Genomic DNA, 72,089 nt, shown 5'->3' on the forward strand with positions numbered 1-72,089 from the left:
AAGACAAATTGTAATGCTAATAGCTTATTCATTCCTAAAGAAACATAAAAGAGAAATACTGTTCGGTGATAATGAGAGACAGTAGAGTGACAAAAGCATTGGGGTATCCTTTCCTAGAGCAGTTATCTGATAGGATATGGTGTTGGAAGGTTGCTAATGCTGGTTACACCCTGATCGATATATCGTTCATAAAGCCAATATATCGTTCAGTGCATCGGTTCTAGAGATGAGCGGTTCGGATTCTGTAGAATCCAAACCGCTCCAAACATAGGGGATCTGAGTCCACCCGAACCCTGTTAGGGTGTTCCCCGCCTGACTCGGATCCCCGTTCGGGGCCGAACAGTGGCCTTCTGCTGTCGGATTCTCTAGTGTAGGGCCGACCACTGTGATAGCGGTCTGCTCTACACAGAACAAACACACAGCCGCCAGCGGCAGCTGTGTGTTTGTAATAGCAGCCAATGAGAGTCAGGCAGACTCTCATTGGCTGCTGCACGGAGGGAGTCGGTTGGAGCTCACTCATGAGCTCCGTCTTCCGGCTCCGTCATCACGTAATAGAGCAGCAGAGCGGGACAGACAGAGGCAGGAGCCGGGATTCAGGTAAGTTTTTTTTTTTTTTTTTCTTATGTGTGTGTGTTTTTAAGGGGGTGCTAATGGAGGCACTGCTACTGGGGGCATGCTAATGGGGGCACTGCTACTGGTGGCATGCTAATGGGGGCACTACTACTGAGGGGCATACTACTGGGCGCATGCTAATGGGGGCACTGCTACTGGGGGGCATACTACTGGGGGGCTTGCTAATGGGGGCACTGCTACTGGGGAGCATGCTAATGGGGGCACTACTACTGGGTGCATGCTAATGGGGGCACTGCTACTGGGGGGCATACTACTGGGGTGCATGCTAATGGGGGCACTGCTACTGGGGGGCATGCTAATGGGGGCATACTATTGGGCATACTACGGGGCGCATGCTTATGGGGGCACTGCTACTGGGGGGCATTCTACTGGGGGGCATGCTAATGGAGGCACTGCTACTGGGGGCATGCTAATGGTGGCACTGCTACTGGGGGCATGCTAATGGGGGCACTACTACTGGGGGGCATACTACTGGGGGGCATGCTAATGGGGGCCTGCTACCCCGGCATACTACTGGGGGGCATACTACTACTGGGGGCACTGCATAGGGGGCCCTACTACTACTAAGGGGACTGCATAGGGGCACCACTACTGGTGGCATTGTGTAAGGGACACCACTGCTGGGGGCATTGTATAAGTGGCACTACTACTGTGGGCATTGTATAAGGGGAATTACTACTGTGGGCTTTGTGTATAAGGGTCACTACTGTTGGCATTGTGTAAAAGGGGCACTACTGTGTGTCGTAACATTAACAAGAGACACTACTTTATGGTGTAATGTGAATCAGGGACACTATGGGCCTGATTCTGACCCGCTCACGAGCGCTGAGCGCTCGCAAGCGGGTCAATGGTGCCCAAGTGAGCATGCGCACGATGGAGGCGGCTCCGTCGTGCGCATGCGCGAGACCCGAATAACGACGGCCAAGCCGTCGTTAAGGGTCTCGCACCAAAGGGGGCGTGCTGTCGATGGTGATTGACAGCACGCCCCCTTTGGTGGGCGTGCTGGGGGCGTGGCTGCTCACACGGAGGCGTTCCCATGGGAACGCCTACCGTCTAGGTCCGGCCCCACTGACATCACTAGTGATGTCAGTGGGAGTGCTTTTGGCTCTGATAGAGCCAAAAGCAATTCTGGGCTTGCGGCAGCGAGACCCTACCGCAGGGTCTCGTAGCAAACCCGATGGTCGCGACGGCCCTGATTCAGAGCGAGCGCTCTGTCAGAGCGTCCGACTCTGAATCAGGCCCTATGTGCGGTGTAATGTGAATAAGATTGTGCACTGTGACTCCTAGGGCGGTAGCCCACTTTGTAAACAAGTACTGTGATTCTGCTGGCCGTACCCCACTGGGTAGGTGCACTACTTTTAACTTCTGCCACTGCTGTGTGGCAATGTGTCATTGATGTGCTTTAAACTGTGGTGTCTGTGACGCTGCTTTGTCGCTTAGTAACTAGTCAGCTCACTCCAACCTTTGGCCAATAATGGTGAAAACTATAATTTACACTGTGAGGTGGTCTAAATTGACTGTAAATGACTGGAAATTAAGGTTATTGAGGTTAATAATACTCTAGGAAGAAAAAAAGCCCAATTTATGTGATGTTAGCTTTTTTTGTTACTTTTTGTAAAAAAATCCAAATCCAAATCCAAAGCCAGTCACCACAGTTTGGCAAATCCAAATCCAAAGCCGGACGACGAATTAGAACCAAATCCAAATCCAGCAAAAATGGTCCGGCGCACATCCCTAATCGGTTCATGTGTACACTCAGGGCTGCCATCAGAGATTGTGGGTCCCGGGACTGTCAAAATAGGCAGGGCACCTCCCCTTGGGATGGGGGGGGCAGTTTGTCTGAGGTGGGGTTGCTGCGGATGTGGGTGGGCGTTGCTGTGGATAGGGGTGGGAAAGCAGGGTGAGGGTGGGAATGCATGAGTCTGTACCTGGGTGTGAAGTAGGATCCCCTGCAGCCTCCCCTGCCCATCTGAGCACTTCTTCCTCTTCACAGTGGTTGTACCAACAGTCAAGGGGGGGAAGAAAAAGCTAAGGCATACCGCCCAACATTCGGTAAGTGCCATTCAGGATATCCACACGCTCCCGTAAAGGGGGCGTGGCTTAGCGGCACGCCCCTGTTTGCATCACTCCCATACTGTGAATAGATGCTGTGCACATGCACACAGCGTCTATTCTCTCTCTGCATACACGCTGCTCTGCTATGCAGAGCAGCTGTGTATGCTTCCCCCAACTTCCCCCCCACCGCGGGACACTGCGGACAGCGGGACAGTCCCAAAAAATCGTGACTGTACCGCTGAATGCGGGACAGTTGGGAGGTGTGGGTAAGGTGGGATATCTGCGTATGTGAAGGGAGAGAAGCTATATAAAGGTGAAGAGCTGTGTGTATGAGTGTGGAGGTTGGTCTGTGTGAGGAGGGTGAGATCTGCATGTGTCTGAGTGAGGGGAGTGAGCTGTGTGGGGATCTCAGTGAATGGGGAAAGGTGTGTGTGTAAGGGAGTGGCTGAGTTAATGGTGGAAGCGTGTGTGTGTAAGCTGAGTGAGGGGATCTGAGCGATGGGGGAGTGCTGTGTGGGGGGGGACTGAGGGCCTGATTCGAAGTCGGACGCTATTTGCGGACGGTCATTCCAAAAAAGGGGCTGGCTATTTAAATTGAGCGCTCGCTCTTTGCGGTTTGTTGACGCCTCTATGTCTGAGCGAGCGAACGAAAAATGCGTTCGCTATTTTGTAAAGACGCCCCTTTGCAGTTCGCATCACACGTCATCTCCGGTATTTATTAGATTAATCGGGTACATCGAAAGGCATCTGAACTTCTCGTAGTGCTTGTGGTAGGTTTTTCTTACCGCTATCACTGCGAGCAGTTCAGGCTAAAAGACAACCAAGTGACGTGGTCGATGACGCTCCTTTACTAATTATGCACTCCCATTAAACGCCCTTTTGACCGTTTGGCACGCCTGCGTTCGGATCTCCACTCCCCCGTTTTCAAGCACTTTCCCCTGTTACCACCCACAAACGGTACATTCTGTCAATCAAATTAGCAGCCCCTTGCTGTTTTGCGAGCGCACGATTTCCGACCGCAATGACTGGTTTGCGCATTACGACCCATACGCATGCGCAGTTGTGCGAACATCACTCAGAGAGAACGAGCGGCCGCTTACCAGCGGCTCTGAATCAGGGCATGAGGGGGAGAGCTGTGTGAGAAATGTATATAATATGTATTAATATGGAGCCACGAGGTGGTGTTTCGCGTAGGACCCTGCGGGGTCTTATTCCGGCTCTGGGACTGAGTAGAAGGGAGGAGGGGCTGGAACCACAGGCAATAACAAAGAGGGAGTATGAGGCGGGCCCCTCCCATCATCACCCCCAGCTTCTCCTCTTTTCCACCTCTGAGGTGGGTCCCACCTACCACCCTGGCCCTGACGTCAGCCTGCCTGGTTCGCACGGAGGAGAGAACATGGTGGCTTTGTGTCCATGCTGCTGAGGGGAAAGCCTGGACCGGGTGCTGCTGCTGAGCCTTGACTGGGAGGAGCCTGAGCAGTGAGTCTGGTGAGATCATGTCTGACTGCTCTGAAGCCACAGCCCAAGAAAAGGCACTAATGCTTATTTTTATGTCCCTTTAATTTGCCCCTACATGCTCATACCTCCCAACATGTGGCCACGGAGAGTCGGGGCTTAAGCGTACCCGAAAGGGGAGCAAATCAGAAAGGGGCGTGCCCAGCATCTCCGATATGCTGGGCTGCCCCCGGGCTTCCCCCCGTACTGTGAATAGATGCTGTGCGCAAGAGCACAGCATCTATTCTCGCTCTGCGTACACACTGCTCTGCTATGCAGAGCAGCAGTGTATGCTTCCCCCAACTTCCCCCCCCAACCGTGGGACACTGTGGCCTGCGGGTGTAACAGCGGGACAGTCCCAAAAAAACAGGACTGTCCCACTGAATGTGGGACAGTTGGGAGGTATGGGTGTGCCCGGCATCTTCGAGATACTGCGCTGCCCCGGGCTTTCCCCCGTACTGTGAATAGATGCTTGCGCACAGCAACTATTCTCGCTCTGCATACCCACTGCTCTGCTATGCAGAGCAGCAATGTGTGCTTCCCCCCCACCACGGGACACTGAAAACCGGGACTGTCCTACTGAATGCGGGACAGTTGGGAGGTATGCATGCTGGACACCTGGCACACTGGGGGATGGGGGTGGGGGAGGGGGATGCAGTAGCTCACACATGCTCCAAGGCACCACGGCAACAAACTAAGCCCTTGTTTGTTGTGATGAGACAAAGGACCTTATTCAGAGGCTGCCGTACGGTCTACGACCGCACGGCCGCCTCGATGTTTTGCCAGTGCGCATGCGCACGAGGGAGCCGGCTCCCTCGTGCGCATGCGTGAGACCCGCTACGACCGACAGCGCTGGTCGTAGCGGCTCTTTCCAAAGGGGGCGAGCTGTCGATGTTGATTGACAGCTTGCCCCGTTTGGAAGGCGGGCCGGGGGGGTGGCAGCCCAAACGGAGGCGTTCCCATGGGAACACCTACCGTTTGGGGGAGGCCCCACTGACATCACTAGTGATGTCAGTGGAAAGCTTCCCGCTCTGACAGAGCCAGAAGCTCTCCAGGGCTTACAACAAGTGAGACCCTACCCTAGGGTCTCGTCGTAAGCCCCGATGGTCGCGATGGTCTCTGACCATCGCGACCATCACCCGAGCGGTCGTTAGGCTGTGGGTTAACACCCACAGCTCTAACGACCGCAACGGAGGCGGGCGGTCAGGATGCAAGTGGCCGCCCAGTTTCTGAGCGACCGCTTGCATCCTCCGACCGCCTCTGAATGAGGCCCAAAGTGCTTTGAGACATGGGGCGATTCTAACTCTAAAACTAAGTGCAACAAATGATTTATGCAGAAATATAAAATGTTGAAAAGTAGTGACAGTGATGTGTGGTCAGGTGAGGCAGGTTAGCAGAGCCCATACTTGCCGACAATCAGCTCCAGCCTTCCGGGAGGGAGCTGATTGTCGGCTAACAGTGGGGGGCGGGGACAGTCATTGGGGGCGGAGCTGGGGGCTGGCCAGTCAGTTGGTGGTGCATTGGGGGTGGAGCCGGGGGCGGAGCCGCACGATCGCGTCATCGTGGCTCCGCCCCTCTTCACAATGCCGTTATTTTCGGCAGTGTGAAGCAGGGGGCGGGGCCACGATGACGCGATTCAGCGCGAATCGCGTCACCGGCTCCCCCACTGTTGGGGTTTCTAATCTTTTCAGGGGGGAGGACGGGAGGGTCGGAGGCTTCCGGGATGCTTGCCTGCCTTTCCGGGGGGCCGGGAGCGGCACCCGAAAATCGGGAGGCTCCCGGCCAAATTGGGAGGGTAGGCAAGCCTGGCAGAGCCTTTCCTGTCATACTTAGGTATACTCCAGAAAAATGTAAAGAAAATATTATAAATATCATCTTTGTGTTATTCTAATCATTTTTAATGGTCAGAACTGTGGAGTAAAAAGTGTATGGCGGGTGAGGCACTGCCTCCCCTGTCTACCTTTTCTGCACATCCCTGATCAAAACTCACCAAATATCCAGCACTATATACTGCTGCACCTTTGTATAATGCCCACATGGACCCTCGGGTTCATATATGTATCTGTAAATCTGGCTCTGATACTAGCCAGTGCCTCCCAGCCATGTACCTCACTGCACGTCACTGAAATACAATATACCTACCTCATTTATTTTATCCAAATAAGTTAACTCGGTACCCATAGTTTTCATCAGAGTGTTACTTGCCCCCGTCGTGGCCTGTTATTTTCTCCTGCTTCAACTGTCTTCCCAGTTACCAGGCAATGTGGACGCCGGACTGGGATGGCACCTGTGGTTGCTGAGAGACCAAGATGCTGGGCGGCTGCAGGTACTGCTGGATGACATGCAGCATCCCAGCTGTCAGTCTTCTAGCAATTGGCGTACTTGCCTCTCATTAGTGGAGTATCCTTTATTACTCTGCCTGGACTGGCGCCACATCGCCGGTTATAGATTACTCTGCCTGTGTGAACTCTGGTCCCTGTCGGTCCTGTTGATTCCGTCTGCCGGTTCTCCTGTGGTACGACTATCTGTCCTGCCTTGTCTGTTTGCTGCTTGTTATCCCAGCGTGGCCTCAATTTATGGCCCCGCCACATCAGCAGCATCTGCCTACTGTCTCATGGCCTGTCCTATACCATCATGGCCGCATCCATCCCATCTAGGCCGCACCTCGGCCCTCAAGGCCTCGTCTCGACCCTCAAGGCACGCCTATTCCATCAAGGGCACACCTCGGCACTCAAAACTTGTCATCCAGGTCTCATCTCAGCGACCTTATCCACACAGATACTATCTCTCTCTCTCTCTATCCAGTGATAGCCTAAATCCACCACAGGCTGCCATATACCACCTGATCACCAGGGAAAAATGGGGGACTTACTGGTGATCGTAACACAGAGGTAACCGGTACACCTGTTGCATCTGTATGGCACTAATTCACTAGTATTAAAACTGCATGTGCAAGAACACCAGTTTGCTGACCTTTACCCACAGGATCCTAAGGTGAAAGAGGTTGAGCTACAGCTGATCCAAGGACAGTGCAAAGTAGGAGATATTCCTAGCACCCAAAACCACCCACACAGGCAATCTTTAGTTCCACAACAGGTGGAGTGCCACAGGTTACTTCACTGTAGATTGTATTAGTGTTACTTAAAAAAAAAAAAATGACTAGAATTATTGTACTAACATTTTGTGGGGACATTTATTGGGATGGAAAACACAGGTTTAAAATTTTCCATTTCTCTTTTTAATCAAAACATAAAGACCTAATTTTACTTTTATTCTATCATCTTCCTCCAGTAGACTAAACATTTCCTCTGTGTTGAATTCTCCCTCATATGTGCTCATCAATCAATCACAGTTCCGAATTGGGGAGCCTAGGTACAGTACATTCTGGCTTCAAGCCAGTGGGAAGGTGATTGCGTACTGTGACATTGACCTAATTTGGTGGTGGTGGTGAGCACTAGGAGCTTGGTGGCAGAACACAGGGCACACATTGACGCTGTACAGTTATACACAAAGTCCCAGGTGTTTCTCACATATTTCCAGAGAGGCAATTGTACTTTATTTCTTCCATGACTATTCGGATAAGTGTTAGCTTTGGTACGACTTCACAAGTACCCACATGAGGAGGACGGTGATCAGGACAATCATAAAGTTGAGAAACAGCTCCTGAGTTGAACGCTCCATTCTGGAGTCGCTTGGTGTGTGCTTTACTGGCAAGAGGAAATGACCGACGTTGGCTCTTGTGATGGTCACAGGTGCCTGGGTTCACGGGCAAATCAGCTTGTTCTGTAAGTATAACACAAATTAAGAAGTGAAACATATATGTACTGTAGGCAGAATAATTCCATTACTCATAATGGCAAATACAGTAGTTTTACACAATGTGCCTAATTCAGAGTTATACACTAATGCCGCTGCTGCTGCTTCATTTGAGTACGTAATAGCATACTTGCCGACCCTCCCGATTCAGCCGGGAGCTGCTTGAATATCGGGTGCCTCTCCCAGCCCCCCACAAAGGCAGGAAAGCCTCAACCCCTCATGATGAATCGCGTCATTTCAGCACCGCCCCCTGCTTCACAATGCCTGTAATATCGCCATTGTGTAGCGGGGGCGGGGACAAAATGACACGATCTCGTGACCCTGCTCTCTGACCCGCCCACAAATGACAGTAAGCTGTCCGGCCCCGCCTCCTTGTGCCGGCGACACCCCCCTGCCATGTCGATCTGGCTGCTCCATCACGGATTCTCGCAGCCTATTGAATATACCCCTTAGTGTAGTGAGGGGAAAGATAAGCTCCCAGCAATCAAATCCATGTGTGATTCCCCAGCCATTGACCTCATCGACCGTCACTGTCAAAAGCTGTGACACAACTCCGGCAGTATGGGGACCCAGCGCCTACAGAGGAGACAGCGCAGATTGCTCTCTTCCAACAGCTGTACACTGTATCCAGGGTAGTGCGGGGCGCGATGACATTATTTTCATCATCTTGTTCCAGTCCAGCCTATTTCACATGAGAGAGAAACTGGATATGGGCCTACACTCCCGGGAATCTAATATAAGCAAAGAAAGAACCAGGGCAGCCATTCCAATGATTAATAAAAAGATAATAACATGGGAATTAAATTAGAGACACGGAAAAAGATCTGTACTAAACTGACCTCTCAAAGAAACAAATTAAAAAGAAAAATGACAGCTCCTTAGCTGCTAACTGATCTATATAAAAATGGATTCACATCTTCTTATGATCTAGCGGAGGTCACAGAGCCATGTAAAGACTGAATTAATAACTTAGGAAACATAAAATAAAAAAAAAATCCACATTGTTATCGCACTGCCATTGAATGTGCAGTGAAATAGCCGCAGGTTACTGTGTATTGTCAAAATATAAGCAAAATCCGTTTCAATCCAGAGGAATTAAAGCAATTGTCAGTCTCTTAACCAGTGGCGTAAATTCATCCCAGATGGACCCCCCCCACGCCACAGCCGCTGACACTGTAATGTAGCAATTCGCATGCAGACAGGCTATAGAATAGACGAAGGCAGCAGCTGCTGGTCTGACATGGAGCTCTCTACTAGTGTATGGTGGTTTCTCAGGTGCCGGGAAGGGGTGCCATGTATTGGGCGGCCGTGACGGTACACTCCAGGTACATAGTTATAGCCCTAAGTGGGGTGAATATATTGTGGACAATGGAGGAGGTGCCCCTTCAGAGCTGGAGCCCGACGACAGGCGCCTCCATTGTCTCCCATAGTTCTGCCCCTGTTCCTAACACTAAAGTGCTGCAGACTTCTGCAGGACCAAAATTTGTGCTGGCTAATCCAAGCTATAGTGAGTGGCCAGCTCTAATGCAGATGTGTTAACCAGCCAGCAGTCCCGGATACCCAGGGCCCGGTGTGGTGACACTAATGGCACCATGGGGTCTATTTTACTAAGCCTTGGATGGAGATAAAGTGAACGGAGATAAAGTACCAGCCAATCAGCTCCTATCTGCCATGTTACAGGCTGTGTCTGAAAAATGGCAGTTAGGAGCTGGGTGGCTGATACTTTATCTCCGCCCACTTTATCTCCATCCAAGGCTTAGTAAATCTTTGTCAATTCCCCAGGAGGATTCCCTGCATGAACACACTCTGAACAGTCACATTGGCAGCCTTTCTGGCATTTGAAAGTCTCTCAAACTTTCCAGGAGAACAGGCAAATATGCTATTAGTGACACCGCACTGGACCTGCGCTATGATAAGGCCCCTTACGTATCGCCTTTGTTGGCCTTATTGACGCTAAAGATGGGTGCACACTCGATGATATTTTGAACGATTTCTGATGGATTGAAACGACAATTCATCAAATGCGTACGGCTACGTGGTTGTCCGCCACATCTTCAGATCTGCCATAGAAGCAGGCCAATCTGAAGATCTGACTGATGACCAGTGGCGGCTCCAGAGGTGGGGCTGCAGCACTGTCCAAAATTCAAATAGGGGAGCCACACTCACTGCCCTTCCAAACGCTGCCAAACATCGCCGGCCAAGACTCACTGGCAGTTGGTGTGGCCCCCCTATTTGAATTTTGAATTGCGCTGCAGCCTCACCCCTGGAGCCTCCACTGCTGATGACCCCATCCATTTGGATGTGACGGAGGAACGACATATTGCGTAGTCGTTCAATAGATTAGGCGGTGTGTACGGACCGTGCAATATGTCGCTCTGTCGCATCTGCCCATCGGCCGGGCACACAGGCCGTCTAATGTGTACCCAGCTTTAGGTACGTCGTTTACACAACTACCAGGAACCCACGGTGATTTAAAAAAAATGCAGTGCCGCAGCTTCCTCTTCCAGAGTTGCGGCATCATTGTGTTGGGGAAGCTTAATGTGGAAGCCAAGGCTCTGTATTTGGGAGGAGTATAACCAGTGCCGTGCCTAAGTTAAGTTTATGTACTACTCCTCTGAAGTGAGAAAATTGGGAGGGAAGGTAATGGGGGTGGGGGGCGTGAGGGCAAAACTAAAGGGGGATGGGAGAGAAAACACACATACACCTCACCATCAATAGTATATTGAATGGGATAAGGGATCATTGGCCTAGATTCACTATCGTACGCAACTGCGATTCCGCACGCAATCGGACGATTGTTGCGTTCTGCGCAAGCGTATGCATCGCAGTGCGCATGAGCGTACTGGCCGTTGCGATCAGTACTGCGATCGCAGTGACTATGCAGATCCATTGCAGAGTGATTGACAGGAAGTGGCATCTGTGGGAGGTAATGGGTTGTGGTCTGCGAAAACGCATCCCAGTGCGTTCGCACACCGTTGCAGGGGTGTGCATAAATTAGCCACTGCAATGGCCTACGCAGTCTGAGGCCTCATAGCGTGTGTGGAAGCTAACAATTTCTGAGTAAGGTCAGAGCTTGTGCTAGTGTGCGTGATGCTGCGATGGTACTCGATTGTGCCAATGGTTTTGCAGTCTTGCGAAACAGTACATATGTGTGCTAAGTAAAGTGGGCGTATCTGTGTAGTGCTGCAACAGGATAGCGTTCGCAATGGATTAGCATACTATCGCAGTTGAACGGCTTACGTAGTCGCAATTGCAAACACAGTTGCGATAGTGAATCAGGCTCAAAGTGAATATCACCAGCCCTGTATGATGGACAATTATTTCTCCTGCATACAGAAGGCAATGGCAACAAAATTGCAGATCCAAATGCAAGTCACTGTGCCATAGGCAGTACATTGTGAAGATTTAGGCCCTGATTCAGAGCCGCTCGCTCTGACCAGAGCGCTCGCTCTGAATCAGGGCCCTCCTCCATTAAAATGGAGCGTCCTCCTGGACGCTCGTATAGCTGTGGGTCACCACCCACAGCATATACGAGCGTCCAAAAAGATGGTCGCGATGGTCTTGACCATCGCGACCATCGGACTTGCGACGGAAACCCTGCGGTAGGGTTTCCCAGCCACAAGTCCTGAAGTGATTTTGGCTCTATCAGAGCCAAAATCGCTCCCACTGAAATCACTAGTGATGTCAGTGGGGCCGGCTTCAGACGGAGGCGTTCCCATGGGAACGCCTCCGTCTGGCCGGCACGCCCACCAAAGGGGTGTGCTGTCAGTCACCATCGACAGCACGCCCCCTTTGGTGCGAGACCCGGAGCGACAGCTTGGCTGTCGCTGTCCGGGTCTCGCGCATGCGCACGACGGAGCTCCCTCCGTCGTGCGCATGCGCAGTGGGGACCATCGACCCACTTGCGAGCGTACTGCCGCTTGCGAGTGGGTCTGAATGACCCCCTTAGTACAGACTTGATTAATTAAGGAACGCAATTGCTAAAACTGTGCATGCATATGCATCGAAGTACGCGGGCGCAAAGGCACCACTGCGATCAAGCAGCCCACGGAGAGCCATCACGGAGTGATTGATAGGCAGTGAGCGTTTGGAGGTGGTGATGGGGGGGTGATCGTCAAAACGCAGGCATGCCAGTGCGTTTGAACGCCGTTACAGGGGCGTGCATAAATTAGCCACTGTGATGCCATACGCAGCTTGGGCTTTCACTGCATGCGCTGAGGTTAGCAATTTCTGAGTAAGGTCAGACTTTGTGTAAGTGTGCGTGAGGCTCCGATGTTATTCGATGTTACCGATGGTTTCACAGACTTGCTAAGTACAGATGTGTGTAAGGTAAAGTGGATCTCATACAGAGGCGGTCGTTAGATGCAAGCGGCCGACCCTGATTCTGTGTCCTGAACGGCCGCCTCCTTGTCGATCATTAAGCTGTGGGTTACCACCCACAGCTTAACGACCGACCAGGTTGATGGTCGCAATGGTGATTACCATCGTGACCATCGGGGCTTACGACCAGACCTTAGGGTAGGGTCTGGGCACTCGTAAGCCCCAGGGAGCTTTCTGCTCTGATGGAGCAGGAAGCTTCCCACTGACATCACTGATGATGTCAGTGCGGCCACCCACAAAACGGTAGGCGTTCGTAAAGGAATGCCTCCGTTTTGGAAACCACCCCCCCGGCCCGCCTACCAAACGGGGGCAGCTGTCGATCAACATCGACAGCCGCCCCTTTGGTAAGGAGCTCTGGAGCGACAGACTTTCTCTGTCGCTGCGGGGCTTGCGCACGCGCAGTGCGTACGCAGGCCAAACCATCGAGTCGGTTACGAGCGCATTGGTGCTCGCGACCGACTCTGAATGAGGTCCAGTGTCCTTATGTTAGGCTGTGTATAGCATTGCGACTGCAATCATTAGCATATTTTCGCAGTGAGACTGTATGCGTAATTGCTATCGCAATAGCGATCCTTACTGAATCAGGCTCAAAGTGCAATATCCTCATAATAATAAAAACAGAGTGAATCACCAGATACTGTATTTAATCGCAGCATTCGTCTGCTACAGCAACCCGAACTACCGACCACGTACAGCCTCGTGTTGCTTGGTCTAAGTGTTGAGCAACAGGATAACTGTCTAAATTGGAGAAGATCTGGCCATCCTGTGCTTGGGCTGAGCGCCCACATAATTATGGCACACTAGTTACTGCTTGTTAGTACAGTTGGAAGCTGACCGCTCGCACAGGCTGAAAGTGACCTCCTTCTGTCTTTAGCAACATGGCTGATAAAGATCCAAAAGTGGATCGTTATTAGAAATTGTGCTTATTTTTAGGCTAAATCCACTGATATTGATCTAAATTATGCCATTTAATTGTTGTGTACAGTATGCAAACTGATCTGAGCAAAGGGGCTCCCTGCTCATTGCTAATGTTGCAGAGCACTCTTGGGCTGTGTGGCAGAATTGAGCCAGAACATAAAGCTCTGGCCCCTTTTTTTCAGTGTGACCTCATAATGCCATATCTCAGTGTGACCTCATAGTGTCAGATCTCAGTGTGACCTCATAGTGCCAGATCTCAGTGTGACCTCATAATGCCAGATCTCAGTGTGACCTCATAGTGCCAGATCTCGGTGTGACCTCATAGTGCCAGATGTCAGTGTGACCTCATAATGCCAGATCTCAGTGTGACCTCATAGTGCCAGATCTCAGTGTGACCTCATAGTACCAGATCTCAGTGTGACCTCATAGTACCAGATCTCAGTGTGACCTCATAGTGCCAGATCTTAGTGTGACCTCATAATGCCAGATCTCAGTGTGACCTCATAATGCCAGATCTCAGTGTGACCTCATAGTACCAGATCTCAGTGTGACCTCATAGTCCTTCATCGCTGGGATAAAGCACAGAGCAATAATTGATTTTCAACCATCTCTTCAATTGCATTTGTAAGAGATTGTTGCTCAAAACTTTAATGCCAACCCTTGTATAATAGACAGCATCAATGTTCATGGGAGGAATTACAGATAGCTATTATAATAAAGGAATAACATTCAAGGGTACTCTAGAAGTGTCAGCAAATTAAACTGGGTTTCATACAAGTCCACTTACATGAATGATGGGGAGATGTATCAGAAGTGGTCCATAGCAGCCAATCAGCATCTAACTGTCATTTATCTAGCACAGTCTTTGAAATGACAGTGAAAAAAAGCTGATTGGTTGCTTTGGACAACTACTCAACTGTATCTCTCTTCATGGGGCCTATTCATCATCAGCGGTTGGAAGACCCATGATGATTAAGTATTCATCACGCTGCAAGGGATAAGTATCCAACTCACAGCAGCGGGGGGGGAGACTTTAAACTGAAGCAATTCATTATTGCTTCGGTGCGGGTACAGCTGCTCCGAAAAGCAGCTGCCCCCAGGGTTAGTAGCACAGCTACAGATTTAGCTGCGTTACTTACCTCTCCCCCGTTGGGGCGTCTACGCATGCGCGACCCGAGGTCACGCACGCGCCAAGCCGCCGGGGAGGTAGTGAGTAGGTGCCGGAGGGATTACCTCAGATCCCTCTTCGCATCCCCGGACCTCCTTCCCATAGGAAGGAGCAGGGATCTAAGAACAAGTGCCATTTATCGTTTGATGAATATGCCCCCAAGGCTTGATACATCCAGCCCTATATCTGCTCTAAAACCAGAGCAATCAGCAATTAGATTGTATCTCTTTTCCACAAATTAGGTAATGAAGGCCTGATATGTTACTATAGTTTTAGTGCAGTTTAGTCAATAGCCTTCCAGGCCACTTGGTTAGAAGAATGACAATGGGATGATCAGTCCATCACTCACCACTAAGTCGGGAGAATCTTTATGCAGACTAGGTGTGGACAGTGCTTCTCCTAATATACAGCAGCTGCGCAACACAGCCTGACGTCCATGAGACAATTCCATGGAGATCTAATTACTCGGCCTCAACCGTGACCAGTCACCACGTCAAATCAAGTTACTGTACTTAAGTGTTAGAGCACAAGGTGGAACATTTACATAAGCAGCAGCATACACTCTTGCAAGTCCTTTACTTTCCAACTTTAGATCAGCCTTACAAAGCTGTGGTAGCTCTCAGCTATTTCTGGCGTACAGGGTTTTCCGAAGGTTACAGTAGGTAGCTGAGTGGGATACTATGGTAAGCCATGGTCGCTGGCGAAGATGGTGTCACATATCGATTTGATTTCTATATCTAGGTGACCTTTACATCAAACTTGCCTACTCTCCCGATTCGGCCGGGAGCCTCACGAAAATCATGTGCCGCTCCCGGTCCCCCGGAAAGGCAGGCAAGCCTCCCGGGCTCCAGCGACCCACCTGCAGCCCCCTGCACTTTTCAGATTAAATCCTGGCAGCGGAGGGGCCAGTGACGCAATTTGCGCTGAATCGTGTCATCACGGCCCTGCCCCCTACCAAACAATGCATTTAATAACGGCATTGTGAAGAAGGGCGGAGCCACAATGATGCGATCGTGATGTTACGCCCCCATGCTCTGTCCCCAAATTTTTGCCATCATCTGGCCACTCCCCCTATTTGCCGCGACCCGCCCCCTGCCAAGAATGCCCGACAGCTCCTTCCCGGAAGGAGGGAGTGAAATGTCGGTAAGTATGCTTTACATGTCTCCCCACATGTGATAAGCCAAGTGTTTTACTGTTCGGGATTAGCAGGAGAACGGTGATAAGCCCAGGACAGTTCCACAACACGCCCATAAGATGGCCCATCTCTGTTCGCATGAATAGCCACCAACCAGGAATGCCCAGCACATTTACAATACACTTCTGATACCGTGCAACTTAATCGCAACTGCGTCCCTGTGCCCAGGCACCGTGTAATGCATTCGCCGTAGGAGTTTATACGGCTTTTCGTGCAAGCACAGTAGCAGAAAATCACTCAACTTCGTGAACATCTGCATCGCGTGTGACCAGGGGCATTTTAAGAGAGGAGAGGGCCCATGTGCTGACTCAGTGCGGGCCCCCTCCTCTCTGGCAGTGCAGTAGATTCTGGCTTCGTATGTGCGGGTCTCCAGGAAATGGCTCCCCCCGCCTTATTCCCAAGGACATCACTACTGTGAATGTGCAAGTCACCGGGCAAATGGGCGCCGCCACTTTACCAGTGATTTTAGCTGCTCTGCAGACTGTGGAGAGGTAAGTATAACAATATATGGGTGTGTGGTATGGGCCCCCTGGACCCAGGGGCCCGTGTGCACCGCAAAACCCTGCACCCGTTATAGATACGCCATTATGCGATACTCACAATCAGACTCTTACTCTGTATATGACAAGCGAGTGCTTGAATAAGCGCTAGCAAGTTTAAACTCCTAGGGAGGGTGGGGTTGCACCCCATCACACAGGAGAAGATAGGGTTCCGTTTTATTTTAAGGAATAGCCTATAAGATTAGCTAGGGGCGGGTTTAGGGTGGCTTAGCACACATTTTGTGGCTTAGACTAAATAGGATCAGCCTCTTTTTCATTGATCCCCTCCCGCCCACCCCAATAATTGGCTATTTTTTCTTTGCCGGATGGGTTTGTCAACCTCTAAGCTGTGGGAAAGAATGGCAGTCCAGTGGGTATTGCGTGGCCGTATTTGAGGTGCGCTCTCCATACCAACATATTCATTTAGACTGAGCTTCCCTACTGGGGGCAGGGGCACTGGCTGACTGGCCGGCTCCATTATAGTCTATTGGTGGGAGAGTTGGAACCTGATAATTTTTATTGGTAACGGGCAATTGGCTCAGTTACTCAAATGTCGTGGACATTATCTTGGGCTTAAGACGTAATGTCACTGAGCAGCTGGCCGTTCTTTCTTGCTGCCACCATACTGAATTTCATTGTTAAATTTTAATAAAATGGTTGACCTATTTAATGGCATTTCTCCTGTGTCCGTGTCGTTATTTTAGTTAAGTTCATAGGTTGTTCTTTATTTATTTAAGCGTGAGGGTAGTGCAACCCCACATCTGCCGATAGGGAGTTTATAAGATATGCAGCACTGCACAATCAGAGAAGGTTTATTCATTCACATCAGCCCCTGCCCCAGGGGAGCCTGCTACCTAATTTCCCCAAGACAGCCACACAAAGGTGCACATACACATTAGGAATAATTTAGTCGTAAGTGAATTAACCTACATGTTATTGGGCTGTGGGAAGACACCAGAATACCCAGAGGAAACCAGCTCAAACAAAAATAGTATATACTGACACCATGTAGATGGCATTTTGCTAGATTTCAGAACCAGGTTTCCACCAATACTAGTCACTGTGCCACCATGCCAAAGCTGAGAGACAGCACTGCTACCCACAGGGAGACAGTGGGCCTGATTCAGAGCGCTCGCTCTAAATCAGGGCGGCATTTTTTTTTTTGTGAGCCGGCCTCCTGGCTGCTCGCTAAGCTGTGGATGACCACCCACAGCTTTTGCGAGCGGCCAGGTGATGGTCGCGACCATCGGGCTTGCGACAAAACCCTTGTGGTAGGGTCTCATCCATCGCAAGACTCTAGCAGAGCTGGAAGCTCACTACTGAGGCCGCCTCCAAAGGACTGTAACTAGGCGTGTGCAAGCGATGCCAGCAAACAGGACATAGGGACCTGGAGGCAGCAACATCGCTGCCCTATGGCACCTGCAATTGGCTTGTGGATTGCTTGATAAGCCTTCTATTCAGCTAGTTACTGTAAAGGGGCCTATCAATTTGCCGACTCTCTGCACGATGCAGACCAGGAGGTTTTGGTCGGAACGTGCAGAAAGTCTGCTAGTGGACAGCCGACAAGGACCAGTGATGCGCGTGCACGCTGGGTCCTTGCCGACCCCGACTATCTCTCCAACATGCCCGTCAACCTGATGACAGTCGTCAGGTTCGTAGGAAGCCAGACGCGCAGCAGTGGCAGCACTGAAAAGACATTCAGTGAACGTCTTTCAATGCCGCTCAGCACCCGGCGACTTGAAGGTCTGAATGCTAGTCGTTCAGACCTTCAAGTCTATAAATGGATAGGCCCCTTAAGTGTTAGGATTTGGGGGTGACCGGGACACCACAGCGTCTAAGAGGAGGTGCAGGTTAAGTGTGGAGTCACTGAAACTTGTATTAGGACACTCTGTGCTTATTCTATATTTAAAATTGTGTTACATTATTGTGCAATTTTTTAATTTGTGTGAGGGTGATATCCTGATTAAACACCATACACCTGCGGACTTGCGAAAATATTCTAATGACTTAACTGATGTCTTGTGCACTGAGACACCCACCTTTGGCGTCTCACTTCCCCTGTTTACATACAAAAGCGTAAACACTGTTCGCACATCGATCTTCTGAGTATGCCTATGCTGTCTCAGGCAGAGCGGCTCACTGGGGCTCACTCGGGCGTGCTCTGCAAACGATCCTAGCACGCCTGCGTTTTTCTAACACCCCCTCTCCCATTATGTCCCCCAAATGCTGACTACCTGTCACTCACCTTACGAATAAATACACAGTGCGACCACTGTCGCTAATCCATCACCGTGCATGTGAAGTGTGGCTTTGGCACATGCGCAGTGGCAAATACCCGCTCCAGTGCGCTCTTTGGATCAGGCCCTAAGGTCGTTGTCTATCATTTGTTTAGCTGTTGGTGAAGCGCTAGCTGGGGTTGAATATGGAGGCCGTAGTGCGCACTGTGGGGTACTAATAATATTGTATTTCAGTCTATCATACTGATATCTACTATCATATGCCCCCTGGATGAACCTGAATTAGGGATGTTATGTGTTTTGAATAATTATCACTGGGTCTATCCTCAGATAGTTTAATTAAACATTAGATAACATTGTAGTATTGAGCTCGCTGCTAAGTGGGGAGAGATAATTACCTGTCTCTAAATGGCCAGAAAACCAAGGAGGTAGTAATAGACTTAGGGGCCCATTTGTCATTGAATATTTGAGGTATAATCCCCGAAGCAGGGACAGAACTATTGGAGACGATGGAAGCGCTTGCTGCCGGGTGCCAGCACTGAAGGGGCACCTCCTCCATTGCCCCCAATCAGAGCTGTAACTAGACTTTTTGGTGCCCTGTGCCAGAGCATTGGCGACCCCCTCATTTTTCAAAGGGACATAATCCACCCAAAAAAGGGTCATATCTTCATGGGGAAGGGCCAGGGAAGAGATAGGGGAGGCCAGGAGATGCTGGGGATGAAATAAGAGGAAGCTACAAGCAAGAATGATAATAAACAGAAATTTGACAGGCCCAAACAGCGCCCCTTTACCTGTGGTGCCCTGTGCGATGGCACCGGCCGCATTACCCTAGTTACGGCCCTGCCCACAATATATTCACCCCACTTAGGGCTTTAAATATGTACCTGGAGTGTACCATCACGGCCGCCCAATACATTATATAACTTGACTCCGGGCGTCTGGGATGAATTTACGCCACTGTCTCGAAAACACACCGTTTTCAGGGGTTTACCTAAAATATGAACTTTTCCCCGGATGTAATAAGGAGGGACCGCAGCAGGTATCTCTGATACCTGCTGCGATCCCTCCATTCCCGCTGGAAGCAGCATCTCCCATAGCTTTCTGGGGGGGATGCGACGCTGCGAGATTTACCACTATTTGTAATGCGATGCATTCCCGATATCGGCTCCCTCAGCTAATGCCATCTGAAGATGGCGTTAGCCACAGTAGCCTATGGGCTACACTGCGCATAATTAGCCGGCGGAGGGTTCCTCTGGAACCCTCTCCAGCTATGGCCGCCGCACATGTGCAGTCAGCATAACTGCGCATGTGCGGCAGCCCCGGCACTGGCTGGCAGCTCTCCGGGCACACTGCAGGGATGGGCTACTTTCGGAGCCCATGTGCTGGATGATACATCCGGACGATATGATCGTACTGACATGCCCAGCTCGCAGCACAGACGGTGTAGTGGTTAGCATTACTGCCTCACAGCACTGAGGTCATGGGTTCAATTCCCAGCACGTCATTAACTGTGTGGAGTTTGTATATTCTCCCTGTGCTTGCGTGGGTTTCCTCCGGGTGCTCCGGTTTCCTCCCACACTCCAAAAATATACAGGTAGGTTAATTGGCTCCTAGCAAAAAAATTAACCCTAGTGTGTATGCGTGTATAGGGAATATAGAGTGTAAGCTCCACTGGGGCAGGGACTGATGTGAATGGTCATATATTCTCTGTAAAGTGCTGCGGAATATATGTGTATGCTATATAAATAACTGGTAATAATAATTGCAAGTGCGATCATTAATAAATGGGGGCCTTAGGAAGATCTAGGAAAACTACCGCATAGCCGGTATTTTTGAATGTCACAAAAGTGGAGATGGTTAGTGGTTTTAAGTTTTCACACATCTCATCTGTAGTTTCTTTCTAGGCTGTCGGCTTACCGAGGAACATTCTCATGAATTTCTATCGATGTCTAGACGAGAGTCTCTTAGCCTATGTTATTACAGTATGATACCGGAACTGCAGGGGTCCTGATCCTGAATCTATGGCCAGGCTGATTAAAGCGCCTGAGAGAACCATTGGTCAATCTTCTCCCCAGTTTGAGGACATTTTTACTAGGAGGAGTTTACTGAAGGCCAATAAGATCATTGCTGATTCTAGTCATCTATTGGTATAGAATGAGGAGTCGTAGCCAAGCCTCCTCCTTAGTACCAGGCTCGCATATAGTGTTGACATCCATGCTTCGAGCTGATTGAACTTAAATCATTAGTATCGCAGCTATATTATATAAAGTTGTGGACATCCAGGGCCGTAGCTAAGGTAGTGCGGCCGGTGCCATCGCACAGGGCACCACAGGTCAGGGGGCGCTGTTTGGGCATGTCAAATTTCTGTTTATTATCATTCTGGCTTGTAGCTTCCTCTTATTTCAACCCCAGCATCTCCTGCCCTCTCATATCTCTTCCCTGGCCCTTCCCATGAAGCCATGGCCCTTTTTTGGGTGCATTATGTCCCTTTGAAAAATGAGGGGGGCGCCAATGCTCTTTCTGGCACAGGGCACCAAAAAGTCTAGTTACGGCTGTGTGGACATCTATTCGTATTATTCAGCTGACATTTCCATTTGAACTACTGCAGATAAGGAGTTCCCTATTTGATTTTTTTAGCTGTAAACAATTGAAGTGGAGTATTTTGTATTGAATTCTGGGCCCGATTCAGACCCGGATGCTGAGAAGCGATCGCTCGTAGCTGCTGATGGTTCGCATTGTGTGCATGCGTATGCATCGCAATGCGCGAACCACTGCGAAATATCGGGAAACGTTCACTCGCAGAGCATAGACAGCCCAGCAGAGTGAGTGACAGGAGAGGCCGTTTGTGGGTGGTGACAGGGGCAGGCCACTAGAAATGGGGGAGTGCAGGTGCGAACACAGGCGTGTCTGAGCGTCTTAACGCCGATTCAGAGGTGTGCATAATTAACAGGCAGCATCATAGTACACGGCACCTGGTTGTATTTCACACTGAAGTGCTCGCAGTGCTTGCAGTAGGGTATAGTCAACCTCAAGCGCTGCAAATGCATCCGATGTACCGATGGTTACATACACTTCCTGGAGATGACGTGCACAAGTGGGCATCTTAAGACAGGCTGGTGGGTGTCTGCATACACAAAGCGATCGCACGCCAAGACATAGTGAGCGTGCTTATACCGTGCGATCGCCTGCCTTGCCGTCACTTAGCCGAATTTGCATACGCTGGGAATGAGCGTACCCATCTAGTGACCGGGTCTGAATCGAGCCCTCTGTTCTACATGGAAAATGCGACACCCGGGAGTGGCCCGTACCCCCTTAATGATGCCACTGCTTTGTTACATGATTATATTGCTTACAAATAGAGTAATATAACTTTAGCATTTAGTACTAATGCTGTCAAGACATTTTTACTCTGTGATGGAGCCAGGGGCGTTTCTAGTGAGGAGGGGGCCCCATGTGCAGTCTTCATCACAGGCCCCCTCCTCTCCGTTCGGCAGCTGGCAGCACACTGAGCTGTGTGCGGCCAGCGTCAGAGTTATAGACTCTGGGCAATAGAGTGTGCCCAGAGTCTATAGTGCATGCGCAAACGACGGGATAATGGTCGCCGCGGCCATTTTCTAGATGTTTTTAAAGCGATGGACCTCCGGGCCGACGTGAGACTCCGGAGAGGTATTTAATACTATGGGTGCATGATGTGTGGTGCGGGGCCCCCTGCCCCGCACACCCTGCACCCATTATAGATACGCCCATGGATGGAGCATAGTATATCTGTACATATGATGCACTGTATGCTGTTTAACCCACATGCTCCTCTTTTTTGAGCTGGAAGATACATCCACTTCAATACAGATAAGTATGCTTTTCATTCATATGTGTTTTTTCCTAGACATGTTCATGAGTTCAAGAGTTACCTTCCTGATTTAACAATTTGAGGGAAAAGCCAGACAGTCCTGCCAGTCAGTAACTTTGTCCTGACTGCTGGGTACTAGAGATGTATTTCTCTGGTACCGTGGTGAGATAGTGTGTGCGACAATTCAATTTTTTTAGGGAAGAAGATAGATTTGATGAAAGCCTAGTCAGTGCTGCAGAAATGCCTATATGCTTGCAGCCAATTTATACAGCGACTAATCTTGGAGAGTATGTATTTCTAATCAGCTGCACTGCAACATCATGACGTCACGTGTTCTGCACTGTTGGACCAAAACATAATGGAGGCTCCATGACAGAGACAAGAGCCAGGGGCTCAGACCAAGAGGCAAGACTTGGCTCCGGCAATCACTACTCACCCTCACAGATCCCATCTCAACCCTGGCATTCCAAATGCTCCAGATACCTACAAAAGTGTTCACAAATTGCTGAGCGACAGTGGAGGAAATCATGCTCTAAGGCTTCTCCCTCCATTTCCAATTTATGCTCTCATACTACAGTGCTGCACTGTCCCTTTCCAAACAATCATATTTCAAGAACCTCATCTCCTCCCAGTCCTCAAATCCCTAGTGTCTCTCTGCCACTTTCAACTCCCTCCTATGCCCACCCCCTCTTCACCTTCCCTCCTCAATCTCTGCCCTTGACTTTGCCACCTCCTTGTATCTAAAATTTACTCCATACATTTACTCCATACGTCAGGGCATCATATCCCACCAGACACTCAGCACTCCACCCCCTCCTTTCCCAGACCATCCCTCCCTATCCAGCTATCCTTCTCCCCTGTATCTGGAGAGGAAGTCATGGCCCTCATCCAGTCCTTCTCCCCTTCCACCTCCCCCCTTGAACCTATTCCTTCCATTCTCCTCCGCTACCTCTCTCTTTATGCCTGTTCCCATCTTGCCCACCTCCCTAATCTCTCCCTTTCATCTGGCACTGTGCCTTCTGCATTCAAACATGCCCCATTCTTAAAAACCTACCCTTGATCCTAACACACTCTCCTACTACCGACCCATCTCTCTCCTCCCTTTTGCTTCCAATCTCCTTGAGCGTATTATTTGTAACCACCTTTCTTTCCTCCCACTCCCTCCTTGACTCATTTCAGTCTGGCTTCCATTCTCTCCACTCCACTGAAACTGCCCTCATGAAAGTCAGCAATGACCTTCTCACTGCCAAATGCAAGGACCACTACTCTGCTCATTCTACTTGAACTCTCTGCTGCTTTTGACATTGTGGACCACCCACTCCTCCTGCAAATCCTTCACTCCTTTGGTCTATGTGACACTGCCCTCTCCTGGCTGTCTTCCTACCTATCTGACCATTATTTCTCTGTCTCCTCTCATGACTCATCTCCCCCCCCCACTTCCACTAACAGTTGGTGTTCCCCAAGGTTCTGTTCTTGGACCTCTCCTATTCTTCTTATATTTGTCCTCTTTAGGTGAACTCATACACTCTTTTGACCTCCAATATCATCTCTATGCTGATGATACCTTTCCTCCCCTGACCTCTCTCCCTCTCTCCTCACTCATATCTCCAGCTGTCTCTCTGCTATCTCTTAATGGATGTCCCAGCGATTTCTTAAACTTAACATGTGTAAGACTGAACTGATCATCTTCCTACCCTCCCGCATAACCTCACTTCCCACAATTTCATTATCAATTGATGGCACAACGATTTCCTCTAGCCCCAAAGTGCACTGTCTTGGAGTCATCCTGGACTCCTCCCTCTCCTTTAAACCACACATTCAGCACCTCTCGCAGTCCTGCCAAAATATTTCTAGGATCAGACCCTTTCTCACCATGGAAGCTACTAAAACTCTTATCCACTCACTCATCATCTCCAGATTGGACTACTGTAACCTCCTCCTATCTGGCCTCCCAGACTCCCACCTCTCCACTCCAATCTGTCCTCAATGCTGCTGCTCAGCTTATCTCCTAATGTTCTACATCTGCCTCTCCTCTAGTTCAAGAGCTACACTGACTCTCCTTCCCCTTCAGAACCCAATTCAAGGTTCTTACACTCACTTACAAAGCCCTCACCCAATCCTCTCCCATTTGCATCTCTGACCTCATCTCCCTTAAAACTCCTGCCCACCCACTTCACTCAACAAATGCATGCCGCCTCTCATGCCAACTGATTACTTCCTTCCACTCCAACCTCCAGGATTTTGCCCATGCTGCTGCCTACCTCTGGAACTCTCTCCCTCTACCTATCAGACTATCCACCTCTCTACAAATCTTCAAATGGGCTCTCAAGACCCACTACTTCATCAAGGCTTTTCAGCTCTCATGCTAATCCGCTACTACATGCTCTTTCCTCCCTGTCTAACCAATCTGTGTCACGCCTGTATGTCTGCCCTTCCCCTTTAAAATGTAAGCTCTCACGAGCAGGACCCTCTTTCCTCATGTGCTTCTCCTTACTTATACAGTGCTTTCTTTAACTCCTTATTCCCCACAAGGGCACCTAACACTTGATTGCTGACTCCCAGCTGCTTATTTTGAGTGTTATAATCGCTAATGCAGGAATGTGTATAAACAATGTTCTTGTCCTGCATTGTTATCTATTTATGTACTTTGTATGGCGCTGTGGAACACTTGTGGCTCTCTTAAATAAAGGATAATACTATTAATAATAATTTGTGAGTTTTCCCTGAAATCACCCCCTTGACTCGCGCCTTTGACAAGTTCTATCCTGGCCAACCGGTAGTTACGGCTCTGGGTATATGAACGGTCTTTTAGTATATATTTATAACTTGACCTTTACAGCAAATGACACGTAAAATGTTGCAGTTCTTTATCAATATTGGATAAACTCTGTGACCCAGATTTGCTATTGAAATGTTTCTCTCAATTATCTCCTAACAAGAGTCTGCTGCAAATCCCTACGGAGATCCACTTTGTAGACTGTGAAAAATAGCTTCCAGCGCTATCTCTACTAATGTTATTTTTTTTAGTTATTTTGGAACAAGGGATATTTGGGAGCAGTCCAGACTTACACAAAATTAATTTCCATTATAGAGGACTTCAAAATCAAAATAGACCTTCAAAGATACTGTAGATGCTTTCCGTCATAGCTTTCTTTTTTTTTAACATGAATTTTTATAAAAAATTTTTTGTTTTTTACAGATGAAAAAAAAAAGGGTACAGAAAAAAAGAAAAGGAAAAAAGGGGTAGAACGAAAAAAAAATGGGGGGATACAGGCAATAAGGAAAAAAAAAACATTAGAAAAATACAAATAAAACTTTGCATTATATTATACCAAATATATAATATCAATCAAAATCAGTGTATAATATATACTGATACAGAAAACACTCCACAACTGTAATAAGCAAACCAAAATACAGAGCCCGTCAAAACCTTGAAATATCAATTTGAGTTTAGTGGAAGGCATGGACCCACCGTGATAAATTCATGCCAGCTGAACTACTGTATCAATTGTGAATTAGTAGAAGAAGAATATGGGCAATTCAGTGTTTCCATCAAAAAACTATAATTTATTTTAGTCTTTATCAAAGAAAGGGGAGGGGGTTTATCCTGCTTCCAGAACTGAGCGATGGCTGCCCTGGTAGCAATAAGTACGTCATTGCTTTCTTTTATGCACATTACGAACAGAAAGAGTTACACATTCAGTTCCCTGTACTTTTATACAATAGAAGTCAGCTGAGATTTCCAGTAAATGCTTACATATAAAGTATATTTGAAAACACCATATATTTTTATTATTTTGTCTGAGATGTCAGGCTGTTACCATTACAGGAACGGTGTAAGTTTATTACACTGAGGTAAGGTATTTATTATTTTCCGTTTTCATGGCTCCCAGATATATTTATATAACACGCTGCCTGCAGCCCAGTAATACTAAATTATAGCAATAAAACACTAAAGGGGCATATCCACTACACGATTAATGAACGATTGAATGATAACGACATTGTTATCGTTCAATCGTTCATTATACTGTGCAGTGGATATTGTGCCCACACTGAACGATATGTCGTTCAGTGCCGGCACTCTCCCTCATCCCCGAACCTGCACAACCTGTCGATATCGTCAGGCTGGACAGTAGGTTCAGGCGATGGCAGATGCCGACGACGACCAGGGTAGCACGCACTGCTGGTCGTTGCCAGCATATCCACTACATGATATTGTGGACGATGAACGATAACGATATTGTTATTGTTCAATAGTTCATTTATATCGTGTAGTGGATTTGCGTCTTAAGAGTAACTGTGCTATGCTTATATACCTAAATTGTGCATACAACTGACAATAACAGAACACTGAGAGTAATTGTGCTGTGCTAGTATACCTAAATTGTGCAAACAACTAATAATAACAGAACACTGAGCATAATTAATGCTGTGCTTGTATACCTAAATTGTGCATACAGCTAACAATAACAGAACACTGAGAGTGGCCATAAGCAAAGTGTAGGAAGCTGATAGTGGGCATAAGCAAAGTGTAGGAGGCTGTTAGTGGCCATAAGCAAAGTGTAGGAGGCTGTTAGTGGCCATAAGCAAAGTGTAGGAGGCCATTAGTGGGCATAAGCAAAGTATAGGAGGCTGTTAGTGGGCATAAGCAAAGTATAGGAGGTTGATAGTGGCAATTATCAAAGTATAGGAGGCTGATAGTGGAAATAAACAAAGTGTAGGAGGCTGATAGTGGCCATAAACAAAGTGTAGGAGGCTGATAGTGGTCATAAACAAAGTGTAGGAGGCTGTTAGTGGGCATAAGCAAAGTGTAGGAGGCTGTCAGTGGCCATAAACAAAGTATAGGAGGCTGATAGTGGGCATAAGCAAAGTGTAGGAGGCTGTTAGTGGGCATAAGCAAAGTGTAGGAGGCTGATAGTGGTCATAAGCAAAGTATAGGAGGCTGATAGTGGCCATAAACAAAGTGAAGGAGGCTGATAGTGGCCATAAACAAAGTATAGGAGGCTGATAGTGGGCATAAGCAAAGTGTAGGAGTTTGTTAGTGGGCATAAGCAAAGTGTAGGAGTTTGTTAGTGGGCATAAGCAAAGTGTAGGAGGCTGTTAGTGGGCATAAGCAAAGTGTAGGAGTTTGTTAGTGGGCATAAGCAAAGTGTAGGAGGCTGTTAGTGGGCATAAGCAAAGTGTAGGAGGCTGATAGTGGTCATAAACAAAGTGTAGGAGGTCGATAGTGGGCATAAGCAAAGTGTAGGAGTTTGTTAGTGGGCATAAGCAAAGTGTAGGAGGCTGATAGTGGCCATAAACAAAGTGTAGGAGGTCGATAGTGGGCATAAGCAAAGTGTAGGAGTTTGTTAGTGGGCATAAGCAAAGTGTAGGAGGCTGATAGTGGGCATAAACAAAGTGTAGGAGGTCGATAGTGGGCATAAGCAAAGTGTAGGAGTTTGTTAGTGGGCATAAGCAAAGTGTAGGAGGCTGATAGTGGGCATAAGCAAAGTGTAGGAGTTTGTTAGTGGGCATAAGCAAAGTGTAGGAGGCTGATAGTGGTCATAAACAAAGTGTAGGAGGTCGATAGTGGGCATAAGCAAAGTGTAGGAGTTTGTTAGTGGGCATAAGCAAAGTGTAGGAGGCTGATAGTGGGCATAAGCAAAGTGTAGGAGTTTGTTAGTGGGCATAAGCAAAGTGTAGGAGGCTGTTAGTGGGCATAAGCAAAGTGTAGGAGCTTGTTAGTGGGCATAAGCAAAGTGTAGGAGGCTGTTAGTGGGCATAAGCAAAGTGTAGGAGTTTGTTAGTGGGCATAAGCAAAGTGTAGGAGGCTGATAGTGGGCATAAGCAAAGTGTAGGAGTTTGTTAGTGGGCATAAGCAAAGTGTAGGAGGCTGATAGTGGGCATAAGCAAAGTGTAGGAGTTTGTTAGTGGGCATAAGCAAAGTGTAGGAGGCTGATAGTGGGCATAAGCAAAGTGTAGGAGTTTGTTAGTGGGCATAAGCAAAGTGTAGGAGGCTGATAGTGGTCATAAACAAAGTGTAGGAGGTCAATAGTGGGCATAAGCAAAGTGTAGGAGTTTGTTAGTGGGTATAAGCAAAGTGTAGGAGGCTGATAGTGGGCATAAGCAAAGTGTAGGAGTTTGTTAGTGGGCATAAGCAAAGTGTAGGAGGCTGTTAGTGGGCATAAGCAAAGTGTAGGAGTTTGTTAGTGGGCATAAGCAAAGTGTAGGAGGCTGTTAGTGGGCATAAGCAAAGTGTAGGAGTTTGTTAGTGGGCATAAGCAAAGTGTAGGAGGCTGATAGTGGGCATAAGCAAAGTGTAGGAGTTTGTTAGTGGGCATAAGCAAAGTGTAGGAGGCTGATAGTGGGCATAAGCAAAGTGTAGGAGTTTGTTAGTGGGCATAAGCAAAGTGTAGGAGGCTGATAGTGGGCATAAGCAAAGTGTAGGAGTTTGTTAGTGGGCATAAGCAAAGTGTAGGAGGCTGATAGTGGGCATAAGCAAAGTGTAGGAGTTTGTTAGTGGGCATAAGCAAAGTGTAGGAGGCTGATAGTGGGCATAAGCAAAGTGTAGGAGTTTGTTAGTGGGCATAAGCAAAGTGTAGGAGGCTGATAGTGGGAAGAAGCAAAGTGTAGGAGTTTGTTAGTGGGCATAAGCAAAGTGTAGGAGGCTGATAGTGGGCATAAGCAAAGTGTAGGAGTTTGTTAGTGGGCATAAGCAAAGTGTAGGAGGCTGTTAGTGGGCATAAGCAAAGTGTAGGAGCTTGTTAGTGGGCATAAGCAAAGTGTAGGAGGCTGTTAGTGGGCATAAGCAAAGTGTAGGAGTTTGTTAGTGGGCATAAGCAAAGTGTAGGAGGCTGATAGTGGGCATAAGCAAAGTGTAGGAGTTTGTTAGTGGGCATAAGCAAAGTGTAGGAGGCTGATAGTGGGCATAAGCAAAGTGTAGGAGTTTGTTAGTGGGCATAAGCAAAGTGTAGGAGGCTGATAGTGGGCATAAGCAAAGTGTAGGAGTTTGTTAGTGGGCATAAGCAAAGTGTAGGAGGCTGATAGTGGTCATAAACAAAGTGTAGGAGGTCAATAGTGGGCATAAGCAAAGTGTAGGAGTTTGTTAGTGGGTATAAGCAAAGTGTAGGAGGCTGATAGTGGGCATAAGCAAAGTGTAGGAGTTTGTTAGTGGGCATAAGCAAAGTGTAGGAGGCTGTTAGTGGGCATAAGCAAAGTGTAGGAGTTTGTTAGTGGGCATAAGCAAAGTGTAGGAGGCTGTTAGTGGGCATAAGCAAAGTGTAGGAGTTTGTTAGTGGGCATAAGCAAAGTGTAGGAGGCTGATAGTGGGCATAAGCAAAGTGTAGGAGTTTGTTAGTGGGCATAAGCAAAGTGTAGGAGGCTGATAGTGAGCATAAGCAAAGTGTAGGAGTTTGTTAGTGGGCATAAGCAAAGTGTAGGAGGCTGATAGTGGGCATAAGCAAAGTGTAGGAGTTTGTTAGTGGGCATAAGCAAAGTGTAGGAGGCTGATAGTGGGCATAAGCAAAGTGTAGGAGTTTGTTAGTGGGCATAAGCAAAGTGTAGGAGGCTGATAGTGGGCATAAGCAAAGTGTAGGAGTTTGTTAGTGGGCATAAGCAAAGTGTAGGAGGCTGATAGTGGGCATAAGCAAAGTGTAGGAGTTTGTTAGTGGGCATAAGCAAAGTGTAGGAGGCTGATAGTGGGCATAAGCAAAGTGTAGGAGTTTGTTAGTGGGCATAAGCAAAGTGTAGGAGGCTGATAGTGGGCATAAGCAAAGTGTAGGAGTTTGTTAGTGGGCATAAGCAAAGTGTAGGAGGCTGATAGTGGGAAGAAGCAAAGTGTAGGAGTTTGTTAGTGGGCATAAGCAAAGTGTAGGAGGCTGATAGTTGGCATAAGCAAAGTGTAGGAGTTTGTTAGTGGGCATAAGCAAAGTGTAGGAGGCTGATAGTGGGCATAAGCAAAGTGTAGGAGTTTGTTAGTGGGCATAAGCAAAGTGTAGGAGGCTGATAGTGGGCATAAGCAAAGTGTAGGAGTTTGTTAGTGGGCATAAGCAAAGTGTAGGAGGCTGATAGTGGGCATAAGCAAAGTGTAGGAGTTTGTTAGTGGGCATAAGCAAAGTGTAGGAGGCTGATAGTGGGAAGAAGCAAAGTGTAGGAGTTTGTTAGTTGGCATAAGCAAAGTGTAGGAGGCTGATAGTGGGCATAAGCAAAGTGTAGGAGGCTGATAGTGGGAAGAAGCAACTTATAGGAGTCTTAAAAGATGCCACATGGTTGAATTTTACAACATTTATGAAGCAAAAATTATATCAATTGTATTTCAGAAAATAAAAGTGTTTAGAGTGTTATGGGGTAAATTTAAATGTCTCTATTGTGATTTATTAGTGTGTGAAGCAAAATATTGAGAAAAACAACATTTGCAACCCCCACATCAATAAACCCAATTCTCTGCTTTTTACAGAAAATGACAAGAAAAATAAAGTGACTTTATTGCGCATATTTTCAAATGTAAAAAGTTTAAATACATTATTATTATTATTATTATTATTATTATTATTATTATTATTATTATTATTATTATTATTATTATTTATTATTATTATTATTCATCAGGAGGGGAGGGGTGTCTCACTGTGGGCCTGATCAGAGATGGACACTATAGTACAGCTGCTGTATCTTTGGTTATTTAGGATACCCGTGAAAATCACGATGCCAGGACCAGTGAAGCTGCGTCGCTTTGGCACTCCCAGCAAACAGGGCCGACGTGACCCCATTTTTTGGAACGCTCCGTGTCGCTGCCCCCAAACATCCCCAACGTGTCAGTCATGTGACTGACTTCACAGAAACAGACCTGCACATGCTCAGTGAGGCTCCTGCGTACATCTGCAAAAATCAGGAGACATACGTAAATATGAAATTTGTGCAATTCTCCGGCCTGATTCAGGGATGGACGCAGTAGGACGGCATCTACTGTGCTAAAATAAAGTAATGCTGCAGGAGACGTCTTGTGTAAATAGAGGCCTCCTGCTGGCTCTGGAGATCCAGTGCTGCGTCCAAACACGCAGAATCGAATCACTTGCAAGAACATCGGCCATCTGAGTAACCCTGGGGGTTACTCAGGATGGCCGGGCTGTTCTCACTTCCGAGGCCAGTAAATCTGCATCAGAAGACGCGGACACTGGCCTCCGCACTCCAAGAAAATGGAGCCGTCACGTCCTGGTTTTCGAGAATGCAGCCCAGCGCCGCCCCATCCACGCCCCCCAAATGGCCGCAGCCTGACAATTACGCTGCGGTTTACGGGCACTGTGACCGTAGTGGCAGAAAGAAACCTGCACCTGCGCAATACTGATCCTGCACATGTGCAGATCTCTAACCATCGGAGATGTACGAAACCATGGGGTTTACATAAATCTCTGAATTAGGCCCATGGTTACAAAGCTATCACCTACTCTGTAAGTGGGGAATAAAAGCTCCAATTTCTCCTTTTGAAATCTGCGTTGTTATCACAATTTTCTAATTGAAGAGCAAAAATTTGCAGACATGGTTTTTGGCCACGGTAAAAAGTCGCGTAACCTAGTTTACAGCTAATGGAATCTGCCCCTAGAGCTATGTTTAAGATGTATGTGTAATACATATATTTACTTCATTATAATTAATTAATTCTAAGCACAATTGTGACTAAAGAGAGGATTTTGCGCCTGCTTCAGCGGTGGACGTAGAATCGATCCTGCACGCATGCGGCTGATTTAAGTCTGCACCAGGTCCTTGTCGCACTGCGCATTCGTGTCCCGTTACCACTGGTAGACGCAGAGCGTATTTGGATGCAGAGAGAGGCAGTTTCAGTAGGCGTTTCTGGTTGGTGACAGGGGAGGTGACTAGACAGACTCGGAGAAGTCGTGACCAGCGACTGTGGCTCTTGGCGCAGTTGCACTGATTTCGGTGGCCATGTTCAGATTAGGGATGTGCAGGCTCGAATAGGTTTTAATTTTCCCGCCAAGTTCGTATTTTTCCCGCCAAAAACGGGTCTCGGGAAGATGCAAAACGTCATCTTTCATGGACAAGCATCATCATTCCTGGACAAAAGTCCATGGAAGATGATGTTTGTGTATTAAAAATGATGTTTTGCCTCTTTCTGAGACCCGTTTTTTGGCGGGAAAAATCCGAACTTGGCGGGAAAATTCGAACCTATCCGAGCCTGCACATCCCTAGTTCAGATAGGCATTCTATGTCTCCATAGGGCTAATGCAATGTTTAATAGTGCATTTTAATATGCCGCAGCCGAGCGGCTTCTCTGTACAAATGCCTTCGGCTGCAGCGTTGGTATAAAGATGTAGTCGGACTGAGGATAAATACGCAGCAATACCTCTCAGTCAGACCCTCTATCTTTTTAAGTGTGATATAAAATAATCTACAGTATTTTACACTTAAAAACAAGCCTTGCATCCAGCTGTAAATTACCTCTCCCCACCAATTGTCACTAACAGACATGTGAATTATTAATACTGATTATTTAGTATACTGTAATGTGTGTTGCAGTTAGGTCCATCTCATATAAATTAAAGTTATTTTGAGGGAATTCACCGGAACACTTACATTTTCTGAGGGTACCCGCAAAATCTAAGCATCCCCAGGATGTATGTAGGAGGCACTGCAGAAGATATTGGAGAGGTCTGCTGTGGTTCCCCAATTTCCAATCGCAATAGCAGAGATTTACTAAGCTTCCAATGCAAAGCATTCTGGAGCTTGCCCCTAGTACTGTAACTAATGCTATCTTCAGATAGAGTTAGCTCATAGTAAACTATGGGTTACTCTAACACATTTTTACTTTCGACTTACTTCCTGTCAGCCCCCAATGACGCATGCACAGCCCCACTGCTGCGCTTAGTCATTAGACTGTCCAGGTCCAACAGCAGAAGCAAAGGGATATCATAAACTATCAGTCTGCTTCCAGCTCATAACTGGGACAGGCTCTAAGCGGAGCCCGTGTCAAGCAAAAGAATCATGCTAGATTCCCGCAAATATATTAACTTTTGCTTTGCGAATTTAGTCGTTATTATCATAAACACACCACATAGAAATTGCAGGATATGATAAGTAGGTTCCACATAGGGCCATATTCAATTTGAGGCGAAAATCCGTAATTTTCGCCTATTGTCATTATCCCCGCATTCAATTACAAAGACTTTTAGCCAGTGCGAAAAGTCTTTGTAAAAAAACAGGGATAAGTTTTCACCATCCTTTAGCTGGCGAAAAAAAGTGCAGAATTGGGGTTTAGGGGTGAAGGCTTAAAAAAAATAGCCTGTACCCCTAGGAATGCCCCCTAAAAACAATGTGTGTAAAAAAAAAGTTAAAAAAAATAATAGGGACACCCCAAAAAAATATTTTAAATTTTGGTTTTTAAATAAACAAAATAGGGAAAACACTTGTAAAATAGATACATTCAATCCAGAGGGGTTCCAAAGTATGCGGCAGGTGTTTTCTTCATTGTGGGTAGTAGCGGCAGGTGCATTTTTTAAGAATTTTTAAAAATCATTTTAGGGACTTAAAAATATGCTTGCACCCATTTTCATGTACCCCAAATTTGATGGGCATAGTTACTTTTCCCCAAAAAAATTGTTATTTAAAAACCCAGCTTCTGCATCACCTTCTTCAAAGCTGCATTTATGTAACTGCCACGGCTATTTAATATGTGTATCTCATTAATATGTGTATCATTAATATGTGTATCTCATTAATATGTGTATCATTAATCTGTGTATCATATTATTCTGTTTATCTCATTAATATGAGGTGTATCTCATTAATCTGTGTATCTCATTAATCTGTATCTCATTATTATGTGTATCATTTATCTGTGTATCTCATTAATATGTGTATCTAATTAATCTGTGTATCTCATTAAATATGTCTATCATATTAATCTGTTTATCTCATTATGATACGTATCTCATTAATCTGTGTATTCCATTAAATATATGTATCTAATTAATCTGTGTATCTCATTAATGTCTATCATATTAATCTGTTTATCTCATTACAATACTTATCTATCTCATTAATCTGTGTATTCCATTAATCTTTGTATCTCATTAATATGTGTATCTCATTAATATTTGTATGTCAGTAATATATGTATCATATTAATCTGTTTATCTCATTAATTTGTGTATTTCAATAATCTGTGTATTTCATTAATATGTGTATCATATTAATTTGTGTATGTCAATAATATAAGTATCTCCTTAATATCATTAAAAACGTATTTCATTAATCTGTGTATTCCATTAATATATGTATCTAATTAATCTGTGTATCTCATTAATATGTCTATCTCATTACGATAGTATCTCATTTATCTGTGTATTCCATTAATCTGTGTATCTCATTAATATTTGTATGTCAGTAATGTATGTATCATATTAATATGTTTATCTCATTAATTTGTGTATCTCATTAATCTGTGTATTTCATTAATATGTGTATCATATTAATCTGTTTATGTCAATAATATAAGTATCTCCTTAATATATGTATCATATTAATCTGTTTATCTCATTAATATGTGTATCTAATTAAAGTGTGTATTATATTAATCTGTTTAACTGATTAATATGTGTATCTCATTAATTTGTGTAACATAGTAATTGCAGAACAGGGCTAATGAGCTGCGAGGAGTCACCAGCTGCAAGCAGAGAAGGAATTCTAGTCCCGTTAAGTGGCAAGCCTATGCAAATAGTCACAGGCAACACATGTCTATGTGGTAATCCTTTAGGAATAATGGAAAGGTCACACTTAGCGATCACATTATTTTTACAAATCTTCTGTACGCAACCTTAGCCCGTCAGTCTAATTTCCCTGCCACAGGCAGGTGCTCTCAGGCCAATTTGATTAATCAGTATATTTCTGAACTGTGGGAACAAAGTTACTTAAAACATTTAAGAAAATAAATAAATTTAAAAAAAAAAAACGCTAACATAACAACTTTACTACATACATTACAAACCACACTTTGGTTGGATTTGAGCACCCATTATTTTACCACAGACATCAGTGTTTCAGAGCCATGGATGTAATATGTACTGTATGTATTGTAACTTTCTACTTATCTGTTACCTGCAACTTTTAAATGACATGTACAATACACAACATACTGTACAAATATATAAATAATATATATGCTTATACAGTATAGTAATGGGGCATTCCCATAGGATAACTGTACCTAATGTGGTGGACGATATAGGGGTCAATCCTATTCTGTGCGATGATCTCGCCAGTGCGAGTCATCGTGGCAGTGGCCGCACTTTACGGCAGCCAGGATTCGCCAAATTTTGCTCGCTGCCCCATAGGTCTGCGAGCAAAATTTGCTGAATTCATTGTCGAGTCGGGCTGCAAAGGGTGCGATGTGCAGGTCCGTTGCCAGTGTTTTAACTAGGGATGTGCAGGCTCGGATAGGTTCGAGTTTGCACGTTGAGTTCGGATTTTTCCCTCCAAAAAAACGGAACTCAGAAAGAGGCTAAACGTCATCTTACATGGACGAACATCATCATTCCTGGACTTTTGTCCAGGAATGATGATGTTCGTCCATGTAAGATGACGTTTAGCCTCTTTCTGAGCTCCGTTTTTTTGGAAGGAAAAATCCGAACTCAACGTGCAAACTCGAACCTATACGAGCCTGCACATCCCTAGTTTTAACGCCGTTGCAACGGCACATCGCACGGAATAGGATTGACCCCATAGTCTCTATTTACAGTACTACATGAAAAGTGCCGTAATATATACTATAACTAAACTGAAACAACATATTTAAAAAAGACCAATACAGCCGAAAGTAACAAACAGATGTTTCCAGTATAGTACTTGTGCACTAAAATTTAAACATTGTCTCTGTAGACCCCCAATTAGTAGTGCAAGTATGAAGGAAATGGCAGTAATGTAAAAGTAAGAAATTATTTGCAGGAACTGACCGCTGATCAGAATTTTTCATAGAAGAGGCCAAAACATATTCAATTTTAGGGCTCTTCCTAAATCCTGAACCTGAGACATTCTGAAAATGATTAGAATATTTAACAGTGCGTGAAATAAGTAGTAAATTTGTTAACGTTTTATTAACAAATAATATGGAAAATAGTGTTACTATAATTGCAAAGTATACAAATGAGGCACTAAGAGGTACTGCTCAGCCCAAGTAATTACAGTATGTCCGACTCCCATGGGAAACCAAAGCTACAGACAGCCGTCATTAGTTTTTTAAAACTCTTTTTCTTAAGTAGCGGAATTAACCAGCTGTGATCTTTGTCTTGACATGAAACACGTGTAGTTTTGAGCCTCAATTGTAGAGATCCGACAATGGATGGATGAATGCCACAAACTATTAGGAATTGACGGTATTGAAAGACATGAACATAGAGCCAACATTACAGCAAGACTAAAACACCAAGGATCAGATCTCAGTCTGTTGGTTCTAAGGGTTACAATTACAAATGATTCCTGAGGCATCCACTGTCCTATGATAAAAATAACAAAACGCGTCTCCTTTGATGGTGGAGTCTTGGAAGTCCCATTTGCTGAATATAAAATTCATACAACACTACAGTGATTGACATCCTGTATATTTTGTGATGCTGTGAGTCCTACTTCATCAGCTGGTCTGTTCTACTTTCACAGTCTCTCCTAGTCATAACAATGTACAAAACGGCTTCTTTAATGTTTTACAGCCAAGGACAATATTAGTATAAGGCACCTACATAAAATATTTTGAATCTACTTGAATGCCTGACATCATATTACACGTATGTTTATACTTTTAAGTTTCTTTTTTTTTTTTTATACTATACCCTTTGTGTCTTATTTTAACCATCATTATGTGCCGGTATATTTTAAAGAGCTTATTCTCCATATCCCATCATAGTCTATGAAGCCTATTTACTAAACAAAGAGATAAAGTCTGAAATATTACAATAAATTGGCGCCTCAGGAGAGAAAGTACTCACACTAAGTAAAGCAATTTTCTTTTTGGTAAGATCTCAAAAAGAGACCTTCCCTACCTATTGCCCCTTCCTATTGAATATATTGTTATTATTACATACCTGTCTCAATAAAATAATAATTAAAACCCCTTAAATATTTATTCCCACCCGACCTTTTTTTTTTGGCTTTTATTTTTTACTTCTTTCTCTCTAGTATTTCTTAATTGTTACTCTATTGTTGTATTATACATTGCAGATTGTGTGCAAACTTATTGTTTTGCTTTTTTGCTTATTATTGCTTTTGATCTGTAATGCGAAAATGTATTCTTACAATAAAACTTTTACTAGCAAAAAAAAAAAAAGAACCCTTAATGGCTCATTGCTTGTTCTTCATTATACTAGATCCAACTTAATACGACAATTGCTTATAAAATGTTAGCAGAGAAACTACCCACAATCCTTTCTTCACGTCCAAGACCACACTTGCCCTGGACTCATGTCGCTTCACCTTACGGGTATCGCTCTTTCTGTGAAAAGGTTGATGAGCTCTTGGAGCCTGAACTGAACTAATACAAAAGTTTTAAAACAATCTGGACACTTACTGTACAAAGAGCTGAGAGGAAAGAGGAAGATGCATGTATTACCTGCTGTCCAGCTTTGGGAAGAGTGCAGGAGACCTGTTATCTGTATTGTTCCTCTTGGGGAAAATAATCTCTGTCCACTGGAATTTTAATCCTTGTGTTTGGACTGAAATAGTTGCAGGGAGGAGTTCATTGGAAGTGATGTCACATACAGAATATTAATATTGCAGAGTGTTTGGGCACGCAGCTGCACAAGAAATCATTTACAGCTCATGCCGTGTTATTTTGTGGACCTGCGCTTCAAACACTATTTTTAATTGGCAGCAATGCAGCTGTCATTCTGTTACTCCTGTACCCCTGTGTATGTCATTAAGCCATTCCTCTTTGTTACTGTCCAATAAAATATATGATCAAGTTTTACAGATAAGAACAGAGGGCATGGTGTCCAATTCATATGTATAGCGTACCAGGGCTTCAATGTCACCTGAGCACTTGACATGTAATAATTGGGACTTTGCCTCTATGTACTTCTTATACTTGACAACTTGTAATGTCATAGCAGGAATACCATGGGGCAGAGGGGGTGGCCCTCATTGACTGACGGATGAGGCTTTCATCAGTGCTGAAGATAGTCAGCCCAGCAGTGCACGGTGACAGTATAGAGCAGTGCTTCTCAAATCCAGTCCCCAGGAGACACTAGCAGTGCATGTTTTCCAGGTCACCTGACAGAATCGCAAGTGAAATAATTACTTTTATAATGTGTCAGTCAGTAATGAATGCACCTGTGCTCCAGCAGGGAGATATGGAAAACATGCACTGTCAGGAGGATTGGATTTTAGAAGTACGCTTATAGTGCAACCATGCCACTGCTTCATGGATGGCATTGGCCTTTATGATCTATTATAAAGAAGAGTTTACTACAAGGCTTCACTAGGATATTTAATTATATAACAAAGCTTCTAAATCATTATCGCTAGCTTCCGCCACATTCCCTTCCAGAGGAGCCAGATCATAAACGTGTAGGTGGTGCTGTGGCATCCTGGGCCCATTATTAGTGCTTGTTACTTGGGCCAATGTTGGTTACCGTCCCTTGAGCATGTCTAATCTACTTTAGGTAATACTAATAGTTATTTGTGTTGTGCATTGCAATTGGCTTGGGATGATGCGTTGTTGTTTATTTATACTGTAGCCTAAACACCAACCAGGTAATATTTCACTTTTTAAAAATATATAGTGCACTAATTACATAGGGACTGATTCATAGCATATTTGCTGACCTCCTCACAGCAGGGGGCGTGGTGTGGCAAAGGGGGCGGTGCAGGGGGCATGACTGTCACATCACCATGGCCCCACCCCCGCTTTAAAATGGTGAGTTTGCCGGCATTGTAAAGTGGGGGGCATGGCTACGATAACACGGTTCAGCCCGAATCGTCCACTTTACTCGTTGAGGGAAGGAGAAGGGGTAGCGACGGCCATTGTCCCAGAAAACGGGGGCGTGTCACTGGCCCAGGAGGTACGGATTTCATGGCCCTCTTGAGTAACCTGGGGTTTACTCAGATGGGCTATGTTCATGCTAGTAATCCGATGGCTGCGCCCTCAGACACAGTGGCGGATCACAGATGTCGACAGGAGGCATCTATTTACACAAGGCGCTTGTGTAATAGATGCCTCATGCTGGCTTCTTTGATTCGCTGCTGTGTCTAAGGATGCAGTCATTGGATCACTTGTGTGAACTTCGCCCATGGTGTATTAATGTTGTATGTGTGTGTCGGGATGGGGTGTATTAATATTGTGTGTAAAGGGTGTATTCATATTTGAGTTATATGTGGGTCACTGATGCTCTCTGTATTATATCATGTCCACTGTGACACTGTATTATATTGTGATCATTGTGACAATCTCCACATTATATGGTAGGTACTGCGGCACTCTCTAGTATATGGCGGTATAGGCTTTGTATGTGTGTGTCGGGGTGGCGGTAATACACCCCACCCCGACAAACACATACAACATTATTACACCAACATAGACAATATTAAAACATAGCATCCCCCAGAAAAAAAACAAATCTACCCCTCTCCTCCACCATATACCAACCCCCTTAGATAACACTATAATATTTTTCACACCACCAGTTACACTTATCTGCCCAGAGGGAGGATATGTCTCTCAGTGATGGACGGACTAGGCTCCTCTGCTCTGTGTTTGTGCACTGAGTAAGCGCCTCCAGCAGCCTGGGCTCCTCCCCCTTGCAGGCTGCGCGTGACATCACAGGGGAAAATGATCGGAACCTAGGAAGTGGGATAAGCTTCAGCTGTCCATGGAAGGGAGGAGCTCCATTGGGCATGGGCGAGGCTTCGTATGGCTGCGGGCTAAATGGACAGGGGTCTGGAGCTTCACTCTCCCATTGTTAATCAGGCCCTGATGGCAGCGTACCCCCCTCCCCCCACGCGCTTCCCATTAAGCCCTGCCCCCTCACAGAAAGGGGCGTGGCCACAATGCACTGGTACCCAACGGGAAATAACCTGATTCCCCGGCATCCCAGTCTTAGCCTGGGGATTTGTATCAACCTAAAGCTGCATGCGCACTAGACCAGTGGTCACCAACCTTGATTGGAGTGTGAGCTACTCAAGACAAATTACACCTCCTCAAAGGCTACTACAATTACAGAGAACAAAATCTGGCTAATAACCAAACAACTGAGGGTCATTTAATGAAAGTGAAAAAAATGTTTCATAGAAAACATCAATGAATTTAATTATTACAGTGATATCGTTGTAATTTGTAAATTGAGTTTAAGGACAGGCACATTTCACTGTTAATTACCGGCTAAGGAGGTACGTGCAGTAGAGGAGCAAAAGATATAGGCAGGGCTGCTGTGTGATTTTCCGGGAGGGCTGGGCAGAAGACACTCGCAGTGTTTGTCACGTATTGTGCCGGTCAACCGAGGCATAGACACCATGGGTGGAACCACGGGGAAGCATGTCAGGTGATCATAGCAGCTATGGCAATCACTTGACTCGTTCCACCCACGGCGTCGATGCCACAGGGGAGCACTCATCAGAGATCACTTCCACCTAGTGGTCTCCTAGCTGACTCAGCAGTACTGCAGCTAGGCAAGCTACTCTCCTAGTTGACACGTCAGTACTGCAGCTAGGCGAGCTACCAAAATTAAGACTGCAAGTTATCAGTAGCTTGCAAGCTACGGGTTGGAGACCCGGGTTGCACTAGACGATACTTATGAATGATATGGACGATAACGATATCGTTCAACGATATATCGTTCATATCGCCCAGTGTGTATGCAGTGAACGATCAACGATGTACGCTCCTTCGGTTCGTCAACGATATCCCCAGTCGGCTGAACATGCAGCTGAATCTGGGGATATCTTTAGAGATGCCATGCTGCCGAATGTAGCATGGCCCCATTCCCCCCCAGCATCATTCGTCGTGGCCGACATTGGCAAGTGTGTATACACCATACATGCCTACTCTTGAAAAAGCATTTCAGGGAGATTGTAAAAGAAACACCTATGAGCGCGGTGGTAAAGTGGGCGTGTACTGATATTGACTTAAATCCAAGTATCAATGAGCCCCAAAGCAGTTAGTAAGATCTATATGTTGATGAAAACATACTGATACATTACAGAAAATGCATGTAGCCATAGGGATTATTGTAAATCAAAAGTCAGTGGAGCGCTTATACCATTAGGGATCTAGGTGATTACACAGCAGCTGACATATAGAGGAGACTGCCAAATTTCCTCTCACCAAGATAGAAATAGATAAAAAATATGTCTGCACTTGTGTTCACAAAAACAATTCAATAGATGGTTGATTCAAAAAATATAACAATTTATTTATACGTAAACTAGAATTGCAGTTCCTAAATTAAAATTAATACCAGCAAAATCCACTAGGACAGAATATTATTGCTTGAAATACATAAATGGTGTAATAAATCTCATCTATAATAACTGTCCATAAATCATCATTATAAAACGATGGTAAATGGATTAAGATCCCCAATGATGGAAAGGGGAAAAAAGGGAAGGAGGTCAGCAGAGTGTCTATGGATGTGAAGCACTCACCGCTTCCCCGTAACTAACTAAATGGGAATTCCAAAGTGATGTCCCGTGGGGCTCCTAATGAATAAATGGAGCGGCTTGGATAAAAGTAGCAAATGTAGTGTATTCCAATAATGAATGGAACAAAGTAGCTACTCGCCGTCAATTGGATCCACAATGGGAAAGGGGACTCAGGCAATTGATCCACGGTGCCCGCTACAGTCAGGGGACACGAAGTGCTGCACTCCGGTGTTCGTGCTTGCACAATACCCGCTCGCCGTCAGCACAGATACCCAGGAAGTCCGTCTGCTCCGACAGGCTCCTGACTCCAGATGGTTCAATATGCTGGGTAGTGGCTGATACCGGCTGCTAACGGCTGAATTTGAATGCTGATGCGGTCTCAAATTCCAGAGGAACGGATGCAGATAATAGTTACAATCCCTTGACGCGTTTCTCCCCTCTCACAGGACTTTTATCAAAAGGCTGCTTTTGTCTATAGGGATCATTGTGCCTTATACCCAATGCAGGGACATTATAGTAATGATCCCATTTTGAATGTATATATCTTGTTTATTTATTATTTTTATTTATATAACAGCTTCATAATGGGGGTAAGGTGCAATCAGGGCGATTGATAGACTCTTCAGGGAGTCGGGGAGATTGCTGCTATTTCAGGAAGTCTCCCTGACAATGAGGGAGAGTTGGCAAGTATGGTATACATTTACTGATGTTGGCACCCCCGTCGGGCCCACTGCATTCAATATTGTTCATCACACACATCGTCTTATGTGTATGAGCCTTTAGAGAGAGATAAATTGTAGAAGTTGCCCACAGCAACCAAATCACCTTCTAGGGAGCAAATTTACTAAAGTGAGAGTTTTTAGAAGTGGACATGTTGCCCACAGCATCCAATCAAATTCTACATAACATTAAAAAAGCACCTTCTAGAAGATACCAGCTAGAATCTGATTGGTTGCTATGAACAACATCTCCACTTCTAAAAACTCTCACTTTAGTAAAATTACCCCTAGTTATCATTTATCTAGCACAGTCTATAAAACAACAGTTACAAATCTTGTTGGTTTCTATGGGTAACTTCTCCACTTTATCTCTCTCAAAGGTTTGATACATCTGGGACGTCTTTTGCAACACATCCACAATAATAACACTTGGGAACAAAAAAATATATATTTTTTCTTGCCATGGATTTAAGGGCCTGATTCAGACCCGGCCGCAAGCGCTGTGCGCTCGCAACTGGGTCGATGGTAGGCCAGTGCGCATGCGCACGACGGAGCGGGCTCCATCGTGCGCATGCGCGAGACCCGGATAGCGACGGGCACTCCATCGCTCTGGGTCTTGTACCAAATGGGGCGTGCTGTTGATGTTGAGTGACTGCACGCCCCCTTTGGTGGGCGGGCTGGGGGCGTGGCTGCCCAGATGGAGTCGTTCCCATGGGAACGCCTACCGTCTGGGGCCGGCCCCACTGACATCACAAGCTCTCAAGGGTCTCGTTGCAAGGGAGCTCCGTCGTGCGCATGCGCGAGACCCGGACTGCGACAGCCAAGCTGTCGCTCCGGGTCTCGCACCAAAGGGGGCGTGCTGTCGATGTTGATTGACAGCACGCCCCTTTTGGTGGACGTGCCAGGGGCGTGGCGGGCAGACGGTGGCGTTCCCATGGGAACGCCTACCGTCTGAAGCCGGCCCCACCCCAGTGATGTCAGTGGGAGTGATTTTGGCTCTGATAGAGCCAAAATCACTCCTGGGCTTGCGGCAGCGAGACCCTACTGCAGGGTCTCCGTCGCAAGCCCGATGGTCGCGATGGTCAAGACCATCGCGACCATCATCATGGACGCTCGCTATACCTGTGGGTGGTCACCCACAGCTATACGAGCGTCCAGGAGGACGCTCCATTTTCATGGAGGAGGGCCCTGATTCAGAGCGAGCGCTCTGGTCAGAGCGTCCGGCTCTGAATCAGGCCCTCTGTCAGAGCATCCGGCTCTGAATCAAGCCCTAAGATCAGTGTGAGAGTACTCGCAGGTCCAATTTTTACATTAGATCTTCGCTATAGCTGAATTGGCTCCAGTTTTCAAATTAATGAAAAATTATAAAATTATATTATTTTCTCCATTTGAAGTACCTTACTAGTCTAGGCCTCTTTACTTAACATAATCGATTTAATTTTGCTTTTTTAACAACTACCCTCTTTCACCAATAACAAGAATTTGTTTTATTTGTGATAACGTAGCTGGTAGTCACGTTTGAGACACATAACACATTCATATCTCCTCACTAATGCTGGGAGGAGGCGTGGCCATGCACTGCTGAACCTGCTGGGACATCCTCACACCACAGCCACGCCTCCTCCCAGCATACAGAGAGGAGCAACACATAACACATTCATATCTCCTCACTAACTCTGGGAGGAGGCGTGGCCATGCACTGCTGAACCTGCTGGGACATCCTCAGACCACAGCCACGCCTCCTCCCAGCATACAGAGAGGAGCAACACATAACACATTCATATCTCCTCACTAACGCTGGGAGGAGGCGTGGCCGTGCACTGCTGAGCCTGCTGGGACATCCTCAGACCACAGCCACGCCTCCTCCCAGCATACAGAGAGGAGCAACACATAACACATTCATATCTCCTCACTAACTCTGGGAGGAGGCGTGGCCATGCACTGCTGAACCTGCTGGGACATCCTCAGACCACAGCCACGCCTCCTCCCAGCATACAGAGAGGAGCAACACATAACACATTCATATCTCCTCACTAACGCTGGGAGGAGGCGTGGCCGTGCACTGCTGAGCCTGCTGGGACATCCTCAGACCACAGCCACGCCTCCTCCCAGCATACAGAGAGGAGCAACACATAACACATTCATATCTCCTCACTAACGCTGGGAGGGGGCGTGGCAGTGCACTGCTGAGCCTGCTGGGACATCCTCAGACCACAGCCACGCCTCCTCCCAGCATACAGAGAGGAGCAACACATAACACATTCATATCTCCTCACTAACGCTGGGAGGAGGCGTGGCCGTGCACTGCTGGGCCTGCTGGGACATCCTCAGACCACAGCCACGCCTCCTCCCAGCATACAGAGAGGAGCAACACATAGCACATTCATATCTCCTCACTAATGCTGGGAGGAGGCGTGGCAGTGCACTGCTGGGACATCCTCAGACCACAGCCACGCCTCCTCCCAGCATACAGTGAGGAGCAACACATAACACATTCATATCTCCTCACTAACGCTGGGAGGAGGCGTGGCCATGCACTGCTGAACCTGCTGGGACATCCTCAGACCACAGCCACGCCTCCTCCCAGCATACAGAGAGGAGCAACACATAACACATTCATATCTCCTCACTAACGCTGGGAGGAGGCGTGGCAGTGCACTGCTGAGCCTGCTGGGACATCCTCAGACCACAGCCACGCCTCCTCCCAGCATACAGAGAGGAGCAACACATAACACATTCATATCTCCTCACTAACTCTGGGAGGAGGCGTGGCCATGCACTGCTGAACCTGCTGGGACATCCTCAGACCACAGCAACGCCTCCTCCCAGCATACAGAGAGGAGCAACACATAACACATTCATATCTCCTCACTAACGCTGGGAGGAGGCGTGGCCGTGCACTGCTGAGCCTGCTGGGACATCCTCAGACCACAGCCATGCCTCCTCCCAGCATACAGAGAGGAGCAACACATAACACATTCATATCTCCTCACTAACGCTGGGAGGGGGCGTGGCCGTGCACTGCTGAGCCTGCTGGGACATCCTCAGACTACAGCCACACCTCCTACCAGCATACAGAGAGGAGCAACACATAACACATTCATATCTCCTCACTAACGCTGGGAGGAGGCGTGGCCGTGCACTGCTGAGCCTGCTGGGACTTCCTCAGACCACAGCCACGCCTCCTCCCAGCATACAGAGAGGAGCAACACATAACACATTCATATCTCCTCACTAATGCTGGGAGGAGGCGTGGACATGCACTGCTGAGCCTACTGGGACATCCTCAGACCACAGCCACGCCTCCTCCCAGCATACAGAGAGGAGCAACCCATAACATATTCATATCTCCTCACTAACGCTGGGAGGAGGCGTGGCAGTGCACTGCTGAGCTTGCTGGGACATCCTCAGACCACAGCCCGCCTCCTCCCAGCATACAGAGAGGAGCAACACATAACACATTCATATCTCCTCACTAAAGCTGGGAGGAGGCGTGGCAGTGCACTGCTGAGCAGGGGCGCAGAGAGGGGGAGGGAGCGGGTACTAATAACCCGGGCCCGGGCTTGCTGGAGAGGCCCAGCACCACTCCCCTCCCTCTTATGTCACAGCAGCCCAGCTGGGCTGCACTGGGAGACTGCTCGTGGCTGCTAAAGCAGCAGCTGGAGCAGTCTGCTATGCCTATGGGGGGAGCGATCATGCTGATCGCGCCGCCCATTGGCTGTGCGCCGGCTGAGAGGCACACAGAGCCCCCCTCCCCAGCGCATAGCGCATGATTTTCTTTTCTTTTTTTTTCTAAAGGGCATTGGCCACCCCTCCCGTGATTTGGCAACGTCCCCTGGGCCCGGCGCGGCTGTCGGCGGCTCTGCTGCTGAGCCTGCTGGGACATCCTCAGACCACAGCTACGCCTCCTCCCAGCATACAGAGCAACAGAGAGGACTGAGTGACGCAGTTAGCACACCTCCTGTTCCTTTGTTCGGCCCTCTGTTTGTCCCACCACAACCAATTTCCCGCCGATTGGGCTTGTTTTGTTCAGTACGTCCTCAGTTTGTGTTGGGAGTTAACACTGAATGTGTGAAACAAAATGTTTTTGCTGTAAAAAATTAGTTCTTCTCAGAGACTAACAACCCTGATGTTTTTTGTTATATTTGTGGCAAATATAGTGTTGCAAAAGAAAGAAGAAAAATGTAACTGTATTCGTAAAACAAGCGTATCAGGCTTATTTTGGACGTCACATAAGCCAGCAATACAAGATTTGGGTACCTCACAAAGTTTGTAAAACCTGTGTGGAATCACTCCACAATTGGACTAAATGTGATCGAAAAAGGACTTAATTTCGGCATACATATATCATGGTGTGAGCTAAAAGATCACTTGAGTGACTGCTATTTTTGTGCTCTAAATGTGAAGGGTATGAATCGATTTAAGAAACACAAATGGGAATACTCACAAGTATGAATTCTGCAAACCAACCGATACCACATAGTGAAGATTTACCTGTATCATCATTCAGTTCTTTGTGCAAAGTTGAATGTGATGATGTGGAAATGTTAATTTCATCCAGTGCAAGTGACAACACAGATGAAAGTGAGTTTGAAGAAAGTTCCTCTACTCCAAACAAATTTTCTGAAAAGGAACTAAACAATTTAATTTGTGACTAGAATTTATCGAAAACAGGAGCTGAGCTTTTAGCATCCAGACTGCAAGAAAAGCACTGACTTGAGCCGGATGTTACTATAACGTCGTATCGAAATAGAGAGCAAGCCATACTGCCGTTCTTTAGCCAAGATAACAATCCTGTATTGCGACAATATTCTGGAACTTCTTCAGATGATGGGTTTACCAGAATATCGAGCAGAAGACTGGCGGCTCTTTTTGGATAGTTCTAAAAGGAGCTTAAACTGTGTATTACTGCACAATGGGAATAAATTTGGGCCGATTCCTATCTGTCATTCAACAAAACTTAAAGAACAGTATGAAAATAACAAGTTAGTTTAGAAAAAATTGCTTATTCTCAGCATCAGTGGTCTGTTTGTGTCGATTTGAAATTGGTAAACTTTCTTCTTAGGCAGTAAAGTGTATATACTTAAGGTGCCTACACTCTTGGCGATGTTCTCATGATCCGACATTGTGTCTGATTTCCCCTTGAATTCTCCCCAGCAGCTCCCTGGCAGTCGTGGGCACGATTTGGTGTTAAAAACTGTCCAATGTAACAAACGATCTGTCATGCCTCCTAACTATTCCAGTGCATCGTGACTGAGATTGTCAGATCTGCCCTACAGCACAGCAGATCTGAAGATGTGATGTATGACCTGCGTGGACGCACATCTGCATCGTGAGTGGACACTCACGATTTGGGCATATTTTACACGATTTGTCGTCACGATGCGTCGGAAACGGGCAAATCGTGTAGAATATTGCTAAGTGTGTAGGCACCTTAAGTATCCTTGTCACATATGCTTATGGGATAGTCGTGCAAACAAAAGCACTGGCAGCAAATCGTATGGCCTCCAAGAGAAGTTATAACTGTTGGAGAAGCCAACATCATATCATACTGCCGCCTCTCCATATCAAACTGGGTTTAATGAAACAATTGGTAAAAGCATTGGACAAGTCAGGAGATTGTTTCATGTATATTTGTCGAACATTTCCATCTCTTAGTATTGAAAAATTAAGGGCAGGAATTTTTGACGGCCCACAGATACGGAAACTGGTGAAGGATCCAAATTTGACCACATCTATGACTGAAACCGAATCTGAAGCATGGCTGAGTTATGTGCCTGTCATTCAAAATTTTTTAGGCAATCACAAGGCAGACAACTGTCATGAAGTAGTCCACAACATGCTAAAATGTTTCAAGAAAGTAGGTGCCAACATGAGTATTAAAGTAAATTTTTTGTACAGCCATTTAGATCACTTCCCGTCCAATCTAGGAGATTTAAGCAAACAAAAGGGCGAACGGTTCCACCAGGATATTCATGTAATGGAAGAAAGATGTCAAGGAAGGTGGGATCGTCACATGATGGCCAATTACTGTTGGAGTCTGCAGAGGGACTGCCCACAATAAGAATGCAAAAGAATACCCTACAAAAAATTGTTCTCATAGCTTCCTAACACTTATGTATGTAATTATCCTGTGTCTTTTTATAACATTTTACGAATCAAATTTAATCAGAATAAAAAAAAAAAAATTTTTAACTATTTTTAACATTGTTAAATTTAATTTTTCATAAATATTGAAGACATATGCATATCCCAAAAACTAGAGCCAATTGAAAAATAAGCATGGCATATTCATCATCAGGAGCACAAAATGAATCGAAATCGACTCTTAAATCCCTGGCAACAAATTGACTGTTCCCCAGTGTAATAATAATAATAATTAAAAAAAAATACTTAGAATTTTATTCTGATTGTAAGTGGGGAGTTGGACCTATCTGCCATGCAGTGACATTTTCAGTGACAGCTGATACAGCTTTTTAGCATGAGGGATGGAAGTGGCTTTGACTGTGATACTTTGGCATTGGCAGTTTATTTAGCAATAAGCTACTGTACAGCGCTGCCATTTCTAAGCAGGTTTTAGAGCAGAGTTAAACTGGATGTGGACGCTTGTTTGTCATTACAAGTAAAACACTTTCACTTTCTTTGCTGTAGAAGAGCCTTTACCTCCAGTGTCACAAAGGAAAATGGTATTTGAGCATTTGCCTGGTTGTTTCTGGTGCTCTGTTTTCTATATATAATTCACTTTTATATATCTGAGCATTCCTTCCTCTGTAAATACCCCACATAAGTGCGCACATCCTTTCCGTATACTTAGGGTAAATAGCGATACATATTTTGGATGGAAAGGTCACCACTAATATACCACTGATTCTCTTCTGCTGCCAAAGTCACGTCTGGAATCTGGTCTCATGTTTCCCACCGGCTGTTCCTGTTCACCAAAGGTTTGGGGCTTGTTAATTAACAAAGACAAACAGTCACATATACAGTATAATCACAATGGACCTCAAAATAGAGGGCCTGATTCAGCACTCAATAGTCCGATTGTTGCGCACTGCGTATGCATACACATTGCAGTGTGCGTGCGCAAACTAGCCATTGCGATCGGGACTGCGATTGCAGCGCTAGTACGCAGACCCATCGCAGAGTGATTGACAGGAAGTGCCGATTGTGGGTGGTAACGGGGGGGGGGGGTGGTCAAGTGAAAGCAGGTGTGCCAGTGTGTTCGCACGCCATTGCAGGGGCGTGCATAAATTATCCACTGTGATGGCCTACGCAGCCTGAGGCCTGATAGCGGGCGCTAGCCATATCTGAGTAAGGTCATGGCTTGTGCAAGTGTGTGTGAGGCTGCGATGGTACTCGATTGTACCGATGTATTCGCAGTATTGTTAAACATTGCGGATGCTTAAGGTAAAGTGAGCGTCCTTATGTAGTGCTGCGTATGGCACTGTGATCGCTATGGATTAGCATACTATCGCAGTTAAACTGCGTGTGTAATCACTATTGCATTCGCAGTTGCATTCCGTAGTGAATCAGGCCCAGAGTCGGCTGTAAGGGCAACATTTGCACCTACAGTATACTATATTACACCTACAGTATACTATATTGCACCTAGAGTATACTATATTGCACCTACAGTATACTATATTGCACCTAGAGTATACTATATTGCACCTACAGTATACTATATTACACCTACAGTATTGCGCCTACAGTATACTATATTGCACCTACAGTATACGATATTATCTATCTGCGGCCTATTGTGCCTGTAGACCCAGATCTGCAAGATGCTGCCTAATTAGAGTTCCATGGGGAAGGTGTATCAAACCTTCAAAAGAGGACTGGTGGAGAAATCACCCATAGCAAACAGAATCTAGCTATCATTTTATAAAAATACAAATTATTAACAACTCTATTTGTACCTGTAAATTAGGGACAGTTAGTAACTATCTGTCTCTTCTACCCCATTCATCTCCGTGTTGCAGTCATCTACCGTCCCCCAGGCTCCCCCACCCAATTCCTTGACAACTCTGCTGCCTGGCTTCCCCACTTACTCTGTGCTGACCTCCCCTCTATAAGCCTTGGTGACTTTAACATCCCTACTGACGTCACAAATCCTGCATCCACCAATCGTCTTGCCCTCTCCTCCTCTATTGGACTTTCTAAATGGACCTCTGCTGCTACCCACTGTCTCGGCCACTCCCTTGACCTCGTCTTCACCCATCTGTGTGCTCTCTCTGACTTCTCCAACTCTCCCTTCCCCCTCTCTGACCACCATCTACTCTCCTTCACTCTCTCAACTACTCCACTCCTCCCCTCACCCAAAGCCACCATCACCAGATGCAATGTTGAGACTCTCGACCCTGCTGTCCAGTCATCTCACTTGATACTATCCTCTCTCCTTTATCAACCATGGCCTGCCCTAACCAGGTGGCCTCCTTCTACAACATCACCCTCACTTCTGCACTTGACTCCATTGCCCCCACCTCCTCTGTCCCCCTCCGTCAGTCCAAACCACAACCCTGGCACTCCGCGCAAAGCCGAGCCCTTCTGGAGGAAATTTCGCTCTCTGGCAGACTTCCTTCACTTCAAGTTTGTACTCTCTTCCTACAGCTCGGTCCTCTCCCCCGACAAGCAATCCTTCTTCCAGTCGCTCATCTCCTCTCAGTCCTCCAATCCCTGCTGCCTCTTTGGTACTTTCAACTCTCTACTTCACCTCCCCTCCACCCCTTCCATCTTCCCTCACTGCATTTGACTTTGCCTCATTCTTCTCTTCCAAAATTGAGGCAATTCATCACAGTATATCCTACAACCTCCCCCACCATCCCCACCTCCCGGCCACCCCACCTTGTGCTCCTTCAGCCCCAGCACGGGTGACGAGGTCCACTCCCTCATCTTGTCCTCTACCCTTTCCACCTGCCCCCTTGATCCCCTCCCTTCTTGCCTTTTACGCTCCCTCTCCTCCACCACCTGCTCTCGCCTTGCTCCCCTTTTCAAATTATCTCTCTCCACCGGCATGTTTCCCTCATCATTCAAACATGCTCTTGTAACACCTATTCTTAAAAAACTAAACCTTGACACATCCTCACCTGCAAATTACCGCCCCATTTCTCTTCTCCCTTTTGCCTCCAAACTACTTGAGCTGCTTATCTACAGCCGCATCACCAGCTATCTCTCTGACAACTCCATCCTTGATGCTCTTCAATCTGGCTTTCGTCCACTTCACTGCACTGACACTGGCCCGGCCAAAGTCACCAATGACTGGCTTGCAGCCAAATCCAGGGGCCACTTCTCTCTGCTCATCCTCCTAGACCTCTCTGCAGCCTTCGACACTATGGATCATACTCTCCTCCTTCGCACCCTTCAGACATTTGGCATCTCTAACACCGTCCATGTCTGGTTCACCTTTTACCTCACCAACTGCTCCTTTTCTGTGTCTGCCTTGGGCTCCACCTCCCCCCTTCCACCCTTCCCATTGGTGTCCCACAGGGTTCTGTCCTGGGCCCACTGCTCTTCTCCCTGTACACTTCTAAACTAGGAGAACTCATCAGCTCCTTTGGCCTCCAATACCACCTCTATGCTGATGACACGCAACTATACCTCTCCTCTATTGAACTCTCCCCTTCTGTCCTCTCTCAGGTATAAAGTTTTCTCTCCACCATCGCTGCCTGGATGTCCGAGCGCTCTCTGAAGCTCAACATGGACAAAACTGAACTCATCATCTTTCCCCCTAATAGAGTCTCCACTCCAACCAATCTCGCTGTCACTGTGGACAACACCATTATCTCCCCTGTCCCCCAACTTCGCTGCTTGGGTGTCACCCTTGACTCCACCTCCTTCATACACCACATTCAGGACCTCATTCAGAGTCGGTCGCGAGCGCCGATGCGCTCGTAACTGACTTGATGGTTTGGCCTGCGCACGCTCTTCACCTTCACATACAAGACCCTCTCTAACTCTACTGCTCCCTACATCTCCAACCTCATCTCCTTACATACTCCCTCCCGCTCACTCCGGTCTGCCAATGACTGTTACTTCTCCTCCACCCTGGTTACTTCATCTCATGCTCGTATCCAAGATTTTGCCCGTGCAGCCCTCCTTCACTGGAATGAGCTCCCTTGCTTGATCAGGCTCTCCCCGACCTTGCAGAGCTGCAAACATACACTGAAAACCCACCTGTTCATCAAAGCATACCCTTCCACCACATAACCGTCGCCAAGTCTCTTTTCCTCCTGCCTCAGCCATCTCTACCTTGCCTACTTCCTGCACCTAGGTCCCCCTCTACACACTCATGCCTCATGTCATCTGTCTGTCTCCCCTCTCCCTTAGATTGTACGTTCCTAGGAGCAGGGTCCTCCTTCCCACTGTCTCACAGCCTTCTTCTCTAGCACTTCTATGACAGCCTTCACCTTCCCAGCTGTATTGTGTATGGAGAATTGTGGTGCTAATTGTTACTTGTGTTCTGTTTATAATTTGGTTACTGTATTGTAATGTAATGTTCTGTGTACCCTTTACTGTATGTATGGTGCTGCGTACCACTTGTGGCGCCCTATAAATAAAATTTAATAATAACTATGGCACTCAGGGCTGGATTAAGGTCTGTGGGGGCCCCTGGGGAACAAACATGTGGGGGCCCCTATTACGTGCCCTTTATGCAGTGCACCCAGTAGTAGTGCCCCCAGGAGTGTTGCCCCTTATGCAGTGCCCCCTATGCAATGCACCCTGTAGTTATACCCCCAGTAGTAGGTTCCCAATAGTACTGCCCCCTGTATAAATACCCCCAGTAGTAATACCCCTGTAGTTGTGCCCCCAGTAGTCATGCCCCCTGTGTGTGCCCAATAGTAATGCCCTCAGTAGTAATACCCCTGTAGTTGTGCCCCCTGTGGTAGTGGCACCAGTAGTAATGCCCCCTGTGGTAGTGACACCAGTAGTAAATGCCCCCCCCGAGTAATATCCCCTGTAGTAATGTCCCCCCCTGAGTAATGTCCCCTGTAGTAATGTCCCCCTCGAGTAATGCCCCCCCCCCGAGTAATGCCCCCAGTAGCAATGCCCCCCCCAAGTAATGCCCCCTGTAGTAATGTCCCCTCCCCCGAGTTATGTCCCCCCCAGCAGTGGAAAAGCCGCTTGCGCTAAAGAGAAAAAATAAATCATACTTACCTTAAGCCCCGCTCCCACTGCCTTCTGATCCGCTCGGCTGGCGCTGCTCCTCTGCACTATGGGAGAGACGCATGATGTCTCTCCCATAATTCACTGCCTGAGCCGGAAGCCGGAGCCCACGAGTGAGCTCTAGTCTCCGGCTCTGGCTGCCGCTGTGGGGCGGGAGCCGGGCACCCGTTGGTTACAATCTCATCGGACGCCTGGTGTCTCTGGGCCTGATTCAGAGCTGAACGCTCTGACCAGAGCGCTCGCTCTGAATCAGAGCCAACCTAGCTAAATTTGGAGCGGCCTCCTGGCCGCTCGCATAGCCCAGGAGTGATTTTGGCTCTATCAGAGCCAAAATCACTCCCACTGACATCATTACTGATGTCAGTGGGGCCGGACTCAGACGGTAGGCGTTCCCATGGGAACGCCTCCGTCTGGCAGTCACGCCCCCGGCACGCCCACCAAAGGGGGCGTGCTGTCACTCACCATCGACAGCACGCCCCCTTTGGTGCGAGACCCATAACGACGGCTTTGCCGTCGTTATTCGGGTCTCGCGCATGCGCACGACGGAGCTCCCTCCATCGTGCGCATGCGCAATTCGGCACCATCGACCCGCTAGCGAGCTACCTTCGCTCGCGAGCGGGTCTGAATGACCCCCTCTGTGCGGCACCGGGGTTAGGTGTCCGGAGGAGGCGGAACTGGTTCTGTCTCCTCCGGTTCACTTTAACCCCGATGGCTGGGTGTGGGGGCCCTTCAGGTGTGGAGGCCCAGGGACGATCGCCCCTGTCGCCCCCCTTTTAATCCGGCCCTGATGGCACTTATAGGTGATAATAAGCTTAAAGTACATATTCAGAAAGTTCACTGTTACATAATATATAAAATAGTGAAAAGTTAATGTGTAAAAGATGCCTGACATAGAAATCGCAGTTTCCCATGATGTTAGGTAATAGCTGATCTGAATGTACTGTTCTTTGATTTGAGAAGCATCATTTTCAGTAAAATTCTGATTTTTGCAAAGTTCTAAAGAGGTGTTATATACTGGTTCTTTTGGATTGGCTTCTAGTTTTCCTTGGGTAAGAAAGAGCAGGGCTGGTGCAAGGTTTCTGGGTGCCCTAGGCAAGATTTCACCAACCGTCCCAGCTTCCTCCATTTCATAATATGCCACGCATCAGTCTCCCAAGTTTATAATATGCCACACAGCAGTGTCCCAAATTCATAATATACTATATAAAATATGCCACACAGGAAAGTGTCAAAATCATAACGTACCTCATAACATTGTTGCCAATTCATAATATCCCACATAGCTGTGGCACAAAATTATATGTCACTCAGCCGTGAATTATGCCATTCATTTTTATTTTTTGGTGGACCTCCAGTGCCCGGGGCCCCTAGGCGGCGCCTAATGGTAGCACCAGCCCTGAGAAAGAGTGGTAATCACAGCCTATAAAAGCACTACTTTACAGCATTATAAATAAAATGAGCTGTCAAAATGTTGGAAAAACCACTCTAAGCTTTATAAACATGCCCAAAATAGAGAAAAGTGTAACACGGGAATAGTCAGTGCTGTTATGTGTATTTGATATAAACAATATTTCAAATAAAGTATAATTTATTAGATTAGTGGATTGCTCCATTAAAAAAATTATGTTTCCTAATCAGCTACCGGCATTATATTATAGATATGTAATAAGAATATTAATCATAATAATCCATAGATTTTAACACTGCCCTCAATGAGCCAATTCATATAAAAATAATAATGATATAAATTATTATTATTATTATTATTATTATTATTATATGCTTATTTTGGGACTCATACCTCAATGATGTCACTATTTTCTAGTTAATAGACAGGAGACATTCTCATGAATATAATAATTTTCCAACCCACATGTTTTACAACTGTTACTTAAAGATCACACATACTGTAAATTGTTTAAACTTCTCTTTTATTTTGCTGAAAACTTATTGCGTCCCAGGGCGCGTTGGTGGCCTGATAATTAAGACATGATTGGTGTTGTAGATTTAAGTGGAGAAAGCACTGTACATATGAACTTCACAGGTATTTCACAAAATCCGCCGTCGTTAACAGTGGTGAGAATATCACATTGTGTTTAGAAGAAGCAGCAACATGTGGTCAATAAAGACCTAAACCTCGGTTACAAATAATGAGGCTGCAGATGAGCGAAGTTTTGGGGGCATGGATGTTATACGATCTGTACAAGTGCTGTTGGCTTGTTCACACAGCCCCTTCAGTGCTGAGATAGGCTCTAAGCGCACCTCTGCAGCACCGAAGGGGCTGAAAACATTCATCTCAGGTGTATCCAAGAAACATCGTCCAGTCTTTTTATTCGAGGTAGGACTTGACAAGAAGCCACATCAACAGCACAGTGATCAACACGATCATAAAGTTGAGGAAGAGCTCTTGTGTAGATCGTTCCATCGTCAAGTACGGTCAGAGGGTTGAGGGGAGGACCAAGAGGAAGCTGGAGGTCACAGCGGAAAGGCCGCACAAGGTCTTCACCTCAGTTCAGTAACCTGGGGAGAGAGGAATAAGCGGACCTTTGAGACTACAGCAGATGACATTCTTTAATACGCATCATTTTTTAAATGTAAACATTGGAAGTGATAATTTTTTGTCTGAAAGGACACAATATTATTCATGAGAACGTAGCTCACTTCAACGATAGCCAAAGTATCTAATAAATTGAAGGACTGCATTCCCACAACTAGTAATTGAGCCCACAGGACAACTGCCACCACTGTGGGATGATGAGAGCTGCCTTGACCGTTGAGAAGGTCTGGATGCTAAGCATGTCACACACTATTAATCACCTTTGTCATTTATTCCGCTATCACAGTACTTTTTCTCTGTACTCGTGCTTTATCGCATGGCTCAGATTTATCAGAGTGATATTCTTATCACTCAATCTAATCTTAAACAGGACTCCAACCAATAAGTTCCTACAGTAACTGTCATGTGTTTGAAAGATGACAGTTAGGAGCTGATTGGTTGGAGCACCATTTAAGATTAGTAATGAGTGATAACAAAAATATCACTGGTTGATGAATCTGGGCCACTATGTTTTTGACAGTGGCATACTCCATAACGGGAAGTGTTTGGCAAGACAGTGCTTCTTGTGAACCAAAAACTTTCAGCTTCTTTATATTTCTAAAAGACGTTTGGGATATGTTCCTGCCATTTATGGCAATTCCTGGAGTACGAGGTTTGCTGAGTATATGAATTAGAGATGTGCGCTGACCCCCGTGTTTTGGCTTTGGCAAAACCACCTTCAAATATTATGGTTTTGGCAAAACCACTCTCAAGTGTTTTGGATCGGTTTTGGACTTCTTTAAAATTGTTTAAAAAAAGCAAAAATCATGTAATTTGGACCTGCTTAAATGTAATCCAAAACCAAGATCCGGATTTTAGATCCGAGTTCCAAACTTACAGGTAGAACCGTGCTGGGACTAGGTTCTACATGGAACCCCAAAATTGATCTGAGTCAGAACTCGGTTCGCCTCGGAACACCAAAGTACGGGTGTGTTTCGATTTTCAGTAAAACTAAACCACTCATCTCCAATATTAATAAGGGATCTACGGTGAATATGAAAAGATTATGAATGTTTTAGTGGGTAATCATGAACGAAGAACATCAGATAAGTACAGACCCATAAATTGAGCACCCCGTGGGCGTACTGTACCTTTAATTTTCCCCTGACAATATGAGTAATTTGTGTCTTCATTGGTGACATTTGTAAAATTAACTTGAAGGCCAGTTGTGAACCTTCCACTCTTTGAACCCCTTTTTGGAGTGGACTGTGCGCCTGATTCAACAGTGCACCCAAGTGCACTGCTGAACGTAGATTCTCGATTATCAGGAATCTGCGCATGCGCAGGACCCATTCTGCGAAGGTGCAGAATGGGTCCTGCTCAATTGCACGCAAGCCCTTTAATGCCTCTGCCTGATTGAAAGGTAGAGGCATTTAAGGGGCAGTGCGGGGGTGGGAGTGGCCAGCCCAGAAACTGCGTAGACGTACACAATCTTCTGTGGTCGCAAGCTGGCCAGCCTAAGTAAGCGAGGCTTACTCGCCCGGCACCATCCACCATCGTGACCATCGACCACTGATAGTCACGATGGTGATCCCAGCCTGCGACCTCCGCAAATCATCCACCTTCTGCTGCATTTGCATTATTGCAAGGATCGCAATTGCAAAGCTGCCTGCATGCAATACACGGTACAGTATATGCCTGCGTGCAACTCTGCAATTGCTATCCTTGCTGAATCATGCCCTATGAACACACTTGGAAAGAGCTCTTCATTAGTGAGTGAAAAAGCTTAGAGGGTTCCTATAATCTTATATATATTTCATTTGCATATCAGTTTCATGAACATCTTGACACCATATATTAAATCAAGTGATAAAAAAAGTATCTAATACTAAAACCTTATTTTTTTTAAGTCATCTTACAGTTTAATTATACGTATTTAATATGATATAAATGAAGAGACAGAAGGATTTGAGCAAGCCTACATCCACAGAAGATCTGTGGTTAGTTAGCTGTCAGAACAACCTCCCTGTCGAGTTCCTTCAAAAACTATGTGCAAGTGTACCTAGAAGAATTGAAGCTGTTTTGAAGGCAAAGGGTGGTCACACCAAATATTGGTTTGATTTAAATTTCTCTGCATTTTGTTAATTGATGAAAAAAAAACTATTAACACCTCTATTTTTGAAAGCATTCTTACTTTGCAGCATTTTATCCACACCTGCCTAAAACTTTTGCACAAAACTATGTATATAATAAATATATATGTATTTATATGTTGGTTTTCATAACAGTTTGTTTAATGGTCACACAGCTTCTCTATAACAAATGTGTCCATATCTAGAATAAAACAAATCTAATGGAGCATACACACGGTCAGATGTGTCAGATGAACGATTGAACGATTTGAACGATTGAATGATTTGAACAACGATTTGAACTATGAACGATTTTTGACTGCATTAAAATGACTGAAATCGTCCAAAACTGACTGCAAACACATCAGATGTCAGATATCGTTATCTGACCATCGGGAACGCGCATCATTTATCGTTCAAACATGTCAGATATGTCAGATTTTCCTTCAGATATGAACGATTGAATGATTTCTTAAATCTGACCGTGTGTATGCACCATAAGTTGAAATCCCTGAAACACTTTTCTGTTTTCCGTTCCACCTCAGGCATCAATGTCCCCAGATGTATATAACGTGTGTGCATAGTCACTTTTCAGCAGAGTAACTGATTAGCACCTCATCCTTATAAGTCACAGCTACATAACATTGTAAAAACTAATGCTGGGTACACATTAGACGATTCTGGATCGTGGCCGACGGGACGACCGATGTAAGGATATATTGGTCGCCCATACACACTGCTTTTGTCGCCCGTACACACGGAACGATATAGCGTGCGACTATGCGATATTTCGTCCAGTATCCGCATCCGGGAGCATGCCATTGTCCACCGAATCGTCACAATTGCGGCTACACACGAGTCGATATATTGTTCTGATCCACGTCAGAACAATATAACGGACGATATATATCATCTAATGTGTACCCAGCTTAAGACAGTGACTCCTGACCAGTGGCGGCTCCGGAGGTGGGTCTACAGCGCAGTCCAAAATTCAAATAGGGGAGCCACACCCACTGCAGCCCCAAACACTACCAAACATAGCCGGGCGGAAATCACTGGCAGTGGGTGTGGCTGCCCTATTAGAATTTTGGACTGTGCTAGAGCCTCACCTCTGGAGCAGTGATGATTGATCTGTAATACGCTGTGAACCCGGCATTTATCTGCAAATATTTAGCCGCTGGATAAATGACAAAACTGTGATTATACGGGGCTTACATAAACCTAACAGTGTAACCCTCCGGAAGTTTCCTATGTTACACACTGTATAATGATGAATAGCTCCAGCTGCTTCTCTGCTACATTCAGTCACACTTGCTACAGTATCTGATATAAATCCCAGACATACCCAGCTCAGGCTGGTACAGTGGTGGGGTTAGCAGGAGACAGGCAGACGTTTCCTTATAAGCCTCCAGCTACCATAGACCTAGAGGAATCTAAGCCGTGCAATGTGTCAGTCTGCAGCTAAACAAAATAGAATGTGTGGAACAAATTACAGTGTCCAGATAACTGTTTACAGCAGCTGCCATATACACAGCAATAATTCTATACTGAGGAACTACATAAACAAGAAACTTGAGTCATTGCTATGAAGAAAGGTGCATCAGGATATAACAGAATGTAATGTCTTACTAATATTGGGTACATGACTATGGGGTCTATTTACTAAGCAGTGTTAGGAGACAGAGTGAAAAGTGATAAGGTGCCAGCCAATCAGCTCCCAACTGTCATCTCACAGGCTGTATTTGAAAAATGACAGTTGGGAGCTGATTGGCTGGCACCTTATCACTTTTCACTCTGTCTCCTAACACTGCTTAGTAAATAGATCACTATGCAACTAAAGAACTTTCTTATGAAGTTGAATCATCCATTATTTGTGCAAATTTATATCCTATAATTTAAGTTCAAAACACTGTACATAGAGAGACAGGTCCTGATACTGAGTCAGCCGCAGCCGGTTATTTGCTAATGCTAACGTGTACATTGGACATCCGTGTGTCTGCGTGTGGAATGCCGACACACTATTTTTTCTTCTGCAGCTGCAAAAGATCTGTCGGAACCATGCGCCCCATTTCCTCTCCACTAGGTGGAGCAGTTCCGTGCCTCTGCGTGGTCACTGCCCACAGCCCAGAAACACTCAATTTCCTGGAAAGAGAGCTCCATCAATGGAGGGATCAATCCGTCCGCACTTGCAATCTTTTTTTTTCTGTCTGCGGATGACTGACACGCCACATGTGCAGGCTCCAATTTCTTCCTATGGCACAGTATGCAGACACATCCGCATTTCCACTTGTGTCAGACACTGAATCAGCGCCGTAAGGGGAATTTACACAACATATAAAAACTCCCAGTAAGAGCAACCATGAACTCTTATACTTTGAGCTCTTGTATAAAAAAATTTAAGAAACAAGTTCTAAAAGTCTTACTGAGCTTACTGAGCAGTCCCTCAGGGGCTACGTTCAGTATCCCGGCGCTTAGAATAACGGCGCCGGAATCCCAACACCTGTCAGAATCCAACCGCCGGCATCCCAATACTAAGTAACGGGGTTAGGGGGAGGGGTTAGGCACTAAGGGGGAGGGGTTAGGCACTGGGGGGAGGGGTTAGGCACTAAGGGGGAAGGTAAGGTTTAGGGTGTGGGTAGGGGGAGGTTAGGTTTAGGCACTAGGGGTGGAGGTTAGCTGGGAGGCACAGGGGAGGAAGGGGTAGGAGAAGGGAGAGGGTTAGGATACCTACCGACAGAGGTCGGTATCCTAACCCTGTAGGAATGCCGGTGTTGGGATTTTTCTGCCGGGATCCCGAGCGCTGGCATCCCGTCACACAGAGCTCTATAATATCGTACAAAACAATGACACTTGGGAACTCTGTGGGCAATGTTGTAATTGATGCAAGGCATAGTAAACCAGAGACTGTCTATATATATAGGCCAAATTATTTACATTATTATATGGATTATTAGCACTAAAAGACATTGGGGCTGATTCTGTGGAGGACGCAGATTCCCGATTATCACAAGACCCGGTCTGTACATGTGCAGAAATGTTCTGTGAGATCAAATGCAGGCGCCCCTATGCCTCTGTCTGATTGACAGGCAGAGGCATTTGCAGGGTGGTGCAAAGACTGCCTGCATTCCCGGAAAAAGGGGCACGTCGCCCCCATTTTCCAGGAGGACCAAAACCAGGGTTTGCGTCCATGGATGCAAACTTACTGGGCTCGCAAGCCAGCCAGCCTGCATAAACTAAGGCTTACTCAGCTGGTCGGTGTCGCACAACATAACGACCGGTGGTGATCTCAGGCTGCGACCTCGGTCACAGCGCTGGGGTCGCAGATGCTGACAGGAGGCGTCTCTTCACTTCAGACACCTCCTGCAGTATTTGAATGTGAGCAGGACGGAATTGTGTGCAGCTTTGCAATTCCGTCCACTGCTCAATCAGCCCCATTAACTAGACCATAAGAACTTAAGGCACACATCCACTAGCAGACTGTGAAACGACTGCACGATTACGACATTGTAATCGTGCTGTCGTTTCACAGTCTGTGCTGTGCCTACACTGAACGATCAGTCGTCATCCCCGAACATGGGTAATCTGTCGTTATCGGCAGATTGACCAGCATGTTCGGGCGATGATTGATGTTGGAAATGACCAGCCGGATCGCGCATCGCTGGTCGTTTCCGACATTAATATGCGTGATTTGTGCCCAATTACTGAACGATTGCACGATTACGATGTCGTAATTGAGCAATCGCTCAGTAATGTCGCGTAGTGGATACGCGGCATTACATTAAATGTATCATATTAAAGCCTGTGTGTATAAGCCAACATAAAAGATGCTAAATTATGTTATTTTAAAAAAAAAGTAAATAAAATAAATTTGGAATTAACCACACATTTGTGGCATATACTGTACAGTAGTTAGTTTCAGTGACATACAGTAACATACAATAGGAAGCACTATTTTCCTATCATACATGAGTGATTCATATGCATCCAGCATTCTCACATCTGACCTAGTGGACAGGATACCTTGTTTCCCTGTTGAATATAGATGTTGCTAAATAAGCCACAGGGGCAAAGTTCTATGTTGCGCTTGCCATGTTTTAGGTTGTAGATCTGATGTGGGTAGAAAATCATATTTTATCCTTAATAGCAATGAATGAATTAAAATTTGTTCCATCTAGAACCACGTAGTTCCTCCTTTGTGATATCCTTTATCCGCTGTAGCAATAATGACAATTATCCGCTGTAATTATCTGCTTTGTCCGCTGTCGTGATAATAATAATTGGACTATATATAGTTTCCTGGGCTTATTTTGCCTTTGCATTGTTCACCTAGCACCTAGTGGTCTATTGTTAGGCCAATCAAATAGAACCTGGCACATCCTTTTAAAATGTAACTGATATATAAGTGGCAGGTGTGCGCCTTACATGGAAGCTCCTGATAAAGATATATATTTCAAGTTTACAGCTGATGTGCTGCAAGGCTACACTATGGCTGAAGAAGATAGACATAAATCCACATTCTAGGGGGTAAATTTACTAAAGTGAGAGTTTTTAGAAGTGAGTTTTAAAAGTGATGTTGCCCATAGCAACCAATCAGATTCAACTTAACATTTAACTAGCACCTTCTAGAAGATAATAGCTAGAATCTGATTGGTTGCTAAGGGCAACATCACTTTTAAAACTCACTTCTAAAAACTCTCATTTTAGTAAATTTACCCCTAGGAGTATTTTACACCATAAACTCCAACACTATGGAGTATATTTGCTAAAGTGAGAGTTTTTAGAAATGTAGATGTTGACCATAGCAACCAATCAGATTCTACTTAACATTTATCTAGCACCTTCTAGAAGATAATAGCTAGAATATGATTGGTTGCTTTGGGTAACATCTCCACTTCTAAAAACTCTCACTTTAGTAAATATACCCCTATGTGTCTTCGTATGCTTTTACAAAATGTAACATTCTTTTTCCCCGCCTACCACTGTTAGTGATGTTAGGTTATAACATAATTTGATATTTGGCACTTATCAAAACATTATTACCTGGACAAAGTGAATTAAAAGGGTTGGAGCTCTACAAGAAAATATAAATGAATAGATTTCAGAGAACTTTCTAATTTAAAAAATATATATATATTTTGCCTAATATTATGTGAAAAACATAAATCTATGTAATGCACGTTTACACCAATCTTGCTGACCGACATACATTAAGCAATAGCCTGTGATATATGTCCAAAGTGTGTTAGCAGCAGAAGTTGCAAGAAATAATACTAGATACTGTACTGCAGTGTTTCCGAAACTGGGTGCCGTGGCGTCCTGGGGTGCCATGGGGCACTTGCAGTGGTGCCACGGTTGGTGGTCCAGGACCAAATCAAATTACTTATGGCCAATGTGATTGGCAGCTGCCAGTACTGGTTTCACCCATCATAAATTACATATGTGGACAAACAGAAGCTCAGCCCTGGCCACCGGCACAGAACACATATAAGCACACGTCACTTAGGGGTAAATTTACTAAAGTGAGAGTTTTTAGAAGTGAGTTTTAAAAGTGATGTTGCCCATAGCAACCAATCAGATTCTACTTAACATTTAACTAGCACCTTCTAGAAGATAACAGAAAGAATCTGGTTGCTATGGGCAACAACACTTTTAAAACTCCCTTCTAAAAACTCTCACTTTAGTAAATTTACCCCCTAATGTAATTTTTGCTGAATTTCTCGATTAGACACTTTTGGCCTAAGCGTGCCGGAATAAAAATGCCGAAACTCTAAGGTGCTGCGATTCAAGAAAGTTTGGGAACCACTGCTGTACTAGGTATCTGTGCTTCCACTACACAAATTCTTAGCAGCTGAGTAATAAAAACAACACATTCCAACTGAAATTGATTCAGGCAACACCAGTCATGCGTTACATAAAATAGAGAACACTATAAAATATAACATAGGATGCATAATAACTCTACAGAACTTTGCATTCAGTTCATTTGTTAAAAAAAAGGAAAATCACTTAGGACATGATTACCTGGACTAATGGCACAGAATGCTGTAGCCTAGGGCAATGTACTGTACGCTATCAATCCCTTCTTGGCTCTTCACACCTCCCCGAGCAGAGTGATTCCCAACAGTCGGTGTTGAAACTAAAGTAGCAGGAGGGTGGGCAGCATCAAATGAAGTGACATAAATTCTGATGAGGTCATGCTTTCTGTGTGTATATATATATATGGCTGGAGCGGCATCTGGACAGATCTACTGTACAATAATTTATTTTATTTATTGACTTTAAAATGGTAATGAAATCACAAATTGATCACTATATAAGCGTCAGGTGTGCGCCTTACATGGAAACTCCTGATAAAGATACATATTTCACGTTTACAGCTGATGTGCTAAATTGATCACTACAATTCTATACTGTGCTCCGACTATCTGGCCACTATTCATAGGCAGAGTACAGTATTCTTGTGCTATGTCTCTCTGGAGAGGAACTAAACCAGCTCGTCCTAGTCGTGTTACTTATAAACACGTAGCTATGCCCTCTCCGCCCACTAACACTACTTTGATACTGTAGATTCCCCTATTCCTTTGTCACACAATTAGTGAGCTGCTCTTCAGATATCCAATAATTAGGTCATGTGACCTTTTAAAATTCTCCCCTGTTGTGCAGGACAGGCCTGCCCTTTCCGAGCATTATAGGGATTGTGGCCAGCTTCCATTAGGAAACTGATACTACACCACGATAACACGACTTCTAAATATTGTGCATGGAATAATCCAGAAAGCACTCACAGCCCTCCTGGTTATATTTAGCACCGCTCTTTGAAGATATGTACCTGTGATCCAAACATAAATCCACAGTGGTGTACTTTATTTACTAACAAACTATAGAGGTGCTAGTTTGCAGTAACCCATAGCAACCAATCAGCACTTACAGTTGCTTTCTTTGATCTATCTATTGCAAGTTAGACAACGAAAGGAAATATCTGATTGGTTGCTATGGGTTACTGTACATTTACATTTTTTTCCCAATACAGTTTATTGGAAGCATCAGGGGCATAAGTTAAGGGATAGATAAATGCAGTATTGGCAACGGGATGCAATCGGGAAGCCGGCTGACGTAAGCCCGACAGCCGGCTTCCCGACTGCTTTATCCCGGCGAGGGTTAAATGACAGGTGTCTAAATTTAGGGATGCCGGGCGCCGCAAGCGGACAGCCGTGGGGGGGAGGGTTAGGTTTAGGGCTCCCGGGGGGGACTTAGGGTTAGGCACCCCCCAGGAGGGCTAGGGTTAGGCTAGGGGGAGAGAGGGTTAGGGCTAGGCACCTCCGAGGGGAGGTTAGGCACCCCCCGGGGGACTTAGGTTTAGGCAGCGGGGAAGGGGGGAGTTAGGTTTAGGCACTTAGAGGGGGATTAGGGTTAGGCACAGGGGGGGAGGTTAGGGTTAGGCACCCCTAAGGAGGGTTAGGTTAGGTTAGTAAGTACTCACCTACGGACGATCGGGATTTCCAGCGCTGTCAGGCTCCCGCTGCCGCGATCTCTTCATTTGTCTGCCTGACGTTGCCGGGATTCGAACTCCCAGCCATGCAGCCAGCGGTATTTCATACCGCTTCCTTGGCAACATAGTAAAAGAAAATAACAATGCACTGCTGTAACATAAACCAGAAGTGGGTGCCATAAAAGGCTTGCAATGCAAATCGTACAAAGTGAAGGTGGTGATACCACGTGGGTGAGGACTAAGATTAAATTGGCTGTGGAAGAAAGTCCATAGAGCTTACACCTTATGGGAAGATGCAGAAAATACTCTGGTACTCTCTGGTACAGTACATATGCCAAACACGGCTGCAGACCAAGGTGACAGAAGAGGAAGAGATTGCTCCCAGGTAGCAGCAATTGGACAAGCTGCAGCACTCACTATCTAAGCTGCCCAGAGCTATAGGAAGGGTTGTGCGAGCAGTAGCATTGCCCAGAGTGCAGGGCCATGGGGCGGCACTATCACTGGGTTGCCGGGTGCCTTGAATGGAACCCTGCAGCCAGTAGCGCTGGCTCAATGCTGCTCGGAGCAGTGGCAGACTTCGCACTAGGCACATGAGGCTAATCATCAGCTGCTATGGGGGACATTATAGGGAAAACTCTATTTTTTTTCCTTTCTTTTGAGGGAGTGTGGTCTTGTCCCCCTCAGTACCTGGGCCCGTGGCAGCTCTTGGCACCCCTGGCATACAGCAGTGCCAGCTGTGTTCTTGCTATGCTAAGCGTTGGTGAGACAGTGAAGTTTGGAAGTCTCGTGGCTACAGATAGTGTGGAGTACTCGGGGGCATGGCTATTCACACAGGATATCACAGGAGAAAGATGCATGATGCAGTAGTGCATGTCGGCTGTCAGACTGCCTGGGGAGAGCCACGTCGAGTTCTAGTGCCCGCTGGCTCTGGGGCCAGGAACAGAGGCAGCGCAGGGCGCCCCTCTCTAAAATCCCCCCCATCGCTCGAGGCTGTCTCTGGTTACATGAACTTCAACATGAGCATCATACAATTTTGATGTCTCACCTACAACCAGAAACACAGAAGGTGTTATCCAACATACCTCATACATCAACATTTTAAGCATATTCCAGTCTACATTTCTCCAAGAAAACATTTAAGACATGAGATTAGTGCTTTGGTCAACATCTCTGCAACATTGTCCTCACTAATCAAATGAAATACTGATGCATTATCTACCAGCTCTATAATGAAATGATGTCTAATAGCGATATGCTTGGACCTACCATAATGCTTAGTACATGCAATGTTGATGGTCTCATCTAAACTAGAAATACCTTACTCACACATAGGGCATATTTATCAACACTTGGAGCTTCTTACTGTCATTTTTCAAACACAGCCTGTAAAATTACAGTTAGGAGCTGATTGGTTGGTACTTTATCTCTCTCCACTGTATACCTCTCCAAGGCTTAGTACATCTCCCCCATATTCTCCTTCAGTCATAACGCCTCTTTGGCTGTTTCAGTAAGAGACATGTACTCTGCCTCAGTAATAAACAAGGCAATTGTTGGCTGTATCCTACTTGACGACTGCGCCTGCCATAATTAGGTAAATGGTATAGGATCATATGTCATCCTCATCAGCTTCCCAATGGGTATCACAAAATGCTTGTAATTGTGAAGCCCCTGCTTTCTTGAACTTTAGTTTTAGGGTACTTATTTCTCTTAGGTATCTAAAGATGCGCTTGAGGGTGTCCATCAAACTTCCTATAGTACGGTGGTGAGTTAACCTTATAATTTCCTCAATTTATGCGTTTGTGGTTGGACACATAGCTTTTGACAATTTCATGCATTTATCAATAGGCTTACTGACCTCTCTCACATCTGTCATCCCAAACTTGCTACGCATCGCTTTGTTGTAGCCTTGTTGACCTATAGCAACAGTCCCAGCATTTACTATAGGTCCCGTATGATCCTCGGACCTAATAATTGGTGTGCAGACCTAAGGTCATTGAGCTTGAATCTGTCACTTACACCCCTTTCACACTGCCAGCAAATAACCCGTTTTTTTGCACATGAACGTGAACGTGAGTCCAGTGCTCAGTTGAAATAACCGGGGTCGAGCGACCCAGTATTTCAACTCAGGTAATGAGCAGAGTTGAACACGAGTTAAACCCGGCTCGCGATGTAGTGGAAGAGCCGGGGCTTGGAGGTGATATCATCTCCGAGCGCCGGCTCAGCAGTGATGGCAGTGACATCATTGACCCGGCATTATCGCCGGGTCAGGCCACCAGTCTGAAAGGGGTCTCAGCCGGGTCGCACCCGGGATGGACGCGTGTACAAATCCCGGTTGCGACCCAGCATTTGTGATGTGAAAGGGGTGTTACTAACAACTTGATATTTGCTATTTCATCCTCTTGTTGGGCATTTGTTGTCATCTTTTGGATCTATGGTAGAATTCTACACTCACTACTTGACTTCGCATCTTGGAGGGTTTGAGGTTCACAAAGGGCCAGACTGGACATATGTCACTTCTGGCAGAAGCCAGAAGGGCCGTTGGCTTAATGAGCTGGTCCAGTCTCAAAACCTGGCCGAGAAGCTCCTCCGCTCTGCTCAGCCGTGAAATGGAAAGATGGGGCCGTGACTCGCCACATGCCCCCCTGAGGCTTAACCACGCCCCCTTTGTGATAAGACCATGCCCTTTGTGTGGGCACGCACACAAGCACAGTGGGACCCAGTTCATCCCTGGGTTCACAGAAGACAAAGTTTTCAAATTAATCACTATGGGGCCTATTCATTAAACCTAAAAATAAAAATTCGATGGAGATAATCAGGTTTAGAACTTGCATGGAGTTCTACCTAATTAAAGGTGGAATTCATCATTCCACCTCTCCATAAGTATCTATTCCGAAAAGCTGTCATTTTTGCGATGACAGCTTTTCGGGAAATAGATATTTTTCCCTGCCTACACTACCTTATCGCATCTGGAAACAGTGCTGCGCATGCGCTGTTACATCTGTAAAACCAGCGCATGCGCAGCACTGCCTACAGATGCGTTAAGTTTGTGTACCCCCCCAGACCCCTCCCCCCCGACTTACCTGTCCGCGCAGCAGCCTCCGGCTCCATCCTGCTGGTCTGTCATGTGGTTTCCCAGCAGACCACATGACAGATTAGAAAAAGAAAAAAAAATGTTTTTTTCTTTTTCTAAACTTTCTTGTACTCTGCTGGGGAGCACATATGTCCGACCAGCCTCCGGAGCCTGAGGACAGAGCAGAGCGCCGGAGGGACTCGTCGGGGGACCTGCACACGCGGATACAGGTAAGTCGATTCTGCTATTCGCCACCTCACAGTGGCGAATAGTAACTGCATCATATTCCGAAAATTCATAATTTTCGGAATTTGATGAATACCACAATTTCCACATCCCCATACTAATGTATGGGGAGTGTGGAAATTAACGCAGGGGAACTTAGCAAGGAGATATCTGTGATATCTCCTGTGCTAAGTCTGTTCATGAATACCAAAATAACGTTATTTAAGGAAAATGTCCTTAAAAACGTTATTTTAGTGTTGATGAATAGGCCCCTATATCTCTTGGGAGGTATTACTTTGTTGCTCCTCACAGAACTCCTGCTTCTCAATTGATCATCTGTGTTTACTGTTTCAGGGGTCTATTTACTAAGCTCCTAACTGTCATGTCACAGACTGTGTTTGAAAAATGACAGTTAGGAGCTGGTTGGTTGGTGCTTTATCTCTGTCCACTTTATCTCCATCCAAGGCTTAGTAAATAGATCCCTCAGTCTCTGACACACTTCCAGCTGCAGGCATGTCTAGAATCACAAATCTTTGTGGTGTTATGATGTCTAGCTTGTCTCTTGCTGAAGTTGTCTTTTGGGTAATATGTTTGCTTATCCTTCACGCAACTTTCATGCTTTGGTCTTTTAGGATTGTTTACCAACATTCCCGTCACCATGCCATCTAGAAGTCCTTGTGAATTGTCACACTCTAGGTGACTTATGGTGCGTACACACGTAAAGATTTTCTGTCCAACCATTGAACTAGTTGATTGGTTGGAATGAAAATCTGGTAACGTATGGGAGTAAATGATGATCAGCAATTTGCTCCTAAATGCCAGAAAAGATGAAAATGGTCGTTCAGTTGTTAAATGTTTGATCTAAACTAGGGATGAGTGGTTCGGTTCTCAGAGAACCAAACCCACCCGAATTTCGTGGATCCGGGGCGATCCGAGCCAAGTTCGGATCTCCCTACTTGCCCCGAATCCCTCACCCAAGGCAAAACCTCGCGTTGCCACAGTCGGGTCTCGAGGTTTTTTTATTGAGCGGGCTTAACGCTGATTGGCTGAGAGAGCCGTCTGTCACGGCTCTCAGCCAATCAGCGTTAAGCCCATTTATTATGCACACAGGAAGCAAAGGAAGAAGGCGCCCGCCATCCCTCGCTGCCTGACACCGCCGGCACCCCCACTGACAGCATCCCCCGCTGCCAACACCAGCACTGCCGACACCCCTGCAATGCTGCCCCATGTACTGAGGACACCGTTAGTGACCCCCACACTGCCGACACTGCCAGCACTCCCACACTGAGGACACCACCAACACCCCTGCACTGCCGACACTGTCAGCACACATGCACTGAGGACACCGCTGGCACCCGCGCTGTGCCGACACCGGCGGCACCGTGCATTGAAAACACCCCTGCACTGCTGACACAGACAGAAAATCTGCACTGAGGACACCGCTGGCACAGTACCAGGAATTGGGAGGCACCACCAGCCCTTAGTGATCACTCCTGTCTTTTGCACTTCAGAATGCCAAATACAAAAGATCTGAGAATGGAACTGTATTGGGCACATGTCACCACTCCCACTTCGTTATGCTGAGCACTCAGCGGGGTTTGTGTGTGGGTATCAGCCCATTTTGCTCCGGGTACAGTGCTCAGCTCTGCCCCAATGTGACTACTTTCAGTTTAGCGGTGACTATGGTCCTCTCTGAACCAGATGTCAGAGTGCCACTGCACTCTGCATATGGCAGTGTCTAATGAGGAGCAAATATTAGGAATATAATGGGGCAAAAATGTACAATGTACAATAATGGTAATGAAGGAAATTATTTGTGGTGGAATAGTGTTACAGATGATACCGGAGCATATTACAGGGGTGGGGGATAATGCTCTAGAAGGAAATTATTAAGGGGTCATTGGAATAATGCTTTAGGGAGATTCAATGGGAAGGTGTGGAATAATGGTAAAGAAGGATTCCAGGGCCAGGTATGGAATAATGGAATAATGCTGCAGTCAAAATACCAAGGAGACTTGTGGAATAATGCATCAGGATGGATTTTGTAAAAGCACATGGCCTAATGCCCAAAACAAAGAGTGTTCAGCACTGTAGGGACTGCTGGGACTAAATCGAGAATAAGTGAGGCTTAGGTGACCTCTGATAAAGCCTGGGCGGCCTAGTGCCCACTAACACTGATGGCGGTGGATAACATAAAATAGGTGCCCCAGTAGAAATGTACCATATCAGCCAACTTCAGAGGACACAACAGGGGGCACCCAGGGGTAGCATTTCCTATAGGGGTCTGGGGTGCTGATCAGTAGCGTCACAAGGGGGGTGCGGGCCGCACCCGGGTGTCACTCGCCGAGGAGTGACACCAAGGTGTACACTCCCCCTCAGTGACAGGAGCCGGGTGCTGCACTGTATAATTAAGTGCAGCACTCGGCTCCTCACACTGTGAGGGAGCCAGCCGGCACTGCACGCACCTCTGGTACCCCCCTGCCTCCAAGGTCCCAGTAATATTGGGACCACAGGGGTTCGGCCATTAGGCCACACCCCTTCCTGTGAGGCCACGCCCCCTTTTGGCACCGCGCTGCTTCGCCGTGCAACACAACATCCCTCCCAGCACCGGATGACATCATGGGGAGGGACGCCACTGGTGCTGATCAACTTGGCTCTCACTGGCTTTATGACTCGCAGAAGATTCCCCTTACCACCAGGACATAGGTGTCACCTTCTATGCTTGACCTAACGACTTATGTCTTCTTTCTCCCTAGTGGCATGATTTTCTTTCTTCGAGAGCTTTTGCTGGACCCCTCTGCGCCATTAAACTAACTGTGTATACTGCATTATCGCTGCTAGTCTGTGTTACTG

General features: G+C 46.2%; 2 protein-coding genes across 4 annotated transcripts; both read right to left on the reverse strand.

Moving 5' to 3' along the window:
• Positions 1–7,361: 7,361 nt before the first annotated feature.
• On the reverse strand, positions 7,362–37,962 carry SLN (sarcolipin). 3 transcript variants are annotated; one of them, XM_088456698.1, is made up of 2 exons: positions 37,875–37,962; positions 7,362–7,965 (listed from the first exon to the last, which is right to left on the reverse strand). In XM_088456698.1, exon 2 carries the CDS (start codon positions 7,861–7,863, stop codon positions 7,768–7,770), a length of 96 nt encoding a protein of 31 aa, XP_088312824.1. In that variant the 5' UTR covers positions 7,864–7,965; positions 37,875–37,962; the 3' UTR covers positions 7,362–7,767. The 3 variants fall into 3 exon arrangements, with proteins under 3 accessions (XP_088312824.1, XP_088312825.1, XP_088312826.1); XM_088456699.1 differs by having other exon boundaries at positions 37,833–37,917; XM_088456700.1 differs by lacking the exon at positions 37,875–37,962 and adding an exon at positions 36,229–36,285.
• A 17,736-nt stretch (positions 37,963–55,698) lies between these two features.
• Positions 55,699–64,590, reverse strand: LOC148477496 (sarcolipin-like). Its single transcript, XM_088456695.1, has 2 exons — positions 64,474–64,590; positions 55,699–56,304 (listed from the first exon to the last, which is right to left on the reverse strand). Exon 2 carries the CDS (start codon positions 56,207–56,209, stop codon positions 56,114–56,116), a length of 96 nt encoding a protein of 31 aa, XP_088312821.1. The 5' UTR covers positions 56,210–56,304; positions 64,474–64,590; the 3' UTR covers positions 55,699–56,113.
• Between the last annotated feature and the right edge of the window lie 7,499 nt (positions 64,591–72,089).

The sequence above is a fragment of the Taudactylus pleione genome, unplaced genomic scaffold, assembly GCF_031769625.1.
Source record: "Taudactylus pleione unplaced genomic scaffold, aTauple2 ptg000711l, whole genome shotgun sequence".
Lineage (NCBI taxonomy): Eukaryota > Metazoa > Chordata > Amphibia > Anura > Myobatrachidae > Taudactylus > Taudactylus pleione.

Coding starts and splice junctions, on each gene's coding strand:
- SLN (XM_088456698.1), bottom strand. CDS start 7,863: ATGGAGCGTTCAACTCAGGAGCTGTTTCTCAACTTTATGATTGTCCTG.
- LOC148477496 (XM_088456695.1), bottom strand. CDS start 56,209: ATGGAACGATCTACACAAGAGCTCTTCCTCAACTTTATGATCGTGTTG.